General features: G+C 41.9%; 1 long non-coding RNA gene across 5 annotated transcripts; it reads left to right on the forward strand.

Annotated features, from left to right (window-relative positions):
• The first annotated feature begins 24,365 nt into the window (after positions 1 to 24,365).
• Positions 24,366 to 48,446, forward strand: LOC139041487 (uncharacterized). 5 transcript variants are annotated; one of them, XR_011496713.1, is made up of 6 exons: positions 24,366 to 25,931; positions 26,410 to 26,637; positions 28,201 to 28,320; positions 29,768 to 30,228; positions 45,361 to 45,479; positions 46,672 to 48,441. It is a non-coding gene; the product is annotated as an uncharacterized lncRNA (long non-coding RNA). The 5 variants fall into 5 exon arrangements; XR_011496712.1 differs by having other exon boundaries at positions 29,768 to 30,197; XR_011496716.1 differs by having other exon boundaries at positions 28,231 to 28,320; positions 29,768 to 30,197.
• Positions 48,447 to 72,089: the final 23,643 nt, after the last annotated feature.

Genomic DNA, 72,089 nt, shown 5'->3' on the forward strand with positions numbered 1-72,089 from the left:
GAAAGAAATATTAGTAAAAGACTCTAATTTTACTCTCTCTGTATATGATAGATCAAATGACAAACATAAGTACCTAGATGATCTAAATAACATAACTAATAAGGTATATATAAATATTATATTTGAACTCTGCTAAAAATAGAGAATCAGTAAAGTTCAGAAAGTAAAAATGATACATGATATAAGCAATACTTTCAGATCTCACTGCAATAAAACTTAAAAAGAAACCCATAGTATGAGAGCACCTCTTTTCAATAACTTTAGGTGAAAAAGAAATAGAAATGGAAACCAAAAGCAAAGATAATCTAGAAAGTATTTATAGTGAAAACACTGCATATCTAACCCAATGATATACTAAAGCAGAGCTCAGAAGAAAATTATAGAAGTGTATTTAGATTTATAAAAACAAATTAGTATATATGTACATACATACCAATAAATAAGAAGAGTGAAAACAAATTTAGCAGGTAAGTCAAGGATTTAGAAAAAGAGTAAATAAAAAATTAAACTAAAGGAGGAAATATTTTCAAAAGATAAATAGAATAATAAAATTAAGTAGCAATCACAGAATTGTTTCTCTGGAAAAAAGATAAAAATAACAACAGAAAACTAGATAAATTATTAGCTAACCTAAGGTGGGAAAAAATGAGAAAAATATGCTGCCTGTAAATAACCATTTAAAAAGAGGAAATTTAAAAACTGAGAAAGTTATTTGGTCAAATCCATAGGAAAAAAGTTCACAAATTCAGGTGAAGTAAATCGTTTTAAGAAAAAATCATTTATGAAAACTGATTCCAGAAGATAGAGAAAATCTAAACAAATTTCTGTAGAGAAAAAAAGAAAGTTAAGAAAAAAAACTAACTCCTCTCCCCAAAAATGACAGATAATTTTGCCAAAATTTTGAAGAATGAATAAATCTGTGCTGTTGCAAAGAAAAAGAGGGAAATAATTCTCAATTATTTTTGAAAAAGGAAGATTGAAGTCAAAATTAGAAAAAAATGAAAAAGGAGAGAAAGAAGGACAAATTTATTCCACTAATAAATAATAATGCAAAAGACCTGAGTAAAATATTACAACCTGGAATTTATCAGTTCATTAAAGAAAAATATATATATAATCAAAATAAGTTTATTATAGAAATACAAGAATGTTTTAATATTAAGAAATTTATTAGTGTGATTCTCCATATTGTTACATCTAAGGACAAAAATGATATAAATCGCTCCATAATCATTGAAAAGACATTTTTATAAAATTTCACATCCAATCCTGATGAAAATGAATAATGGAATATGAATAGAATAATATGAATAGACATGAATAAACATGAACAGGTAAAATAAACCTGTCTGCTGGCAAACCATCTCCGCTCTTAGAGGGGAGGCACTGAGTGTGCTCCCACTCGAGCCAGTGTGTCCTCCGTCCCCCTCGTTATGGCACGGTGTCCTGGAAGCAGCACCCAGAGCAGCTAGACAGAGGAAAGAAGGTAGAGGGCTAAACCGCAGAGAGGAGCGGGGGCTAGCACTGCTGACTGCTGAAGCTGTTGAATCCTTAGAAATCCCACAAACAATAAGAGAGTTCAGTAAGGAAGCAGAATACTGAAACAAAATATAAAACAGTAACTTTTTATTTGTAAACATCTACCACTTAGAAGAGATAATGGAAAAAAGACTCCACTCAAATAGCGAAAAATAAGAAAATGCTTAGAAATGATAAGAATGTGTAAGTCTCGTAAGACAGAAACTAGAATGCTTACACAGGACGTACACGAAAATGACTCAAGCAAATGGAAGAGCACAGTCTGTTCTCAAATGAGAAGAGTCAACACCATAAATGTCCGTTCTCTGTAAGTTAATGTATAAAATTAGAGAAAAGCACCAAGATTTTTTAACTACCCAAGGTGATTTCTAAAGTCCATACAGAAAAATAATGTTTATTTTATTTGTTTATGATTTAACTAAACTTATACTTTAGAAATATTTGACTATCTGTAAAGTCACATGCACACAGCATTGTTTGTAAAATCTATGAAGTCCATAAATGGAGGATTGGTTGAATAAATTAAGTATATCCCTACAATGGATTTCTAGATAGCTGTAAAAGGAAAAATTCTGAGTGCTAAGAATTTCTCTGAAAAAAGAAAATTAATGAAGAAGAAATAGTTTTACAATGTTAAACAATTAAGGCATCTTATAATGCCTCAATAAATAGCATAGCAATCATGCTTAAATAAACAGAGAGACAACTAAACAAATAGAATGTCCAAAAACAGACCCTCAGAAAGAGAATTTGGTATATGATAAGGGGAGTCTCTCAAATGACTGGGGAAAAGGCAGACCTTTCAATGAACGGTGTAAAAACAATGGGGTAACACATCATGTGGGAAAATTTAGACCCATGCCTCACACCATCCATCAGGAAATAAATCTACATAAATGAAAATGTTAAATATAAAAATCGCATCACAAAATTAGTAGAAGAAAACATTAGATTTCTTTCCTAACTCTCAGTAGAGACGGCCTTTACAAATATGACTCAAAATTCAGAATCCAGATAGAAAATGTTGATAAGTTTGATTTCATTTTAAAAAATAAACCTCTGCATGGTAAAGCACATGGTAATCAAAATCAAAATACCCAACAACAAAATGAAGGAAAAAGAAAATTGGCCCCTGTCCATCACATCACGGTCAGAAAGTTGATCTTTCTGATATATATAAAAACACAAACCATTGAGAAAAGGTTGAGAGGCAGCCCTTATGGCCTAGGGGTTAATGTTCAGGGCTCTCTCTGCTTTGGCAGCCCACGTTCTGTTCCTGGGTGTGGAAACACACCTCCCGTCTGTCAGCAGCCATGCTGTGGCAGCAGCTCACAAAGAAGGACTAGAAGGACCTACAACTAGAATATACAACCAGGCACTGGGGCTGTGGAGTGGAAGAAAAAAAGGTTGAAACCAAACAGAAAAATGAATGGACAAGGGATACAAACAGATAGTTCACAGGCAAGAAAATACAACTAGCTCTTCAACTCAGTGATAACAAAATAAATGCAAATTAAAACTCACCGAGATAACCATTTTCACCTGTTAGTTTGGCAGAAGTCCCATAGTTTGCTAAGATCCTGTGTCGGCATGGATACGGAACGCAGGCTCTTTCGTACGTTAATGATGAGGTTGTAAATTAGTAGCAGGTCCACGGACGCTGATTTGGTTTTAAGTTTTAAAACTACAAATGCGTATGCCTTTGACTCATCTTACCACTTCTGGGAAATTATACTTTCAAAGTATAACTTCTAAGTAGTTCTAAAGAAATACTTGAATATTTGTAAAGCCACATATATAGAAATGGATTTATTGCAGAATGGTTTGTAAAATCAAGAGTATGAATAAGTGTCAGTCAAAAGAAGATTGGTGAAATAAATTATATATCCACACAAGGAATTCTAGGCAGCTGTGAAAAGAAGGAAGACACTCTAATTACCGGAGGGAAAAAGGTCTAGGATGTGTTATTACAACAATAAACTAACTGACAAAAAAATCAAGGTGCAAATCATCAGGTAGAGCATGTTTCTTTTGAGTAAAAACAGGAATAAAAGAATATTTAGGCCTGTGTGCTGTAGAAAAGCTCTCTAGGAGGATGTATGAGAAACGTATCGAGGCAGTGAAAGAGAGTTGGGGGAGCCTTCTTGTTCTGTACATTTTAATTCCCAATGATGTTTGAATGATAAAAACAGGGAACTTGTTGAAAATTTAAACAAGTAATATCTTTTAAATCATAAAGAAAATATAGACAACCAATATCTGGAGATGTTGATAGAAATGATGAACTTAAGAAGTCAGCTTTCTTTCGGATTTTTCTTGGTTGAGACGCACGATGTCAGGTGCATTCGTCCTTACATATTTCCCAATATTGACAATCCCAATACAATGCTACTTTTTTGTGAGGTTAGAGTAAACTTAAATATAAAATCAATGTGTGTGTTTTCAATGAAGAGATTTAAACTGAAGCTAACCTTAAGTGTAAATGTCACTTAGAAACTGCTTTATTCTACCCTGATATTGTCAATATTTTTTCTATTAAAACATCCATTTAAAGTGTTCTAAGACAAAATCAGCTTTCAAATTAATACATACTGCCCAATAAGAAGAGAGATCTTTTTTTTTGAAAGATTAGCCCTGAGCTAACATCTGCTGCCAATCCTCCTCCTTTTGCTGAGGAAGACTGGCCCTGAGCTCACATCGGTGCCCATCTTCCTCTACTTTATATGTGGGACACCTACCACAGCATGGCTTGACAAGTGGTGCCATGTCTGCACCCGGGATCCGAACCAGCAAATCCCAGGCGGCCAGAGCAGAACGTGTGCACTAACCACTGCGCCACCGGGCTGGCCTCAAGATAAGATCTTTTTCAAGCCAATAAGGTGTAAATTTTGCATGATTGTAAATGTACTTTTCAAAGTAGTATACTTTTTATTCTGCTAACATTAATATTAAGTCTGGCCTTCTAGGAAGAGGAGTTGTTGTTGCTTTTGATTTCATTTTTTAAAGCAGTTTTAGGTTCACAGCAAAATTGAGAGGCAGGTACAAAGATTTCCCATATACTCCCTGCCCCTGCATAAGCAGTTTCCTGCATATCAACATCCCCTGCAAAGTGGTACATTTGTTACAATTGGTGAACCTACATCAATACATCACCATCGCTCAAAGTCCATAGTTTACATTAGGGTTCATTCTTGGTGCTGTACATTCTATAGGTTTGGACAAATGTACAATGCCATGTAGTCACCTTTATAATACATGCAGAGTATTTTCACTGCCCTAAAAACCCTCTGTTTTCCTCCTATTCATCCTTACCTTTCTGCTAACCCCTTGCAATCACTGATCTTTTTATTGTCTTCATAGTTTCCCCTTTTCTAGAATGTCATATAGTTGGAATCATGCAGTATTTAGCCTTTTCTGATTGGCTTTTTTCACTTAGTAATACGCATTTAAGTTTCTGTCATGTCTTTTCATGGCTTGATAACTCATTCCTTTTTAGTGCTGAATAATATCCCGTTGTCTGGATGTACCACAGTTTATTTATCCATCTACCTACTGAAGGGCATCTTGTTTTTTTCCAAGGTTTGGCAACTGTCAATAAAGTACTGCAAATATCTGTGTGCTGATTTTTGTGTAGAAATAAGTTTCCAGCTCCTTTGGGTAAATACCAAGAAGTGAGATTCTGGATTGCTGGATCATACGGTTAGAGTATGTTTAGTTTTGTAAGAAACTGCCAAACTGTCTTCCAAAGTACCTGTGTCATTTAGCATTCCCACCATCAGTGAATGCGTTCCTGCTGCTCTACACCGTGTCAGTATTTGGTGTTGTCAGTGTTCTGGATTTTGGTCGTTCTAACAGGTATGTAGTGGTACCTCATTGTTGTTTTAATTTACACTTCCCTGATGATATGATGTGGAGCATCTTTTCATATGCTTGTTTGCTACCTGTATATCTTCTTTAGTGAGGTATCTGTTAAGGTGCTTAGCCCATTTTTTATCAAGTTGTTTTCTTATTGTTGAGTTTTAAGAGGTCTTTGTATATTTCAGATAAGAGTCTCTTATCAGATGTGCCTTTTGCAATGCAAATATATTTTCCAAGTCTGCAGCTTGTCTTTTCATTCTTTGACATTTCCTTTCACAGAGCAGAAATTTTTAATTTTAATGAAGTCCAGCTTATCAATTCTTCCTTTCATGGATTGTGCTTTGGTGTTGTAGGTCAGAAGTAATCACCATACTCAAGGTCACCGAGATTTTCTTCTGTGTTAGATTCTAGGAGTTTTAGAGTTTTGCATTTTACATTTAGGTCTGTCATCCGTTCTGAGTTAATTTTTATGAAGAGTGTAAGGTCTGTGTCTAGATTCATTTTTCTTGCAGGTGGATGTCCAGTTCCGGCACCATTAGTTGAAAAGACTATTTTTGCTTCATTGTCTTGCGTTTGCTCCTTAGTCAAAGATCAGATGACCATATTTATGTGGGTTTATTTCTGGACTCTCTATTCTGTCCCATTGATTGATTGATCTATTCTTTCATCAATACCACACTATCCTGATTACAGAAGAGGTTTGTGTTTACATTCATACAATAATAAAAAATATTGAATTGGTTCAAAATTTAGAATAGCATTATAAAAATTATATCTAAGGAGATAATGAACTGCTTACCAGGATTATGTGTTTCACATATTTAGCAAATATTTACTGAGCATCTACTTTATATCACTCTGTATTTCATGTATTCTGCATTGTTTTAGATGTTAGAGATACAGTAACACAACAGACATGATTCCTGCCCTCACAAAGCTTCCAGTTAAATGAATTGTGGTTCATTTACATGTGTTATGTTTATACCCTCTTTTTTCTAATATATCGATGTAATTTTAGGGAATTGAATTATTTCCAAAATAAGTATAATGATCCAGAAAAATCAGTGGAATTATGTAGCTAGAAAGACATTTTGTAGCCTCACCAGTCAAAATAAGGGAAAGTAGCATTGACTCTATTCCAATGACTCCATGAGACGTCTGTCTGTTAAAAATCAGTCTATAGAAACATGGCTCATAAAGCCCAAGAGTTGCCTGAAGTTAGCCACAAAATTTCCCAGTAGGAAATGGTTCCCAAGACCATGTTCTCAACGTCTTCAACTCTAAACCCGAGGAAAGGCTAACCAGGGCCCACATGGTACAGCCTGGTTTATAAAGGACTGAGAGTCATAGATACACATCATACCTACCATGTATACAGAACAAAGTTACCCAGTCTCTAAATGTAACAGAAGTAGTGAACAGAATGAAGAGGAAGGGAAAAGAGAAAAAGATGTGAATGGAGAATGAAAACAAATTTTTTGAGGCAATGGTTGAGTTTCCTTCAATACTGGATATTCTATATTGGCTATTACAATATTCTCTACTGGATATTATACAAGTGCTGTTTCCAATGGATTCCCACCTTCTCAGTTATAAAGTTATAATGGTCACATTCCAGTATACACAGTCTTGATAATTTCTTGGGAAATTAGATATTATTTGTAGTCATAGCATCACAGGTTTCAAAGAGAACTCTTTCAAGTCAAATAGTATAAATTCCCACCATACCCGATTGACACTAAAAATATTCTGTCATACATTCTGTCTTTGTTCCAGGCACGGAGATAGAGGCTGGGAATACAGACCTGGAGAGAATATGGTGGCTACTTTTGTGAGATCCATGGCCTAATGAGGAGGAAGACATACAAAGATCCAGACAACAAAAGCAGTAAGGTGTCATAACACAGCTACATATGACAGCCTGGGGGATAGGAGGAAGATGTGTCTTCTCTCTGAGAAACCAGGAAAGGGTTGGCATTTGAGTTCAGTCCTGAAGGGTGAAGAGGAGTCCAACCAACAGATAAGGAGGTGGGGGAGTGACTGTAGAAAGGACATCCCATGGTAGCTTGGTTTGGCAGAAGGGAGAGAAACTGAAGAAAGTTATTGGAAAACCTGTATTTGAGTTGGAGGTGAAAGGCCCTGTCAACTGGCAGGCTTTTCTGTAGGATGACTGGCCAGCGAGCCAGCTGTTTTATTGTGAGAGCTCTGATTGTCATTGTTAGTAGGCTCTTCCCTTGAGTATGTCATTCTCCCCAGAGAGGAACACTCCAGTCTCATGCACGGTAGAGGTTAGGGTGGAACATGGTTGGATGCCAGATTAAATGTTCCAAGCAGGAGAAAGGAATCCTCATTACTTTACTTATTCCCCCGTTTACGCACGGCAGCCATGCCTGCCCCACCTCCCTTCCCAGCCTTCTCAGGTTTACAGCAGACAGACATACTTCTTGTGGACTTTTCTGCTTTACTATCACAGGCTTAGGTTTTACTTTCTATGGACCTCTAGGTCAGTAACCATGTGTGTGTTGCATTTTTAGCTGCAAAATTGTGAGCTTCTCTCATCTGCTACCATATATACTCAAATGCATCTTAAAATCCTTCTTTGTGATTTTTCTTTTCTTTGCTGAGGAATATTTGCCCTGAGCTAACATCCATGCCAATCTTCCTCTATTTTTTAGTATGTGAGCCACCAGCACACCATGGCGGCTAACAGAGCAGTGTAGGTCTACTCCCAGGAACCAAACCCTGGCTGCCAATGCAGAGCATGCTGAACTTAACCACTAGGCAACTGGGGCTGGCCCTATTGGGATTTTTGAGTCTTAAGAAAGAAATGGAAGTAAACGTCTATCTTCAGTCTGCCATCGTTACTTGGAAGGCTTGGCTCCTTGTCTAACTACTAATAAATTATGCTTTTGGTAGCTACTTTGGAGATTGCCCACAATCAACAGCTGCCTCATCAATCTGTAGTGTAAACACGTATTTATTTATTTGTTTGTGTATTTATTCATTTACTTATTTTTGGAACCTCATTTATTTTGAACTACACTGGCCAGTCCCTAGCCCTAAGGAGTAGTTCCCATTGTTATAGATCAATGTTATTGCTTGGGCCTGAATCAGTCACAGCTTCTCTCAGTTCCCAACATTTAATTTGTCCTAGCCAGAGGACATGGACTCACGGGCGTGACTGGGTGTCCTCCTGCCATGTCTTCACCCATCTTCCAAATCTAGTCCCTGTTGCTCCATTTGAGGGACTCTTTCAGGCCAGCGATCCATCTCCTGACAGAGAGATGAAAAGCAAGATAGGAATAAAAGAGTTCCACTTTCCCTTTGTCATTTCTCAAAACTGAATTATTAGCCCCAAGAAAAGGTTTATAAGTTCCTCATTCTCTTGATTTTTCTGATTATAACTAAAACAGTGCGTGTTGCTGTCCTAGGACTTTTGGCAAGCTGCGGCTCAGTAGGGAGACGGTAGTTGGCCTGACACAGTCCTGATGGCCACAGGTTTTAGAGACAGAGCACCTCCATTTAAATCCAGAGTCCATCCTTACTAATTGGGGACATTGAGAAAATTAGTTAACTTTGTTTCCTCATCTGCAAAGAGAAGTGGATGGTGTCTCCTGCACAGGGATTGTGTGAAATTCTAACGTGTGGACGTGTAAAACGCTTGGCTCAGAACCTCGTCACTCCCGTGAGAAAATGGCTGAGAAGGGATCCAGTAAGAGAGCTGGCAGCTCAGACGTCGGTGCACAGCAAAGCAAAGGGAGGAGAAATGGCGAAGTGCCTTTGAAACAGGAGCTTCTCTTCACAGGCTTCCTTGAATGTTAGTGAGATGAGACTCATGACGGAAATGTGGTAATTGTAGGGTACTTTGCTGAATCCAAGCCCCTCTTTCTCCTGGTGAAAAGTCTCTTCCTCAGTCGGCCTCCGTGTGTGGCAAACGCTGATCCCACCCCCATCTTGGGGGGTGGGGGGGGGCTGATTAGTTTAAGCCAGTCAGCACGGACCGTCTACTGGTGAAAACGGGTTGCCTGGAGATGATGTGTGACCCAGTTAGACATTGAGACACAAGGAAATGTGGATTGGGGCCTTTGAGGAAACATCTCTTCTTCTACCAGAAACCCATAGAGGAATTCTGTCTTACTGCCAGGTATGACATGGCGCTGGGAGCAGGTGAAAGCCATTTGTTACACTTTAGGACAACGAAGCCGTCCCATCACAGATTACCTTGCAGGCTATTGGAGCAAGCCTTATCTGAAGCTCACACTATTTCTTGATTTTATTCTGGATGAACCAATAAACCGCATTTATTGCTTAACCTAGCTTGAGTTAGGTTTTCTGTTAGTTGGTACCAAAAGCACCCTAACTGATACAATGAGGGAATAGTATTGCCTCTTCCACAAAAGCAGAGGCAAATACATATTGTCTACCAAGAGGAAATGTGTCTATTGTGTAGAAATCCCCAAATTTGGGGCTGCATGCATGAAGAAGCGTGGAGAAGCAGCTCATGCTGGTGAGGACGAAGGGGCAGACAGAAGCGCTGCTCTGCGAGTAAGCTACGGGCTGCCCGGTCAGAGGAAGGAAGCGATGCTGCATTTCTGAAACACATCACTGTTTTCATTCAGCCAACTGCTAAATACTTCTGTGGATGGAGAGTCCTGGCCGAGCCGAAAACGACATGCAGACCTCTGGTCAGAAGGCAGACGACTTCCTGGAGTGTGTGGTCACGGCTTCATTTGAGTTGAATGGAGAAGGACTTTAAGAAGGCCATCTAAAGCAGGAGAAGAGGGCCTTTGTAATGTCGGTCAAGGACAAGAGAGGAGGCAGATTTCTTTTATTTTTTGTTTTTACTTTTCAGCAACAAAGCACAGGGGCAGTGTGCTGAAGTTACGTTTTGAGAAGTGACTGCCTGGGATTGTTGAACTTTTTGGATAGTGTTGTGCTTTATCTGAATTGCGTCATCACAGAGGTCAGAGGTGACAAATGTTCTACACCCAGGACCACACACAGCTGAGTGCACTGTGCGCAGGGGGCGCAGGGGGCGCAGGGAGGGGAAAGGTGCACAGGGCAGCCTCGGGGTGAGGAGGGGGGGCCATCCAGGGTTGCAGCTGAGTCAACATTCAACAGAGAGTCAGGCCTGGGTTAACTGCGGGCCAGTTTGGACCTGAGTTGTCCCATCGAGATGCCAAGGAAAACAACCAGCAGAGGGTGGTCTGGTAGCCTCGCACTTTGACGCAGAATTAAAAAAAAAAAGTTGGATTGCTTTTCAAGTGATTCATGGGTGAGATTATGGAATTGGGGTTTCTCTACCTCATAAATCTCTCTTTAGTGTTGGGGTTAAGAGGACTGAGTTACTGTAGTGAAGGATTTAGAACAAAAGACTGGCACGGAGTAAGCCCCATAGCATTAGCTGTTCATACTCTTGCTGTAGGACAAAACATGCTGAGTGCCAGAGGAAAAGTCCCTGGGCCACAGGCCTGGCCTGTAACGAGGCTCAACCCTGTCTGACCCCTCCAGCTTCCTCCCTTGAGAACTGCCACTCACTAGCGCCAGGCCACTTCCTCTGAGCCATTAATTCTGCAGGCAGAGATGCGAGTACAGATAGATGGAGGGTCATGCCAGGAGGCAGCAGAAGGTCATTTCCTTTCAAATCTGTGAAAGGCATTTGGCAGTATGCCCTTGTGAGGCCTGGGAGCTTAGGCCTCTCGGTCATGAGTGCTGGAGCGCCCTGCAAGCGTGATGCATCGTGCCAGATCTTGGACTTCTGGAGGGAGCTGTAGGGTAGAGAGGCTGTGTGTACTACGCAGGGAGTCATCCCAGAGCCCGAACGTCCAGCTGGAGTAGCAATATCAGACAGCATCACCTCCGTCCCTTCTGAGCATCGTGTCCTCTGCAGGCTCCCAGGACAGGTCCCGTGGTGAGTGGTTTCCATCAGGAAGACCTGGAAGGGAAAGGAGGTGGGGGCTTCTCTCCTGGGCTGAATCGTGCGGAGGGTGGAAGGACAGACAGAACCAGGTGCTGCAAGAGGTAGAAGGTGCCTGTTCTTCCCTCCAAAAGAAGGGACCAAAGGAAAGTAGCACTAAATGGGGTTTAAGGGACTGTGACCTTTACAGAGCATTCTAGAAGGATGGCGCTTTCAGAGAAATTAATGACGCGAGCGACCATAATAAAGCTTTTTTTGTCATTGGCAACATGTTTGCTTTTCAGACAGCTTATTATGGCGGTAGAAAAGAAATCTAGAAAAAAAGGAAGCATGTAAATTATTGCACACTGAGCAGGCAGTGAGATTGGAAGTCAGGATGCCCTCAGCTGCTAAGGAGAAGCCAGGAGGTTTAGGGTCAGATTTAAGGAGGGGACGTCCCTACCTTCACCCCTCCCACATCAGCTACCGCTGACTGGGGTGTTCAGGGGCGGACCTTGCCCACAGTGGTGGCCTGGCAGGAGTTGATAGAAACCAGCAACCTCTATTCTAATCTGATTCAGATTCTGTCCTGAAGCAGAAGGGGACCAGACAGCCTCATCCAAACAACCTCTCCGTGGTGATGGCTCCCTTTGGCGTGACTTCAAAGGCTGTTCCACGTGGCCCAGAAAGCCCAGGCTCCCAGCTCGAACGCTTTCCCGTCAAGGGAGGAAGCTTGGGACCTGGTTTCTCTGAAGTCTGTTTTGGTTAGGGAACGAAATATCCTATTATTCCCAGGGGAACTCCCTACCAAAGCGGCTAGTAGCACTTTCTAGGAACTCTGTACCCAGAGCTGAAAGACAATGGAGCTAAGAGAATCGAGAGATTTTGAGATGTTACAATCAACAACCCCCTCCCCACTCTCATCTCTTGACATGCGGGCCGGAGCTTCTGGTGCTTTTCTCTGTTTGGGTTACAAGGGGGCAAAAATACCCGCCCCGCTTCATGTAAAACTAAGTTGAAGAAAACACTCAGAGCAGGTTTTCCTTCTGGCTACACTATGCGTTTGGCATAACACCTTGCGACAGAAAAACAGTGACGGACCACGCACATGGATCAGGATCAGTGGAGCAGCCATCAGCTCGTGCTGTAGGAGGCGGGTGGTGTGGGCGGTCGTGAGAGAACTGTAATGAGGCCAGTGTTCAGTGGTAGACGGGGGGAGATTCCAGCCAGCTTCTAAACTGAGCCTGGAGCTGTGTTGTTCGTATGAAGACGGTGTACCTTCCTCTGGGACACTGACACCAACACGCAGAGGCGAGCATAACAAGCAGCTCTTCGAATAGGGCAAGCTGAGTCCTGCCCTGCCCAGGCAGAATCAGGAGAAGCAACTCTGGGTACAGGGGGAAGGGGCCAACAAGATCAAGGGGAAGAGGCGGGGCAGGGTGAAGAAGGAGAAAGCGATCTTGAGGGGGAGGGTCCAGGAGAGATGCTCCCTCTTGACCTGGAAGTGAGGGCTAGTCCGTGACGGATGTGCCAAGAGTCCCGGGCTCGAGCCCTGTGCCCAGGGGAGTTGAAGAGAATGAAGAAGGCTGCCCCGATTCTCAGCCACCAGGAGAACTCTGGAGGAGTTATTCTTTGTCCCCGGATCCTGAAGTAGCACACTAATGGAACGTTCTCCAGGGTTGTGTGTGTGTGTTGCTCACTAATGATTAGACATTTTTGTTATCACTCCGTGTTAGTGTAAGAGTTACACGTGACAGAAGGGGTTACATGTCTGCTTCTGTTCCTTTCTAGTCAGTCCCTGACCCCTGAGGAGCTGGGCTAGAGAGAGTGATCACGAGGGATAAGGAATGCTTTCAGGGGAGGGTCTGGAGTCCACAGTTCTTAAACTCCGACAGGCTCAACCTCACAAAATCCCAGATTCCCAAATGCCTCATTCCTATAAACGCCCACTATTCCCAGATACAAGAGGAGCGACGATAAAGGACACGGAGGGTAATCACTCAGAGTCTTCAGATAGAGGAAAGAGGACAATGACATTTGGTGCCCAAGAAAACTCCTGCCATCTCCAGCTTGGCATAATGACCCTGGGTGTTAATCATGCAACTGAGGTCAGGATAGAAATCTACAAAGCCCAGCATGACCTCTAGAGCCTCGTCCGCCAACAGTGATGTGCTGATAACACAGACTCTCAGAAAGGCCATGTCAGGGCCATTACAGGCACCCTCTCATGCTTGGGACGAGCTTGGTGGCCTCGTCGGGCAGTTGAAGTAATTCCAACTGTGGCAGTAAGCAAAGCCCACAGCTTAGGAGAAGCTTACACATGTCAGAAACCTGTCGACACTCAGACAGTCCTGCCCTTGTACCAGGCACTGCTCTCACACCTCACGTGTGCAGCATTAGCACACTTACTCCTCACAGCGCCCCTACAGGGTAGGCATCACTACTATCCCCATTTTGTGGGTGAGGAGGCTGAGACACAGGAGGTTAGCCTTGCCCAAAGGCACACAGCTAGTTAGTGACAGGTAAGGACTTAACCCCACACAGACTAGAACTAGAGTCAGGCTCGCATCCACCCACCACATGGAGCTGCCTCGCCAGTCCACCAGCATGATGCAGGGACACACGAATGCCAACATCACTGGAATGTCATAGTGTGGCTTATGAAACACCAAAGAGATGACTCGGGAAAAGCTCACATCGATATAAGATGATCACTGCTAGAGAAACACAAGGTAAGAGATCATCAGAGAAGACTTTAGGAACCCAAGCACGTGTCCGGGAACTGGGAGGGTCTGACAAACACTGCTCGGGTTCACTGAGGCAGTGCCCGGGGGAGATGTTGGTGGGCCCCCCATCTTCAGTCTCCCCCATGGATTCCACACTCTACAGTGAAGTCAAATCATATTTGGTCACAGCACTTCCCTCCTCGTAAGTCATCAGTGGCTCCATAGCACTTATCGGAACAAAATTTGAATTCCTTGGCATGATCCACAAGGTTCTTCTCCATCTGGCCTTAACTACTTCCAGCCGTACCTCCCAACACACTTTCCCTGTGTCACAAATCTCCAGCCACAATGAACTTCTTGCCTGGCCTCAGATACACCGAGCTTTTTCATGCCTTCCAGTTTCCCCAGAACGAGGTCTGAAGACCGTCAGGGCTGGAATCAGTGGACAGCCCTTCTAGAAACGTTGACTCCAGGGTTCTACTGAAATCTAATGCCCAGACAACTGGCCTGGGAATCTGCATTTTAACAAATTCTCCATGCAGTTTATTTTCACATGCATTAATAAGAGAGCCACATCTCATTCCTTACGGTCATTCCTCTGTCCTTCCATCTGCGCCTCCACAGATCAAATATCATCTCCTTAAGAAAAATCTTTTTAATCCTCTCCTTCCCCAGATAAAATTGACCCTTTGCCCCTCTGTGCATCCACTCTACCCTGATCGTACGCCTACCCTGCATCTATGGTACTTCTTGTTTTCACTTTTGTGATCTAGATTGTGACTTCTTTGGGGATCTTAATTCATTTGCCAACAAGTTTTATTGAATGCTGGAGGTCCACTGATGGAGGAAGCAGATGGAGACCCATGGAGCTTGGAGTCTGACGGGCATAGGTACGTACAATCCCAAGGAACTGTGCCACATGCTCCCAAAGGCAGAGGCGGGTGTGTGGAAGCTGCAGGGGCTCTGAGGCTGGGGACGCCCCAGGGAAGCTGCCCAAGAAACTGATGTCTAAGTGGATACTTAGAAAAAGAAGGAATCACCCAAGGGGAGGAGGAGAGAGTATGCCGGCTAAAGGAAAACTGCACCAAGGCCCAGGGGGCGTGTGTGTGTGTGTGTTTGTGTGTATGATGGAAAGAGAAACTCAGAGTATTCTCCATAATAACAGGTGTTTAAAGCTAGCTGGGATTTTTTTCTCAGTCTTCCTCCTTCATAATTAATTTAAAGCCATGTTAAACAGATTTACCAGTTTGGGAGAAAATAGAGTTTTCCTAGACCCTGTCAGATGGACTCTTGAAACTTAAACCCAATAGTCTGTGCCTTAATCTGCATATGTGTGTTGTCATGAACGAGGGAATGAACAAATAAGTCTGTCCGTATGTGATTAATTAAAGCATCGTGAGGTAGCTGATGTCGTAGGACATAGCACAGTATACAGAAGAGCGTGATCTTTAGGATTAAATACTCCTAGTTTCAAATTCCAGCTTTGTCAGTTTCTGCTAAGTGACTTAGGGCAGGTTATATAATCCTTCTGAATCTCTTCATTTATATGATGGATGTAGTAATAGTTATCTCATGAGAATGTTGTTACAACTACATCACAAATGGGAAGCACTTGACATGACGCCTGGTAGATGGCAGGCTTTTTCAAAAGGGTGGTTACTAAGGATCTGACTTTCAAATCCCAGCTCCACCCCTTACCAAATCTGCATGGCCTTGGTCAAGAAACTGATGTGTCTGCCTTGGCTTCCCCCAGAGACTCCCCCCCTCCTCCAGTGAACAAATGCCCACCAGACCCACAGCCCGGCCCCTGGCACATGGGAAGCTCTGTGGAAATAGTTATTATTATTACTTTCCATTACTAACTTTCCATTACTTTAGTACTTTAGTACTTTCCATTACTGACATATTTTTGTCTGGTACTTCTGCCACATAAATACATTGTCTATGTTTGAAAGGTTAGCATTCTAAAGGAAATTGGATAATTTTTCAGGTATAAAACATCTTTATTCATTGAATACAGTTAGACCATTATTTTAAAATCTGCATCCAGTTCCAGGCGACTGCCACAAGGTGGCTCCAGACCATTTCTGATACACGTGGTAAATTGCCTTGCTGAAAGGAATACCCTGAGAACAAGTGTGTATTTGTTTTACAAAGAAATATAGCACTACGAAACGGTCTTCCTCAATTTCTGTTTTCCTTCCCGTATTCTTGCTAAAGGTAGGCACAATTTTAACTGAAGAATATATATATATATAGTATACATAAGAATATATATTCAGACATAGCCCTAAGATAATTTCAACACGGTTGATAGTCACTCAATCATGTTTTGCAAAACTGATATTACTGTCTGAAATTACATTTTTGTTCCTTGTTCATTTGTTTGTATACTAGCTATTATTTGTATAAATATTACCCAAAATCTAGTTATTATGGAATATCAGAATAAAGGACTCATTTTTTTTTAAATTTCCATTTAGAAGATTATTTTCGGGACACTTCAGTTTTTGAACTTTACTTTTCAAAATAAATGAAATTTACGGGGCTTTCAATGATGCTTTTTATGGCAGTAGCTCTTATAGTTCAGACTCCCGGCGCCTCCCTCCGACGCGGTGTTTAGGAATAAACGTGGGGGGCGCAAGTGTGCCGGCCAGAACCGCCTCCGCGCTGCCTGTGTTAACCCTGGCGTTTCCTGTTTGAAATACTACAACCATTGATTATGGGGAAGGTTGTTTTCCCCCATCTTCCCTAAAAGCGTGAATGAGACTCTGACACTGTTGTTAACCCTCCCGCAGGCTCACTGCTGGGGGTTAATTTTAGCATCTTGTTTCTCCTAGAAATTGGAGTTCTGCTGCTTCTCCATACAGGGGACACTGCTGGCTCGTACGTAGCTGACCTCCAGCGTACACCTCTAGATCTTTGAAAATGTTTCTTTCTGGCCCCCGATTTTCAATTTTAATTGGGTTATTAAGATACGTATGTTATGCATGCAAATTTCCTGATATATAGCACATTTATGTTAGCCCCCTTGCACGTCGGGTAGTGGGGACACAGTGTGTGAGTATCATTTATTTGGCATTTTTCTTTTACACCCATGGCTTATGCTGTCTTATTTACATCTGGATTTGAACTTGGAGTCCCTGCAGGACCTCCCTAGAAGGCCCATAAACCCCTCAGTCCACCATAGCGCTACCCTCTTCTCTGTCACCCGTTAGTTCCCTTCATTCATATATTCTGAGTGGACTCAGTGCATCTGTGGTGTAACTCCTGCCTCAGGGGTTTGGTATCAGGAAGAGCAAGTGCGTCTACAGGGAAAAGGGAGGTGGGAAAGAATGTGTCTTCTGGGTGGATAATTGATTCATAGGTTACAGGCATTAAACCAGGCTGTAAAATCTCATGGCCAGAAGCATAAATGAAGTTAAGGATTCTTCCACCTGGACTTCTGCAGCTCCCTCATTCGTTTTTCACAGAACTTACAACAGAAAAAGCCATGCCTATGTGGTGTGGACAGCCTGTGGGATAAGGAGCGTGCAAGGGTTAACTATTAGGACCCAGGTGTAGGGTCTGTGTGGGAGGACCCAGGAGGGAACAGGGAGTGCCATTGTTTCCATGCGATGGAGGAATTGCTCAGGTTACAGCAAATCTGGAAGTTGTTCTGCTGAAATCCAGAACAGGATGAGACCTTCTCAGTGAGGGACCAACCAGAGATCTGGAACACGGCAGGAAGGCAGAGGCATCATTCCGGGGAATAAGCAGCGTGGGCGAGCCCTTCGTTAGCAACGCTGGGAGCACAAAGAACTTCACTCAGCTTTGTGTCATTCTGAGCACAGGGGGCTGTAGCCACAGACAGACGTTCCTCGCAGCTAAGTCTAAGCGCAGGTGGAGAGAGAATGGTCTTTAACGGGTGATTAAGTCAATGACGTAAAAAAGCAACCTCGGTGGGATCAGTCGAGGATATCAATCCAGAACAAAGAACAAACCAGAGGGTAGAATATACGGCTTGATCAGATTAGACTTTTCTCCTTTGTTCGTGGGTGAGTGTGTGTGTGTAGATAAAATATGTTTTTAAAACACGCCTACGTTAATTAACCTAGGATGGCCCTCACAATCGGAACTCTCAACCTGCTTCTGATCCTAAGTCCATTATCAAATATCTCCCAGATGCACAGATGGAAGAAAATGACACTCGCTACCTCAATGACATTTTCTTGTCACCTGATTTACACCTGGTCATAGGTGGCTTGTAACATGGAGACGATGGAAATTGTGGAAGAAAGTTGGCAGGGACAGGCTGAGACAGTGAAGGCACAACATTGAAGATGGCACTCACTCTCCAGGTCATGCAAGGGCAAAGTCAGCACTTGAGAGCAAGTGCCACCCTAAATTTTTCATACTGGGTTCCTCACTTGCCTCTTTTTAGTCCTAGGTCAAGCTTCCTGGGTTCTCTCCCCATATTTGCCTTTATCGTAAAGTTCGAGTGGGCATATTTGGTGCCGTTGCCACCATTTTCAGGGGGAAGCTTGGCAGGAAGAACTGAATTCTTCACCTGCATCATTGCCAACATGTCTGCTTCCGCCACCAGCTGTTCTGTGAGACAGAAAGGCCACCTCAGCTGTCATTCCACCCGCCCCAGCAGCTGCTTGGACCTGCTCCAGGCGTACACAACAGGAGTGTGTGTGCATTGGTGTGCGTGTGTAGCGTGCACTAGAGAAATGCCTTCAAGACTTGTCATGACCTACGCTGTTCTTTAGACTTTTTTCCATAAAATCTCCTTATAATGTATCCTTATTGGATGATGTAATGCTTGCGCTTTCCAGAAGCAGCTAAGAACACTATCAGTTGTCTGATGCTGATGCAGGCCGATGTCCTAGTCTTGGAAAAAAAATGTTTAAACCTAAAAAGATTATTTTCCTAAATTATGTACTTTTAGAGATGAAAGAAAACTTAGCAAATTTCTATTTCACCATTTAAATGTTATATACTTTTAAAAGGTGCATTTGATGGCAGAATAAAATTTTACCAGAAGTATTGTGAGAAATTTTCCAGTGCCCTTCATGATTCAATTAAATGGAAACATGTGATAGTCTACACTACACCAAGATAAAGGGAATTAGAGTTAAAGCGTATAATACACGTGTCATCTGAGAGTCACAGTGTAGGAAAAAAATGAGGATTCTAAAAACTAATGTGATTTGATCTTACGGAAGAAATTGAGAAGTTAATGAATCAATATCAGTTACATCAGGAAAATTGTCCAAGCGAAAAACATTCTGACACCGTAAGGAGTGGAAATTACTCTCAGCGTCTCTATTATCTGAAACAGGACGATGTGAAAGTAGGGAAGGAGAGAAAGGTTTTTATCTGGGATGATTATGAATCTGTTCTCAGTGTCTTCAACTGGCTTCCATCAGGTCGCAAAGGTAACAAAGTTAGAAGGATAATATGTATTTTCTACATTAAATGAGTTTCGAGAAAGAGTATCTCTTCCCAATACTTGGGTATTTTCTCATAACACTAGTGATTCAACACCTATTAACTTGATAATAGAAATTATGTCATGAGATGGTACCTGGTGGTAAATGGCAACGGAAAGTGCTGAATAGAATTACCTTCGCAGGTACGCAAGCCATCTTTCTCTCCGAAGCCACTTAAAATCAGTATTTTTGAATTATATTCAACATATTCTTGCTTTGTTACATGCTATTAAAACCAAAGGCAAACGCAGACCAGACTTGAGAACTCCGCCAGCAGACAGCACCAGCTCAGTCATTAAGCAAAACTTAATGGGGCTTATTTTGCAAGACAAGCCAGACTGACTTGACCTGGGTCACTTCTTGCTTATGCCTCTGAAAATCATAAGCAAAACTTAAATTGCTCCCCGAAATTGATATGAGGTAACCACTAACCAATTCCCTTTCATTTAAAAAATTCTAATAATTTAACACATCACTGTGAAGAACAGAAGTCCTGCTCCTCACTCTGTACGCTGCCTTATAACAAGGTACCTCGGAGCCTCAGGCCGGGTCTTGGTGTGCATGCCCCTGGTTTGCAAATTCTCTTTTTGGTGCGTGCACAATCAACGTTTACTAATTACTGCCTCAGGATTCATTGGCTCTGCTTACGTTTTGTCCTGAATTTTTGACAATACTAATTGAGATTTAAAAAATCAACAAAGCCACATACCCATTAGAAAGTAGTACTTATCAGAAGTTTCAAATTTAAGATTTTAAAATATCGCTTCAATCATTTCAAACAAAAAAGAAAAAAATGTCTGAAATACTAAGTGAAAACTAATGGTTCCAATTAAAAACAACGTGAATTTTTTTTCCGGATTATATAAGCAATGCATGCTTATTTTAGAAAATTCGTAAATTTAGGAAGAAAGAATGGAAGGCAGCCAGGCAAAAGTGCTCACGTCCGCATATCCCACCAACATCCCAACCCCGGGCGGGTTTGAAGGGGTCCAGCGTGTGCAGACAATGACGCCTTCCCGCCAATTGGTAAATCAGAGGGGTTTGTTTTTTTTCGTTTACTCTTGATTATCTACAATTTTCTTCTCCTTCTTACTTCTGCTAGATTTGTAGTGTCTTTCTATATCGTACATCTTTTATGTGAGGTCAACAGATCTTTTAAACAGAAGGGTGAATGGTATAAGGGGGAATGACCAGGTTTAGACCAGGTTCAGGATCTGGGAGTTCTACACCTGGGCTAATCCATAAATGAGGTTTGACGTCTGCCTGGTCTCACAGGCCCTTTGGTGTAATACTCAGATTCTTTGGAAACCCTCTAGATCCCTTACCGATGTCTTGAAATTATTTTTAATTTTCTACACAGCATTCCCCACTCCCTGATTCTTTCTTCCTTGTTTGCTTCTTGACTCTGTCAACAAACCAGAACGTGGACTCTGGGGGACCAGGCCCATCATCCGTCTTGTTCCCTGGTACACGCCAGCACCCACGCCTGGTCTGCAGGAAGAAGGCGGCGAAAGCCCCATGTAAACCAAATACAAGGTAACTTAGCCCCTAAATTTCCAGGAAAGAAAATAACCACATATGTTCAAGTCTTTACGTAGGTCTCATGTTATGGATCACTTTCATAAGCCATAAAACACTGCTTAGGATAACAACTTTAGCCAGAAACCACCCTACAGTCTTTTATTCTGCAATTAATGCTAGATTTGGTGTTTACGACGATTGTCTGTCAAAATTAGTATAAAAGAAGGCAAAGAAGGTTAACCATTTCAGTATTTATTCCTGGGTCTTGACCTTATGTTTGCAAAAGTTGGGGACTGTTATAGGTAAGGCTTTTAAAGGTTACTTTAAAATGCAATCATGGTTATGCGTTATGAGGATGAGGAATATAAACCTCGAGGAGGGAGAAAAACGAAAATAAAAGCGTACTAACATATGTGAACAGGCAGCGCCCGTGTCACCACCACTCACACGGGCGTGTGGTGCTGTGTCTGAGAACAACTGAGCTGGGTGAAGGGTCGAGGCCACTCTGGTGACGACGGGCACTGATTCACTGGAAGAGGTTGGATAGTGTTTTTAAGTGTGATTGGGGAAAAAAAGGCAATATTTCTAAATTACTTTATTTAGTTAATATGTGATTTAAATATATGTGTGACTAAAGTAATAAATTCTATAAGTAGACAACTCACCGTTTCATCAACATCTTTTAAAGTTTACATGTTTGCAATGGACAAAAGGCTTATTTGGGGCAACCTTCTCACTGCAATAAGTAATGTCTATTTTTAAGTATATCTTGTTATGTATTGTGTGGTATTTCAACATGATATTTTATCTTTTTCAGTTCTGTATAATACTGAACTATCTTTATTACTCCCAGCTATTTCTTTTATTCTCTTTTTCAAAAACTCCTAGTTTCAAAAGACAAGTTTTGGAGCCTTTTTATAGCATATCTGTGTCTCTTAACTGCTATGTCACATTTATTTTTCACTGTCTTACCTGCTGGGGCTGGATTCTGTATATTTCTCAGTACCTTTTTCCTAATATTTTAAAGTTTTCTCTTCAACTGCATTTAGTCTTGAGTTAATTCTGTTTATTGTTTTTTCATTTTTTCTGAAATAATATTGTTCATTTCCAAGGGTCTTACTTGATTCCTTTTCATGTGCTGCTGCTTTTGTTTTCATAATCTTTATATTCTTAGGGTTGTTATTCTTTCTTTTAGCTCTCTGCGAAATCTTCTTAAGATCTTAAACACATTTGTTCTAATTTTTAAGATTGCTCTATTATTTTCATTTCATCCAGAGGGACTGTATGTCCAAATCTTTAATTTTTTCTTGGTTATCTTTTCAGTTACAGTATTTCTGATGTACTTTGGAATTTGGGTTTTCGAGCTCATTTTGATGCAAGGTTTTTTCTCACATGTTCTTTGCTTGTTTTTTATGCTCTCTCTTTGTATTTACCTCTCCCGGTGATGTCCTTCCTAGACCATTGGGAATCCCAACCCAGAACGAGGTCATGCCTAGGTGGCTCAGGGCTTAGTCAGGTATGACACCAGGGCAAATGCAGTTCCAGGCACTGTGTCAGTCAGGGGGCAGATTGGCACAAGTCCTGGGTGTGAGGCAGTTTTACTTTCCCCCTCATCCTGGTTCAGTTACTTGACATAAGCTGTAACCCCAGTTGTTGATCAAAGGCTTCTTTTTTTCCTTTCACAGGCTGGGGAGCCTCCAACTCTGGGCCTTTATGTCGAGCAACGGCCTGGGTTCTGGTCCCCTGTTCTTCTTAGTGCTGCAGGAGCTATAACTGTAGCCTTCTCTCCACCTTCTTATCCAGGAGCTCACCAGGCCCCCTTCCATCCCATTGTCTTTCCACCCAAGTTACTGCTATTGTTTCTGAGCAATGCTCTATCTTTTTACCTTCTTTCTTTATATTGTAACTGTCACTTTTCTGTGTTTGGAGTATAAGGGACAAAAAGATCTCAATGATTAGTAGTACCAACAAAAAAGTTTGGGTGGTATTTCTTTTTTAATCAAAAAGGGCAAAGTAGAAGATTATTTCTGCCTAAAGTAAGTCAGCTTTTCTGCAAATATAATTAAAACCGAGGGACTCGTCTTATTTGTTGCTGTATCTCCAGCTCCTGGATTGTACTGAGCATACAGTAGGAGCTTAATAAACACTTGTCAACTAGTGAATTGCTGTTCATCCCTGAGTTAGTGAGGCCAGGAAGAGGGAAGGAAGAGAGGCACATGAAACAAGCACAGGACGGTGTGATGGTGTCTGTGACTCACCCATAGTCTGGCAGAAGTGACTTTGCACATGCCCAGTACGACACGCAGGCAAAGACGGTATGCAGTGATTTTCCCGACTGGATCGTGCCCAGTACAAGTCTACGGTATCTGAGAAACTTGCAAGGTATCTTTAGCCATAAGTCTGAGTGACAGGTAGAGCAGGGGAAGATGTAAATAATTGCTACAGATTTTAAACTTGTGAGAAGGGTGGCATAAGGAAGGGGAGAATTATTAGCTGTTTCATTTATTCTATTTAGTTTCCTGCAGACAGAAGGATGTGGTCACAGCTTTGGGGAAATGGTTTGCATCTTGCGAAATAGTGCCAAGGTCACTGGAGTGGACAGTAAATGCTAGAGATTAATTTTCCAGAACTACTTCTTTATTAAATATGTAATTTCAGAATGCAGAAAACTCGCTTACAGACCTGGGTGAACGCATGACATCACAATTCTTTTCAGAAGAAAGACTTTTTTTTAATAAGCAATGTCTCCATGGTAACCATAAAGGCAAATCTCACTTTGTGTGTATTATATCAACACCAATCACAGCTGGGACAGGCTGAACAAAAATGGCAGGGGAGCAGAAGCTGGGGAATTTTGAGAGAGAGTGAGGGAATAAAATGACAGCCCAAAGCAGAAGCTGAGTAACTCGAGCCTGCCTTGATTCATGGGCACTGCGTTTGGGAAATCAGAGTTTGAAACTTATTTTTTTTTCAAAGATACTTCCCCTCCATCCTGTTCAAACCAAATGTGGGACAAACTATTCTGCCATTTTTCCAAGAAAAATAAATGACTTGAATTATGTATATTTTTTAAATCAGTGTGCCTTCACAAATAGGGACATATTTTAAAAATTGACGTCTTTGTCAAGAGCCATACAAAGAAAATGAAAACCAGACATATATGCCCAGGCTCAGAGAGTGAATTAATGCAAGAGGAAAGTGTACCATTAAGGGATTTCTTTTCCTTCTTCAAAAAAACACTGCCTAGTGTGCATCCATATAGCACAAAGATGCGAGATCATTGGATCACCTGTTAGCGGACTAACTACCAGCAGGCAAAGCAATGCACCAGGGAGGGAGGGAGAACAATGCTAATTAGGATAATAGGATGATCGACAAGAATTTTTAGTTACACTTTTTATTTTGAGATAATTGTGGAGTCACATGCAGATGTGAAAAATGATACAGAGATCCCATGTGCCATTTATTCAGTTCCCTCCAAGGGCGACATCTTGCAAAAATATGGGACAATATCACAAGCAGATACTGACGTGATGCCATCACAGACCTTGTCCAGGTTTCTCCAGTTCACTTATAGGTAGGTATGTGCATGCGCGTGTGGGTGTGTGTGGGTGTGTATTTAGTTCTTTGTATTTTCATCACCTGTGTAGATTGTGTATCTACCACCACCGTAATGAAATGAAATCGTCCCATCACCTCAAGGACCCCTGGTATTGCCACATCTACCGCCTTCCCGCCTAGCGTTCTTGTCCCTTACCACTGACAACCACTAATCAGCAGTTCGTTTGTATAATTTTTGCTGTTTCAAAAATGTTGTGTAACTAAAATCAGTACCTAACCTGTTAGGAATGGCTTTCTCCACTCGACATAATTTATCTGAGACCTATCCAAGCTGTTGTGTGTATCAACAGTTCGTTCCTTTTTATTGCTGAGTAGTATTCCACGGTATGAATGTACCAGCTTGTTTGACCATTCACCTGCTGAAGGACATTTGGGTTGTTTCCAGTTTGGGGTTATTAGCAATAAGGCCACCAGGAACATTTGTGTGTAGGCTTTTGCATGAACATGTTTTCATTTCTCTGGGCTACATGCCCAAGAGAGCAATTACTGGCCATACGGTAATTGCATGTTTAGTTTTATAAGAAGTTGTCCAACAGTTTGCAAGAGTGTCTGCCATTTTATATTCCCACCAGCAACGTATGAGTGATCCTTTCTGGCATAATTTTAACAAGCTAATTAAAATTACTATGGTCTCACCACAGTCATGGAATTAAGACCTTTGGCTGTTGCCAGAATTTTATGCTCAGTCTACCTGGGTTCAGATCCTGGCTCTGCCACGTGATAGCTATGTGATCTCAGATAAGTTATTCGTCTGCCCAGCCTCAGTTTCTCCATCTGTAGGATGGGAACAATAATAGACCTGTCTCATAAGCATGTTGTGGAAGTATAATAATAACAATTATTGTTTGATGATTATTCTTTACAATTGTAAAGAGGTATAAAGAAGTATATATGAGGTTAATGAAAACACCACATATTTTATTATGACACTCTGAAATTGTCAGCATAAAAAAGGTTTCTGAGAATATCTCTAAGCTGTGGTATAGCAATGGTTTTACATGTAAATCCTTTCAGATTTCAAATTTATTACATGACTGATCACAGTGAAATTGTGGCAAAATAGTTATGTTTCGAAATGTAGGAAAGTAACAGCACTACCCCTCCAAAGTCACACAATTGGTAAAGCACACTTTCATAAGCCTGAGGAACGAGAAGTTCAATTTTATTGCAAGTTGATGGGATGGGAAGCGCGGTGGCTCCAACGATCAAATGGAAGCAATGGAAGATGGCACCATGCCTGGCGGGCACCAGGGGTCACCTCCTCCCCGCCTCAGTCACTGCTTCTAGAGAAAGGTAAGAAGAATGAAGGGTTTACTTTTTAAATCTTCTATCAAAAAGCAAATCATTTCAAAGGAAATGATAGTGAGCAGAATCCTTTATCCTGAAAGGAGCTGTCATTTCAGCTTGTTTTATTTTGTTTCTGTGCGTATTTGCTGACATAGAATACAATGCAAATAGCTATACCTTTCAAGTCTTGCTATATAAATTTAATCCAAATAATTTCATACTTATTAAAATCAACACCCCAGTTAGCTCTGAAAATGTTTCTATTGTTTTCATCTTTTATTTGAGTTTTTCAAATAAGCTACTTTCATTTTTAATTTCACTTCAATTTGAAGCGTTCTTTGCTGTTGTTTGTTTTTACTTACTTGGATTTGGTTTCCAAAAAGTTAAGGTAGAGAGCTAAAAAGTTAAGGTAGATTAATTTATGGGGGCAATACATTTGATAATTGGAACTTGCAACTCAGTGTGGAAAATTCATGTTTGTCAGGAACTACCTTAGCGTGACACAGGAAGAACAGCGTGAATTTGGATTAACATCTGTATCACACGTAAAAATATGAGAGCGCCACTGTGAGTGGACAGCAAGCCCAGTGTGCACGGCCCCTGTGTACTGACGTGTGGCTCCCCTGTTTTTCTATTCGTGTCACAGAGCATTTGAGAAAGCTCCCAAAGCTCGCTGTTTAACAGTCTGTTAAATTGTGGCTCCCATGAAGTGGTAAGCAAGGTTTCAATTTTCTCGTCTTTTTTATTGTTCTTTCTATGGAACTTAGCTCCTGCTTGTCTCAATTGAAAGCTCGCCAAATACGTTTTGTTAGACTTTTCTTTCAATATACTATTTGTTGATTCTTTAAAATGCAGGATTAGCTCCCTGGTTTATTAAAATAAGACTCATTTTCATATTAATTCTCTATTGCAATAGTGTTTAAGCAAACTAGTTCTGATTATTTCTTATATTCCACTTATAGGTTTTAATTAAAATATTTTCAACTGCAAATAACAGAAAAATCATCTCTAAATGGCTTTTAAAAGGTGATTCTTTTTTTTCTTTTAAGATTGGCACCTGGGCTAACAACTGTTGCCAATCTTTTTTTTTTTTTTCTGCTTTATCTCCCCAAAACTCCCCGGTACATAGTTGTATATCTTAGTTGTAGGTCATTCTAGTTGTGGCATGTGGGACGCCGCCTCAGCGGGACCCGACGAGCGGTGCCATGTCCACACCCAGGATCTGAACGGGCGAAATCCTGAGCCGCTGCAGCGGAGTGCGCGAACTTAACCACTCAGCCACGGGGCCAGCTCCCAAAAGGCGGTTCCTTAGTATCCATATAACAAGAAGTTTAAAGTGGGGGGCTTCTGGTTGGTTAGCTTAGTGGCTCCACAATGGCATAAATGCTCATCTTCACACCTGTTCACTTTGCCACCCTTGACCTGCCAGCTCCTTCCCCTCAAGGTCACAAGATGACTGTAGCAACTCCTGGCATCGAATTTTCAGAAACCAATGTCAAGAGGCAAAAAAGGGAGCATTTCTCTCTTATATATATATTTTTTTTTTTTTGTCCAGGATGAGAAATTTTTCTAGAAGGCTTCTTCTCAGTCTCATTGGCCATAAATGGGTTATATGCCCAACCTTAAACCAATTCCTTGGTGCCTGGCAATGGTACCAAAGTGACAAGCTTTAGGCAATTATGAAAGATGGATGGAAAACATTAGGCCATGGAGAAGCCACCAAAAGAAAAAAAAATTAGAAAACAAACAAAAACCGCTCATGTCTAACATATTATTATGGGCTTTAAAGCCAAAAAGCTTGGATGAGCTTTATGACTATATAAACTAAACCACTGAGCCTCGGTTTTTTTAACCCGTCCAATTGCCGTCTTTATGAAGATTACATAAATTAATGTATGAATAAGATACCTAGCTCATGAGAGATGCAAATATGTTAATCTCCTCCTCCTTCCCCAGCAAATGTGCAAAATAAAAATAGATAAATTAGCAGACGAGACCAAATAATGGAAACTTTAGAGCTTTGAATACCGTAGATTTTCTGATATTCCATTTCAAATTCTGCATAGAACTCCTAACACGATTCTGAAGAATCTACAGCAATGACAATGCCTTAGTGCGAACAATTCTAATTTTGTTATTTAAAATGACTTGTAAAAGTTGCATCTTCCTTCTAAAAAGTGTAAGTACATGCAGTATACCCACAGAACAGAACAAGATCTATATAGTCTCTGAAACCCTGTAACTTTTGTCTCCATTTATTCATTTTGTTTCAAAGAGATTCACATAAAGTTTATGCGGTTTGTAGACGTCCTTCTAGATGCTGGGGATTGAACAAAAACCGACAGGCAAAAGTCCCTGTTCCCCCAAAATCACCTCCGAATTCTCGCTTATAACAGTGAGTATTGATTTCCCTAGTAAGTTTCAAACTAATGCCTTACTCCTGAAACTCCACTGTTGGATTATACTCACTTTTCCTGTGCAGGAAATACCAAGTCAAGAAAATCCCAACTCTTCTAGTTGTCTTCCTCCACTTGATCACTAGATGGCGCCGAAGGAATCCATTTCCCTCCCATTGAGGGAGAAAAAGCGTGAAAAAATAGAATAGCAACTCTTGACAGTGCAAAAGGGACAAGGTCTCTGCTGTCAGTTCAATTCCTCTTTACTTATTTGTTCTTTGGGCAAAGATGCTCAAATGTTTTGCATTATCACTGGCACTCACAGTAAATTTTAAAAATAGTCTTTTCAAGTCCACTACAATTCTGTAAGGGCCTGGCCCGCACAATCAGTCCTTTCTAGTCCTTCGTTTTCTACAACGGCAGCAATTTATTCTGCCCTTCTCTCATTCTGAGACGTGCCCTGCTCTGCTTCTTCAGAAACACTGGGGTCATTCTCTTCTCTCGAGCACTAAGAAATGAACAAACGTCACTCCTCGGCTCCCTGCTGGACATTCGGCAGCAACTTGCTGTCAAAGCAAGTCCTGAGATCTCCCCCATTGGACTCTGCCTTCCAGCCATTTGGAGTTTTCACAACACTGATATCTCCTTTAGGTGTTTATACCATGATGAAATCTAGGGAACCAAAATATGTGTGTTCACGCTCATGAAAAAAACATTCATCATTTCCCAAGCTCTGTTTAGGGAAGGGGGAAAAAAAACATTGGAAAGAGAAATTAATTTGGCCATGAGTCAAATTCCAACCAAAGAATTACACAACCCTTTTTCTCCTCTGTCTTCTGTACTAAAACTTGGGGAAACTCCTCGGTCCAGATAATCAGAAGAGGAGTAACTGATTGATGATTCGTTGAAATTATTTTTGTAGCTGTTGTCTTGAAATAAGTGTATTTATTTACGTGTGCGTGAATGCATGTGCACACACATATATATGCATATAAAATCTCTCTGTCACCTCCACCCAGTGTCACAGTCACTCAACTGTGGGAACAGAGCTCTTCATGGGCCCCAGCTTTTCAGAACTTGAACCAGGGTCTTTGATCCATTTTCCTACAGTTGTTTGTCTTTCCTAAGGATTACGCCCTGAGCTGAAAGTTCACCCTTTCCCTGTTGTACGTGAACTGCAATGAAGGATGTTTTCACAGACACAGTCTTCCTTGGACGCTGATGTTGTTTCTCCTGCTGCTTCTAAATAGCTCAGCCTTGCATGCGTGAGGTGCAGGCAGAGTTTTCATCCCCATTTATTTTACAAACTCAATGCACCCTACATTTTTTGTTTCCTTTTACTTATTTATGTTATCCATAATAACCCCTGGAGACGGAGGGATAGGCTCGCCCTCAGGTTTTGAACTTGTTTCTTTGGTTTCTTCTTCTCCCTCTTCCATTTATTAGACAAGGTATTAGGTGCCCAGAGAGGCGACCACAATGCTTGGTTAAGACACACCTTCAGAAAGAAGCTTTTCTACGGAGCAAATGTGACAGACTCCACCATCTTCCGTCTTCTTCCCTAAGCGGTTAGAGGGAGCCCTCCATGACCACAGACTGGAAGGCTTAGCATCCAAAAAGCAAGGACCTGTTTTCACTCAGAAAAGTCAGAGACGTGTAGATACTCCTCGTTGGAAGACATATGGACTCGTATATGGCACTGATTGTCAACCTGGCTGTGCAACAGGACCCCTGGGGAGTTACACATTTCTAGCTCAACCCCAGATTACTGGCTCATAATTTCCAAAGGTGGGCCTGGGAATTTGCACTTTTCAAAGCAGTCTTCCATTTCACTGCAGGCAATCTGACCCAAGGTCCTGGATTGCATTCAAGAAAGGTGAGTCTGGACGCTTGAATTACAATCGCTGGTAAGTTTGAATCTTTGTCGTACAGTCATTGCGTGGCGGCCAGGCGTTCCTCTTGTGCGTGGGGAAGTGTCAAGCATGATGCTGAAAATGCTCATGAACACAGTCACTCGCCTGTGTGACCTGTGACAAATGAATTAATTTTGTTTGCCTCAGTTTCCTTATCTGCAAAATGGGGCTGATGGTCACAACCTCCTCCTAGTGTTGTCATAAGGATTGAATAAATGAGTACATGTAAAGCATTTAGAATAGTGACTGGCATTGAGTACATGCTCAAAAAATGATGTTTTTGGTTTATCATGTTATTTATTACTGAGAAAACAAAACTTGTGAAAAAGAGATTATTATTCTAATCTAAGATAAGAAAACTGAAGCGCATACAAATTAAACATCTTATTCAAGGTAACAGAGCTGGTAAATATTAGAACTGAGATTAAATCCAGACCACATGACTTCAAGCCCATCGTCCTTAAGAAGCTCCTTGAATACCTCAAGTGATGGCTGAAATGACTACTTCCAACGGCAAGAATTTTTATCGTTGGATGCTTCTGACAAATAATAGCAGCACTATGATTATGATTTATGAAGCAACTACTGAGCCACCATTTGTTGACTCCTTATTAATAGCAGTCGTTATACTCAGCATTTTGCATACGTTGACTCATTCGATCATAAGAACCTGAAAGTTAGGTGTTATTTTCCCTCCTTATCAGACGGGGAAGTTGAGGCTGTGGTTAAATTTCTTGCCAAGCACATATAATCAGTGTGTGGTGGAAGAGGTATTTGAACTCCATCACCTGTGTATTTAACCACTTTCTTGAGCCTCAGTTCACTGCCTCTGGTTTTCCTTAAGGTGCTACGGAATAGAACATTTAGTTCCCTGCATCAAGTTAGTCTTTTGGACATTTGGGAAAAAAAATGAAGTCTTGTCATTTCCTAGGTTAACCATCCAAGTTCCTTCAAAGAATCCAGGCAGTGGACATGACCTCATTTTGAAAACTTTCACCACTGAATTCACTCTTCTCTAAGACGCCATCAGTGTCTTGGGCACTCCAGCTGTGATGTCCTGACCTGCATCAGAGAAGGTCAGGTAGCAGGAGCCCACTCGAGCTTCCACCCACAGGCAAGAGGTGTTTCTAAATAGGTCGACAGAGAAGACCCACTATCATTTTAGTTTTTTTTTTTAAAATTTAAATTTTAAATTTTTAAAAAATTTAGTTTTGTTTTTTTAAAAGCCAACATTATAAAAGAGGTTTTAATCTGCTTTTCTTTTTTAACTATTTCTCCCTTTGCGGCCTAAAGGTAACCTGAGGCTAACCAAAAAATTAATATTTGAAATGTTTGTGCTAATTTATTCACAATAAATATTTTATTCACAAGCAGTATTTTCTTCAACCTTAAGTTTCTGAACTAGCAAAACAAGTCATTTTTAAAAGAGGGGATACAGCTTGCATCCAGATGGGCTGTTGGCAACTTAAGACGGTCCCAGTGGATCGGTGGTTTTGTGATGGATCAGAAACCTGTTTCTACTCTTACCTGATACCCATCTGTACCGAGAAATGCCACAACATGCAGCTAATATAAACCCCACCATTTAGGATTACATTTTGTTGAGTTCCCTTTATTTATTGAGGACAAAAAGTTTAATGTCAACATTCTGTGACTTTTGTTTCTCTGGGGTAAGTGGTTGCTGCTCAGACAGTTTCCCTCAGCCTGTGTAAATTCTCGTAATTAAAGATTTTGTGTTGTATATAATGGAAAGAAAAATCTTAATAGGCATAATAATGTAGTCTTCCTTTTAAAATTTTAGCTTTATTATTTTTAAATCATACGGAATTGACTCAAATTGCTTTAGAAATTGTCATATTATTAATCAGGAAGAAATGCTCCATAGCTGAAAACAAATGGAGTCATATTGGGAAGCTGGTGAGATGTTTGGGGGAAAAAAAAGATACTGGGATGGATCCGGAGATTTCTCAGATTCTTTCCTACGACCCCGTTCCAAGATGATCAGAAGGACTGGATGCAGGGAACCAGCTGGTCCTGGTTACCTTTTCATGAGGATTCCTACCCATCGGTGAGAAAAACGCGTCCCCTGATATGAGCAGTGAAAAAACCCTACTTAGTGGAACTGTTGTTTCGTCTCCACACCTTGTCTGGACTGACTTCAAAATATCGCTAAATAATAAACTCTAAGTTACTAATAGAAAATACCCAGAGTTTCTAGAACATGCTTCGGAATTAAGGATTAATAGCCCAGGTTCTGGCAATAATCTTTCTGTTTCTTTGATATTTGAACTTAACGTTTGTTTTAGATTTGTTTAAAGATTGTTTTTGTAGTAGAAACTCCAGGCTCTTTGATCATTTCCTACCCTACTGGTCGACTTTTGAGTTACCATCTTGACATCTAGTCGTTCAAATGCTTCTTACCAACAGTACCCAGATATTCCTTTGACGAATTCAGTCAATTTCTAGTTTCTCCCTTTGACCCAGCAGCACCAGGGATGGATCCTGATTGATCAATATTTCCCAGCACCAAATCCGCCCCCTCGACACAGAGCGATTAGTTCAGGGAGAAACACATGGCCCAAAAACAGCCAGTGAGAGAGAGGGAGTCCCAGCCCTCCTGTGGGGACCACCGGCCACTCAACTGCAAGGAGACAGGAGGCCCCGGGGGAGAGTCGGAGCTACCAGGAGGCACCGTGGGGCTACGCTTGAGGAAACACAGAGGAGAAATGGAAATTGGCGAATGGGGATGTGAGCTGGGCTTGGAACCAAGCTCAGCTTCTACATCCACCTCTAGACTTAGTTACGTGACCCGGCACGTTCATTTTATTGCTTAAGTCCCCTGCAATCAGGTTTTCCACAGCTTGTAAATAACTCAACTTTCCTGAGCCTCAGTTTCTTACCGGTAAAGGGAGGTTAATATTATCCAGCTCATTAGGTGTCATGATGATTAAAGCGTGTGACATCCGTGAAGCACCCGGTATGTGCTGTGAATTCGGCAGCCAGTCTGTTTCCTTTTCTTTTCCTCCTCTGAGGATGGATGAGTCAGCCCAGCGCTCCGAGACCTGGGGAGTTTTCAGAGCAGGGAGTGGTGAGGGCGAGGACTGAGGTCCTGACAGAGCCACAGTGCCCCACGGCTTTCCCCGGGCTGACTCTGCCCCATGCCTGTCCCGGGGCTCTGGCAGGCAGCCGCGCTGGGGTCCGTCTGGTGGAGATGCTCACTGTTCCTCAGGGTCAGTGGTGAAACAAGTGGCCAAACTAAATTTGTCTAAGAAGCACGTTGCAGAGGGGCCACATTTAAACACCAGGGGGTATTCTGCTTTCCTAGGATATAAAGCTTATTCAAGACAATAAATCTTGAGTGCAGATATTTAAAAATGACTCTTGTCTTTGAAGGAAAAATTCTAGAGAAGTACAGACTAGGAAGACGCCCAGTCTAAACTGGGTTCAACAGGTGCATTCACCCGTGAGGTAGTTTTTTCATTTGATTATACAATCCTGGAACAGGAAGGGTGGAGCTATTCCAAACCCTTACGTGACAGATGAGACAGCGGAGGCCCAGCCAGGCGAGGGGACTGGCTCAAGCCCCCCGACCAGCCTCAGGCAGAGCCGGCTCCGAGTCACAGCCGGTGTTCTGTAAACGGACTGTGACTTCCCAGCCCCCGCCCAGCAGACTCTGCTCCACTTTCCATCTCCAGCCGAGGGTCTGGCAGGCACAGAAACACCCAACAAGTCTAACGAGCATGGCCAGCGCCTTTGTCACCTGTGAGTCAGCATCAGCTCCCACCGACACATCTCTGCATTGCTGCGCATGGACCGAGCGAGCGGTGTGACAGGTCCGGCCGATGACTAGAACGGGGTGGTTTCACCACCTCGGCACTGCTCGAGTTCTGGCTGGAAAATCCTTTGTTTAGGGCAGACGGGAAGGGGAGACGCCCTGTGGGATGCTCAGCAGTGGCCTCTTCCCGCTAGATGCCAGCAGCACCCCTTCAGTTTCGACAACGGGAGAGGTCCCCAGAATCTGTCAAATGTCCCGGGGGTGGGGACTCTCCTATTGAGAACCACTACTGGAGAGAAAAACCATTTCTCGCAGTGAGTCTTCAATGTAGGGAGCGGAGAGCGGGGACGTAAGGTGTGAAGTATGCTTGGGATTTGGAGTACATCTTTTCAGGCAAATTAGAAAACTGTCAGACCTCTACAGGCAGCCTTTATTTCTTTACCTGTAGTGTGCTATGATGAAAGCAAAGACTAACCCTAAAAGGGTCTGACACCTTGTTAGTGCGACAATAGGAAATTATATGTTAAATAAGAAAAAAAGTTAAGTGGAAATGTAACTCTTTAATGCAAGGGAACGGCCATAGGGAGTCCATGGCAAGTAAGGGATTGAAAATTGCACACACAGACCATATTCCTCCAAACACCTGCTCCTGCCTTTCTTGGGGGTCCTTACAGAAGAGGCACGTGACCCCTGAGGGCCCTGCCAGGCTGCATGGTGCGGTGGGTGCAGGATTCTAAGGCGGAAGCTGGGATAAACCGGCAGATAACAATGAGATGCAGACGGCGGCAAAAAGAAACAGGAGAGGAAGCAGGAGAAAAATACAAAGAGGGATTAGGTACAAAGTAAACTTGCCAGAGGATTCCAGCCCAAGGCCCAGAAAAAAACACTTTCTAAAAGTTAGATTTTCTCAGCATGGATTATTTTTATAGAACTTATTTAACATATTTCTCTTTTAGAAAGTTTTGCATCAAAACAGCAATTGTGCTGCTGTGGTTCAGAATTCTTAACTATGCCAAATTAACGTTATTAAATTTGATAGAACAAGAAATAACACACAAATGCTGTATCAATCCTCCATAATCGGTCCCCGGGAACATCACAGTCTTCCTGCTCTCTGCCATGCTGGCCTTGGAGACAGGCGCAGCCCAGCAAGTGACAAAAGGTTTCCTTTCTGCCTTCATAATAGCCAGGACAATACATTCTTACATTTCAGTTTTAATCATCCAAAGCTTTTCAGATGCTCCAGTGCACGCCTTCCGCAGGACAATAGATGAGATCCAAGATTGCTAAGGGCCTTGTGTTTCTCTCCCCTTGCGGTGGATAACGTGCTGTTTCTGCCTTGTGCTGGATACCAGATGTGGAGCGGATAGCAAGAGGAGAGGAAAATAGGAAGGCTATTCACGGGAGGCTGGATTCATAGGACAGTGGAAATAATTTCCCCAAACCAGGAAGCCTCTTTCTTAAAAAAGAGGCTCCATTCATTTCAAGTGCTGAGATAAGGCAATTTAGAATGATTTTCACCTTGGCACAAAAATCTTAAGTACAAACAGTACCATGAGAAGAGGATTGGATGGTGATTCTTGGCAGAGAGAGAGTGGGGCAGAGACAGACAAAAAAGCCCTTCCAACTCAGAAAGCTCTCCAGAGTTATAAACTGTTGTGAATTTGCTCCCACATTTGGAGACCTATAGAATTCGTGATGTGTTATTTTAAAAGAAAGCTCCTGGTTGCATTTTTCTGCATGAATAATGTAGATGAAATGAAAGCAAGACAATGGAGCCTAGAAGTAAATATTTTGACCATCAGTAAAGAAGGATCTCAATGGTTCCCAAACCTGACTGCTACTACAATCAGCTTGGTCCTCCCTATGCCGTAGGTCCTGAGGCAAGAATTCAGGGATGAGTTTGGAACTCCGTGCTTCTCACAATCTCCCTAGATTATTCTGATGCTTTGTCAGGTTTAGAGACCACAGGAGAATTCAAGTTCAGGGACAATTTTAAAATATCCGTGTATAATATTAGAGCTATATTAAAAAACGACTGAATTTCTACAGATGCTAATTTCATCCACTGCAAGGCACTATGTGTCCCTACCTGATGTGTGTTGGCCTTTGGGGGCCATCCAGCCCTTTGCTGAGCTGATGAAAACCACTGAGCTCCACTCTAGAAAAAATACACAAGCCCAGACAGGTAAAACTTATACACCATTTTAGGGTGTCTACAGATTGCTGAAATCCATTTAGAGAGAAGAACCCCTGTTTGAATGATTGTCTGTGGTCTGTGAGAATTCATGGTTCTGTGACTTCCCCTTGAGTTTTAGCACTTAATGTTGGCCCATGTGTCTTCTGAAAGAAAGTTGCTACACTTCAGAGACCAGGTTTAAGAAACAACCAGACAAGTCATAGGCAATCATCCACACCACTACAGGAACCTCCCCTGTGGTCCTCTGCCTCGGGTCCTGCTGCCCTGCAGGCCATTGCCACACAACAGCCAGAGTTACATTTCCATGGTGAATCTCTGACTATACCACCCCCATGCCCAAAACCCTTCCAGGTCCTCCTGTTGCCTGAGGGGTGGTGTTCAGGTCACATCCTGCAGCGGTCCAGGGTGAGGCTTCTGCTCGGTCAACCTCCAGTTGTCTTCACTGCCTTGCACCATGGCACCACCTGATGCTTTCAAAAATACCAGCGCTTGAACGCATGGGCACCAGCCCTTGACCAGTTACTGTAAAATCTCTGAGGGCAAAGAGGAGAGAATGAAGGGGGTTCTAGTATTTAAAAAGCAGAGGGAAGAGGAGGGAAGAGGAGGGGAGGGGAGAGAAGAGGAGAGGAGGGAAAGGGAGAGTCCAGGAGAGAAGGGGAGGGGAGGAAAACAACACAGGAGGTTCAGTTGTTGATGAGCGCTGGGAGTCTCTGTTTCCAGCCGGTTACAGGAGTTTTCCCTCTCTGCCCCGTTTCTAAGCCAACTATACCCTCCCTTATTTCTGAAATCAAAATCCCCTACTTCTCCCAGAGCTGGATTCGTTTTCCCAATGGTGTGTCCTCTGCTCATCTCTATCTGACTGCATTCTAAGTGGTTTAAAAGTACCAGGGAACTTCTGTGTTTGGGGTTTATTTTGTTTGTTTCCAGTTCTAAACCCAGCACACTAAGCAGCCACTTAAGTATTTGGTAAGAAGCAGTCCAGGCTCGGTATGTGAGCACACTCAGGTGACACGGGAGTTTAAGGGCTCCGTGATCAGAAGGCCATGTGATGCACTGCCATGGAAACCTGACAGTGTAGGTGGGAATACTTCTGTTGGCTCAGACCAGTCTTAGAAGACGATGGCCAGAAGTGGAGACTCAACAAATCTTGATGTTCAAGCTCTTCTGTTTTTTATTATCCTAAGATTTTGTTTTGGAGGATGCTATTACTTCTTCCTGGCTTCGAAAGGAAGTTAGAAATTCTGTCCTTTGTAACCTGATAAATGTTAGTTATTTAAGTGACTGAATGGGTTTGATCTCAGTCTGTGACACTTGGGTCCACAGGAACAGGTGACGTGTGTGGAAGCGCGTGCTCCTGACGGCGTTTGGTCTGAGGTTGCTCTAGAAAGACAACTCGGTATTCGTTAGTCTGGGTAATTTTGTACTAATGATATCACTTTGGACATTTTACCTTGGAATAGATAATAGCAGGGAACTTTTTTGAACGTCCCCATCTGTCAACTACTTTTGCAAAGACTTGAGATGTAGTAACTCATTTATTCTTCACAGTCCCAGGAAGAAGTTTCCATCATTATCCCCATTTTACATATGAGGAGATTTAAGCACGAAGAGGTTGTGTAACTTCTCTGAAATTATACAGCCATTGAACAGAAGAGCGAGAAGTCAGATTCCAGCATCCTGACTCCAGAGCCCACGTTCTCAGCCATTCAGAAGATGGCAGCAAGATTACCACACCGTTTGTTTTATGAACTGTGTGTTTAATCCCTGCAATGGGATTTCACATTTACAAAGAAGAAACTGAACTTTTTTCTTCTGTGCCTTGCCTAAATACAGGGTTGGCCAATTAGTTTTCTAGAGATAATTCGTCAATATGCATCTTTTCACAGGCTCTAAAAGCTATAAATAAAAGCCCGTGTTTCTGTGGCCTTAGTCTTGAATTTTCAGGCCAGAGAATGCTTTTCATTTGTCATTCACAGCAGAATGTTTCTCCTCCTTCCCAACTAGAGAGCGAGGAAAAGAAAAACAGAAGTTTAAAAAAGTAATAGACAAGAATGGAATCTACAAGTCTTTAGAAGAACAAAGATCTAAAGAGAATGCCAAATTATGTTTAGTTTTAATTTTAATATTATAATATTTTTGAGACTGTATGGACCAGGTTGCTCAGCTGGGTTCTGGGGAGCCGTCTGTGAACACAGCTGACAAGGTCAGTTGCTAATTAACAAGTAGAGACGTCCCTGAGATAACTACTGAGAGTGACAGGTGCTATGAAGAAAATAAAACAGGTGTTTTGGTGGAGGGTAACTAGACAATGGGGCTATTTTCGTTAATACTAAATGACTAAAAAAAAAGCAAGCTATAAAATGAATTATTTGGAGCTAAGAATAGTTAATGGTTTTGGTTACAAAAAAAGCATATCTCACTTTCTGTGTTGTCTTTAAGTTTTATGTGAAACTAACTTTTCATCAAACTTTAAAATTCTCTTTTTGCTTTTCATATTCTGTACTTTTAATATAAATCAATCTGACCAATTTTTCTTCCCCTTCAAATGAAGCCAGACTTGCACTTTGGGGAAATTTTATCTCTAAGATGTTTTCTACCAGTTTGTGAGTTTTTCATGGAACTCTTTCTGATTAGTGGTATTCCCAACTGTGTCAATCTAACTGGAGACCTGAGAATTGGTCTTTAATTGGACGTAAAACAAGAGAGTGAGTATCTTTGTGCAGAGATTGCTTAATTTTATTTACAGATCTGAGTTAATCCTTGAATATCACTATAATTCCACCGGAAAACAGAAAATGAAAAATGAAACTAGTGGTGTTTCGTTTTACTAAGTCACAAATTTACAGCTTATAGGACTAAACTATGGAGGAGTAAATTTGCATATTTCCATAGTTCAGTTAACATTTTTAAACTAACTATTCCAGAGTTTAAACTTGAAAAATTGAAAATAAGTCTGCTGTGGTATTTCTTATCTTCAGTTGTTTTATATCACTGTTTCCTCAGACCATGTTTATGGATCAAAACTACGCCTTTGTCAAACATTTGACACTTGAGCCACTCCCTGAAATTGAATTTCTTTCTTGAGCTGTCTATTGTGAATTCTGAATGGTAGTAGGCAAACTTTTGGCTGCACACAAACACACAGCTTTCATGCTGGTCCCTGTTGGAAGATGTAGTGTTCTATATATTCCCTGTCTTTAAAATAGTAATAGCAACAATATAAACAGCCCCCACCGTGTCATATCAAGATGGAATTGTTTTCTCCAGTTCAGTGATTACAGAGTGCGTTTTGTGAGACAGCCCTTGAAAATGGCTCATAATGCTTCCGTTTTTCCCTTGGACTGCAATATATTGTTGGTCATAAAACTTAACGAGTTCTGCCAAAAAACAAAATTGCAAATTGAGACTGTACGGGGATTGCCATCCAATCTGTCACTGCGTATAGTTACCAGCATTAGTTTGAGTCTATAACCAAGGCCAAGACTCTCTATTAGGCTTCTGACAGGCTGAATGCATATCGGCTTGGTAATTATGCTGTAGGATGTACAATAGTCTTGTGGTATTTTTATTGAATGCATATTGTTTGATAAACAGAGATTACCTAAATTGTCTAACGTCTGATGTACCAAAGGTCTATATAACCACACCTTTGCAAGGTTCTTCTTTAGGAGGCAACTAGTGTTACTTCCTAAGAATTTCAGGTTGTAAAGTATAACAACAAAAATTAATATTCATGCAGTACTTTCTAATTTAGAGTCTTTTCCTACCCACCTAATTATTTGAGTCTCACACTAATACTTGGAGGATATTTCAGGGCTCGGCCAGCAAGAGGGATGCCAAGACTTGGACCCACGATCATGGGTCAAGTGCCAAATGAGAATAAGCCCGGGCCAAGTTGTTTATCTTCAGCCTTCGAAGTTCAGAAATGCACACGGCGTTAAGGCCTTTCTAGAACTGAAGAGTGGAAAAGCTAAGTCTGAAGACCAGTTTGTGCTATGCTGGCAGGGAGCTCTGAATAGGAGGTTTTAAAGTTTTACTTATCATCTGTTTAAAAGAAAAAGAGAGAGAAAGGAAGAAAGGAAGGGAGGGAGGAAGAAAGGAAAGAAGGACTCTGTATAGCCTGTGAAATGTGAAATTGTTCCAAGCACAGGCACTTCGCATTCTGAAAGGCATGATTGTGTTTTCAAGACTTCTAGTGAGATCCCGAATTCACAGTAGGGTTTCTGACCCTTACCTGTCTCTAAACTCTCGATGCTCCCGTTTTCTCTTCTATAAACCTGCACACCCCCACAAGGGCACGTGCGCACACACGCCCATATGTAAATGAAACGTTTAAATATTATTATAAGGATTAACTGAGACAAGCTATAAAAAAAGGAGGAGTCTTTCCCTCCTCTTGTTTCCTTTTTGACGTGTACATTTTAAATCTATCCAAACTGAAATGTATCTGTGCATTATTTTTGGTACCTGGGACCTTATTACAGAATTCTACTGAATTAGGAAAAGCAGATTTGACCCTACTCTGCCCTGGGACCATTGCCCTCCTGCTGCATGTCCCCACACCAAACAAGAGTTCTTTACATCAGGGCTGACTGGATAAACGTCACATGCCCTGTGGAGTAATCCTGCCCCGGGGTCTCTGTTTTAAATGTGACCTAATCGTGTCTGTGAATTAAAAATTATTATTATAAGAGCCTAAGAATAGTTCTTGTTTTTATAATAGGTGAACCGAATTCCAATCAGATATTACACATCAGTAACTTAGCGAGGCTGGATGTTTTTCAAAGTATAATGATTAAGAGACAATGCTTTCTGTTATCTGAATTCCTTAGGTAAATGGTAGTATCTTCAGATAAGGCAACAGTATCCATTATCATGAAAATTTTTCTATTACTGAACTGTGCAATCTTAGTTGGTCTGTTTGTACTAACTTCCGTATTCTGTAATTTCATCTAAAAACAGAATAACCTTTACAGTTATAAAAATAACAATTGTCACTAACATTTTGAGTTCTTACCAAGTGCTAGGCACTGTCTTAAGCAATTTATGTGAATTAACTCATTTATCCTCACAACTATCCTATAGTTCTTTTTACAGATAAGGAAACCGAGGCTCAGAACAATTAAGTAACTATCCCAAAGCCTTACAACTATATTTATGACTTTCTGCAATCAATTCACTATAAAAAATGTACAACTATTATCTATGTATATTTTTGTCAGGATTCTTAACCCAGAGTCAAGATAGCAATTTTGTTCACAAGCCCTTTACAAACTCAGAGCAGTGGCTTAACCCTATGGAGCCTCCTTGTCACTCAGTTTACACAATGGCATTTAAATAAGGTACTGTAGATAACCAAAGCCAGCACATTGGGAGTCGCCTCACGTGCTCCACAATCTTTATAGGAAATGAACCAGTAAGTTCAAGTTGGTCTTTTTTAAATGTAAAACATATTTTTCAGTAGCGATAGCAGTGTTGCTCATGTGATCTCTTTCCTGGTTTTACCTTGTACCACCTTTGTAAGAAAAGAAGAAATCTGGTAATGTGTAAACTGAGTTTACTAGAGAGAAGAGGCCTTGTTTTTCTGTGTCTGATATCAAAGACGTTCTGGGCAAGACCACATCTCTTCTCACAGATGGATGCGGCTGGGCCAAGACGTTGCCCCGGGGGCTGACAATTCCATAGTAAAGATCTTCTGTTCTTCTGGGGTTTCTTGTATTTGAATCTTACCTCAAAGACCAGGAGGATTTACCAGCAGAAACAAGACCAGTATTCGGCTTTTCATTCCTGGTTTTGCCGTGGGGAAAGTTCTCGAAAGGCAATGTAACACTTCCCTACTGCAGTTAACGTTGGAGAAACCTTCCGACAATGCTAGAAGCTGCACCAACTCCTCAGAGTTCTTCCCTCTGCCCTGTCTGAGTGTATTTTCTTGCCTGTGAATTAGGAACAGTTCTGATCCACCTCAGTGGTGAGCTGAAAAATGGCAAATGGCTGCAAAGTGAAGTGCTAGCACTACTATATGTTTTTATGATGAGCACCTGTCTTGAGATTTCCATGCTGCTTCAAAGGCAGCTCGTGTACTGGTAATTTTTGTCAGATCCCTCTAGAGAGCACACCGTGCCTCTAGGAATCTCACCTGGATTCCTTCAGGGCTGCGGTTCTCACACCTGAGCATCAGCATCACCTGGAGGGCCTGCTAGACTGCAGATGGCCAGCAGCACCTCCAGTTTCTGATTCACTAGGACTGGAGTGGGGCCCAAGAGTTTGCATTTCTCACAAATGCCCAGATGCTGCCGATCCAAGGGCCACACTTGGGAATCATCACTCCGGAGAAGGTTACGGAGAGGTATTTGCTTGGGTTATCATGGCCATTCAGTGAGACCCATTTTGACAGGTCACTGCATTGAATGAAAGCCGTGGACGTGGCTTTGTCCTCTGGGAAAAGTGGATATGGATGACCAACCCTGGGATGCACTACTTGGCAAAATGAGAGGAGTAGTTCAAAACAGAATTCATTGTAAAATATTAAATGTATATCAATACAAGTGCCTAAGCTAATGAAATAAAGACCAAAGAATGTAGGTGGGTAGGGCTGGGGCTGGAGAGGAAACTTTCTGGGTTTAAGACTATGTTATCTGTCAGCTCTTTAGCATTTGTCTAAGCAACTGTAGAAGACCATTCATCTGAGGTGAAAGACAGCAGACAACGAGGGCATAGACGAGATTCTCCCTTGAGCTGAGGCAAATGTCTTCTGGGGCAAAGGACCCATCTCTTTCTCTCTCCCTGGTAGGAAATACTCGGTTGATTATGAGAATTATAGAATCGGTGCTATCATCCAATTTTAAAAAATATTTTGGATCTGTAAAATTGTTCCATTTTTCTCAAGCTGAAAATGTAAGGTTATTTTTTCTTTATAAAAATGTTCTGGTACAAAAGTGTGAAAAATGAACAGTGTGATCCAACAATCTTCTTAACCTATAGGTGCTTCTTAAGGGTAAACTATAGTATAACAAGATTCACAAAATTTTCAAGTGCTGTCAAGTATTTTTTGATAAACTGCCCTTGTAACAATCCCTTGAACCAACATGAAAAGTTCAAAGCCCCTCTATATCTTCGTATCGCTTATATTCAGAATCCCTCGGGAGGAGGCAGGCAAGGTGTCATTAAACCCACTCGACAGACAGGACAAATGAGGTCCAGACTGCTTTGTATCACCCAGCAAAGCAGCGAGCAGAGTCAGTTATGACACACTTGCTTCAGACTTTCACATCCCATCTTCACTTTGAAGCCATATAGCATGTACTTCCAGAATGAAAAGTGTTCTGTTTTTGAATCATGCTGTGTAAGGTGCCAGGCTGTTTCATCCGAGCTGATCTCTGCCGGCCCTTCCTCTAGGCTGTTACCATTAGCACATTCTTACTGACTCTGCTTTCTGTTTTACCAAACTTACATACACTTTCCTCATTTTTATAACGATATTATAAGGACTTTTTCTTCCTACAAAATTAATATATATTTATTGTAAGAATTTTAGAAAATGTTACAAATTAACATCACCTATTATCCCATCACCTAAGACAGCCACCAATGCCACTTTGTGAACATCTATCCATTTATTTTTCCATAAAATCCTGTAAGGCAGGAAATGGGATTATGCTTCTGTATATTTCTTGCCTTAGTCATATATTCGGAACTGCGTTCTGTGCTATTAATGCCCCTTACAACCTTTCTTCTGGTAAATGGAACCAAAGTATAGCAGATGTGCAGAAAAGTAAGCAATCATCAGCGTACAGTTTGAGGAGCATTCTCGAAGTGAACATCCCCATCCCCAAGAAACAGAACGCGACAGAACTCCAGAAGCCCTCTGTGCCCTCCTGCAGTCGTGAGGTACTCCCAAAGTTAAGCACTAGTTGTTTTTGCCTCATTTTGATCTAGATGTAAATGGCATACAGTATATACTCTTTTGTCTGGCGTCTTTTGTTCAACATTGTGTTTACTAGACACCTTCATGGACAAACACTTCTTAATGGCTGCAGAATATACTGTTGACTGCATAATGACTATATATATATATATATATGCACTATATAGTGACTATCAGTATAATTTAATCAAGCATGAAAGCAAAAAATGATCTTCTGTGGGACATTGAAGCGGTTTGTCACCATCATAAACAATGTTGCTATGAGCATCCCTCTTGCTTTGTTCACATTCTTATGTATTCCACAGGATAAGTTCCTGGGAATGGGAATGCTGGCTGTGAAGATATCCACAGTGTTAGGACTTTGATGAGTGTGACCAGATTGCCCTTTAGACTGGTGAAAAGGTGTTTCCACCAGCAGCCCTGAGAATGCCTGTTTCCCAGTATCTTCTCCATCACTGCATATTACAGTTTTCTTTCATCCTTAAGCTTTCTGATGACTTCTGGTTTCAGCATATTATAGCTACTAATGGCCAATATTTCCAATTCAAATCTTGAATTATTTCAGAGGGATAAGGGCCAATTTTTATTTTTTAAAGCTAACTTTATTTGTATATAATATGCTATTTTAATGAACTGGATTTTTGTTTGGTGCATTACTCTTCAGTTAATAACTTTTCCTAAATGTTAACAAACATCATGATATAGGATTCCTTGAATATATACAGCCTGACCTAGCTAAATATTTCACTTCTCGAATACGTATTGTTCCAGGGTGTGAAAGGAAATGTAAATACTGTGTTCTTTATGCCCATATGCTAATTGCTTTCTATTCCCTTAAGTCTGGAGATTTACCAGTCTAAGTGATCATTATTGCCCCACGCTTTCATAACTTGACTGTTTTCTCCCCCTAAGTCTTTTTGGAAGCACTTTTTTGTTATTCTAAAAGTAACATGTGACTGTTTGAAAATACAGACAAGTCAGAAGAAAATGAAAATCATCTGTATTCCCTCCACCTCATTGTCTGCTTGCTGTGTCACATCGTAGTCTTGCTGACGTATGTTTATAGAACTATTTTTCACACATGAAATAATTGTACTGTACAATTACTTTGTAACCCGCCTTCTTCCTCTTAATTTGTCATAGACATTTTCCATCTAATCATCTCTTGATCCAAATAACATCACTCATTCACTCAGTGTGTTATGTACTTTTCTACATTCTCTCCAGAGTGTTTGTAAACACCAAGCTGTAAAGAAGGTGAGAGTTCCTTCTTCTGGTGGAATTATCTCACATCAATTGTGCCTGGTGTGGAAAGAATGCTGGGACCGAGGGACCCAGGGAGCCAGGTGAGGACGTGTTTAGTGATGTAATTCTCAAGGCTTTCACCCGTCCCCTCCCCTCACTGTGCTCCCAGCACCTCTGTCCCACCAAAAGGAGACCATCACCTCCTCCTTCTTGACCTTCACGGAAATTCCAGGTTCAGCCGCCAATCTTGAATGCAGAGCTCTGCAATTTTCTTGGGTCTTTTCTAAGCAAGCGACTTCTGGGAAGCAGTCAAATGGCTACATTTGTTTCCCGGAGTGTCACGATTGTTTAAACTTCATTTATAAGTACGACGTCCTTATCATTTAGGAGTGCTGTTTCCATTCACAAGATGTATGCACTGATGGTACAATGGTTAGTTAACTAAAATAATATTTAATCACCGTATAGAACATACAGTTTTAAATTAAGTGTATTAGAATTTTGGATGGGCCCCATATTTTTGTAACAAAATGTGTGTGTGTCAGGAGGGAGCTCATTTCTGCAGTTCCACAGCCTCACATACAGAAATATTGCTTTCTAGTTAACCTATCCGAAACCGGTGTGTATTTCAGTGTGCTATTACTGTTTGCATTTTGTATACTTGAGCGGGTCATCCGAGGAGACAATTTTTTGCACAGGATAAGGGCAGTAAGTGTTATAAAACTTGGCTTCAGCCAGGAAAAAAATATCACCCTGCAGATCAACCGTGATTTATTTACCAAGCCCAGTCCATGTTTGAGTATCTCAAAGGGCATTAAGCATGACAATATGTGTTTGAAAAGTTTGTTGTTTTCATCCTTTGACAGAACTGAACCCACAAATCATTGGGTCCAAACCGACACTTGGGATGAAAAGTCATTGCTTTTTTCCACCAAGCCTTCTGTCCCGGCGTTGAAGCCCAGTGTGAAAGCATCCTTTTGCAGGAGCAGAGGAGCTCGGAGTCCACAGACGCCGTATATATGGACAGAAGCAAGGCTTCAGAGCCTCAAATGCTTCCAATTTTTTTCTTTTTTATTATCTGCCAGAAACTTAGTTGGAATGCTTTCCCTTTTCTTAAAATGCATTGAATTTCAGTTTAATTGTGCAAGATCCCCTTATTAAGTAATTATACACATTCTCTCATCTGTGTGTCTATATTTCAGAAGTAACTGCTTCGTTTTGTTGCAAAAACAGGAAATTAGCCAAAAAGAGGGCAATAAGACTTTATTTTCCATTTCCCTTCTTCCTCCCTAGGGGAACAGACACATCTTCGGATGCATCACAAGATAAAGATGCTGACTCAGTCTCTGAAATCATCCCCGGAGTCCACAGCACAGCCCTTAATGAGAAAGAAGTGCTTTCATTAAATGAGTGAAAAATACCTTTTCCTCCTCCAAAATTGCCCTTAGTGAAATAATTCAAGACTGAAACCAAACCCTCCCATACTTATCCCTAAACACAGGGGAGGGCAAACAACACAATTTCAAAATGACAAAATAGCTACCTAGCTGGAAACAACACTTTGGAAATCTCACCAAAAATGGGAGGTTAACTGTGGTCACCGTATGGAAGGAAAATGCTCGCCAACTGAAGAAAGGACAAATGCAGCAGACCTGCCGAGGGAGGGAAGACAACGAAGTGGAAGTGCTTCCAACGGAGTTTACAGTGATTGTGCCCCAGTGATGCTGAGGGAGCTTTGTCTAAATAATAGTCCTTCGCATTTGTGGCTTTAAAACGCAAGCATTTTTATATCAGTTTCCTCACTCACTCCTCACAAAAACCCTGAGAAGGAGGCAGGAAATAAATTACCTCGCCCAAATCGCAAATGTGGAACCTGCGGCTCAGGATTATTAAATGACTTGTCCAGGGTCCCATGGGGCTGGTCAGCGACACTTGACCACTGGCTCTGAATGAGCCCTGCCCTACTGCGTTTTCAACTGACTGCTAGAAAATTTTTATGTAGAAGTCCTTAGAATGTAGTAGTGACTCAGCTGTATCGTCGCAACCAAGGAAAGTTAAGTTATTGGAACATGTACTCTATATAAAATATTAAATTCAAGTAGTTGCTTTCAGCCTCTCCATCCAAAGCTTTCAAAGATGCTGACGTTTGCATAGACAGGTACCTGAGTTCCTCTGTTGCTTATGGTAATGCTGGTTGATTGATGTCTCACTGTCTTTCCTGTGCCCACTGGCAGAAAAATTCCACAGTAAAACAGCAGGAGGGAAAGGGAAGAAAATAAAAAAGATCTGTGTATTCTGAAAATTCAAAAATAAAACTTTGATGTCCTTGATTGACCATGAAGCAGCATCCCCTGAGGATGTTACTATCTACTAGCTGACTACAAAACAGCCTCCTAGCTTGCCTCCCTGCCTCTCTCTCCTCCCCTCCATCCTCTGTGTGCTGGCAGATGATTCCAGCCGCAGTTACCTTGTGCAAACTTTCTGTAAGCTGGCTAAGAAAACATTAACTGTCCTCACTGTTATTCAAGAGCTCTGCAAAGTAATGCGACCCACCATTTACGAAACAGCTGTTACCTCAAACCCTTCCTGGGAAATGTATGATGGGATTGGTTTTAGAAGGGAGAAACTGAGGCTGAGGCAGGTTAAGCAATGTGCCTGAGGATGGATATTTATCAGGTGGTGACACCGGTGTCCAAACTCAGAGTCGCCTAACTCGGATGTCTTTCCAGATTCCTTTCTGACCACTAGGACATACAGATCCCATATTACCATGAGCTATCCGCTAGTCTGGCAAACATTCCTGGACCCACCACAGTTCTATGCTGTTGAGGAGACCGTTCTTCCTTCTAGAACGTGCTTCCCAATCCTACCGCCTATAGAAAGGTTGTTAGTTCTTCAGGAGTAATCTCAGACATCACCTCCTCCTTGAAGTCTTTCCTGAACCTTATCTCCAGTGACCTCCCACACATGAAAAAATCTCACGCTTCTTTGAATACTTTTAGATCTTGGCATAATTCTCATGGCACTTACCTTCTTCTTCTTTTGTGGTGATTATTTTCCTGTCCTCATTGAAAGTTTGCAAGCTTCCTGAACACAGAAACTGAGATTTATTCATTACTAATATCCTTGTAGCCCCCAGCGGGGATTAAGGGCTTCCATAAAGATTTGTAACTTTGAATAATAAATACCACCTAGAATATACCATGTCTAAGACAGAATATCTCCTTTTCTCCCTGAAATATACTTCTCTGTTCTCTGGCCCAGTGAAGGGCACTACTATCCACCCATGAGCCAGCAGGACCCTGGATATCATTCTTGACTCCTCCCTTTACCTCACCCCACACCCAACCACAATGGTGCAGGGACACCTTCCAAATATCTCCCAGTCCTTCTGTCTGGTTTCATCAGCCATATCCCCTATGCAGTCTTGATAAACATATGATAACCAAGAGACGCAGAGAAAGTAGGCAATTTGCTCAATGCACTTCGTTACTTGGTTTTTCCCATCACTATTTAAATAAGGTCAATCTTCTCCAAATTTATAAAACAAACTATGAACAAGCCCCCTCGTTCGAATCCCACGTCAAGCTGGCTCCCTATGTTCGTGCTCCTTTTATGGCCCAGTTCCTCCCCTTCTTTATCCTCTCTCATCTCTCAACCCGCTTCATCTGCCTTCTTCCCCGTTCTCTTTACTCAGCTCCTCAGCTTCAAGGATTTTGGTGTGAGCCATTGCAAGAATGGAGTTCCACTGCCTGTGGCGCTTGGGGTGTGTTTGTTTAAGCTGAGGGTGCCGTTAGGTTTAAGTTGGACCTGGAAAGTTGGTAGTTATTGATATACAGAGGCTCTATAGGCCCTAGTGCTGCATGGTTAGCTCCGGTTGCACGTTAGAACCATCTGGCGAGCTTCAAAATCCCCAAGCCAGGCCCGGCTCTTGGCTAATTTAACCAGAACATCCAAGGCAGAACCCAGTTTCAATATGGTTTTAAAGATTCCCTGGATTATACTGATCTGGGATGGAAGTTGTCAAAAAAGGGGAACGAATTCCTCGCAGACAGTTGGTATGCAGCATAGCCAGGACCTAACTGACACGCCCTTCAACAGCAGCAGCAGAGGCGATTTTTCCACTGGGTTTTCTCACGGAGAATTGGTTCCACCATAACGAAACTTTGTCTGAAAACTAGAACGTGACTTTGAGTTTTCGGAAGCTCTGCATTCCATTCTCCCAATTTCCTCACTTTTGAAAAACTGTATCTGTGGATTGTTCTATCCAGGGCGATAGGTAGAACAGAGCAGAGAGCTCTGATCATTCATTCAACAAACATTTACGCGCTGGGATGCTGTTAGTTTCAAGAGACTGAAAGATAAGTCACAGCTCCACCCTGGTGAGGGGGGCGCTCAGTCCAGCCAGGGAAGACAGACTGTAAACAAATAGGTATAATCACTCGAGCTACATGGGGGTGTAGCAGTGAACTGGTCAGTTTTATTAGGGGGTGGCTTTACACAGGAGGTGAATCTTAACTGAATCTTAAAAGATAAGCTGGTTGATATTCTCAGGCAAACCAGGAGAGATTAGGAAGACAATTCCAGGAAGGGAGGGGCGTAAGGAAGGGGCCTGGGGGATTTGGGAAACTGCAGATAATGAGCGTTTGAGATGAGGGGCAGGGTGGCCGAGAGTTGACTAGAGAAATGCCTAAGGAGGGAGCGGTGGACTTTAGGCACTCAACTTTGTCCAGAGGGCTTCCTCCAGTAGATGAGGTCTTACAACGTGGGCAACAGGAAGCACTGAATGCAAGTTGCATAACCAGAAGTATATTTTCCAGCAAACCTTCGAGAGACACCTCCCGTCTCCTAAATTACCTCTGTAATCTTTGGAGACCAGGTGTGGTCAAGGGAATCCAGTCATGCATTTCTGTTTAGATACACACTTTATAAGGTGGACCAACAGGGTTACCTACACAGGAATTGTGCTTCCCTTGTTTGTCTCTCTCAGCGCCTGCCCCCTCCTCATCCTCCTCTATTCTTTCTGTTGTTGACCAACCAGCCACTTGCCCCAGGTGGTTGATTACCACAAACTGCGGAGAGATAATAACCTGGTGAGCAATCCCCTTACCCACTGAGTCTATAGGGCAGGGGGCAGGGCTGAGGACCAAGGTGCTGGGAAATGGTGCCCCTGCCTCCTCCCCGCTCCAGGGCTGCCTCGGGGAAGTGACTCTTCTGGGCGTTTGTGATAAACTCTGTTGCGCCCCAGAGCACCAAGACCCTAAAAGGAAAGGAAGCTGGTGAGAGGCTCTGGTGTATTAGCACTCAGGCTTGCAGGAAGAGGGAGGGCGGCACAAAGGCCTCCTGCTTCCCCCGCCTGTCACTCAGCCACTGAAGCTTTGTAGATAGCACTGCAGAGCAGGTCACAGGCCATTTGCCCACAGGTAGACTTACTGTTTAATTCAAAAATCTCCCTGTTGTTCTCAGACCCAGACAAAGACTACAAGCTTCAGCCATCCTGGGGAAAGGGCGGAGGGCCCTTGCTCTTGAAGGATTGTCTCCATCTTCCTCCTGTTTAGAAACACCTGATGGATAGATCTCGTCCCACTCTGCTACCATCTGGAAGGCAGGAAACCTATAGTTTTAGCCTTGATCCCACTGCTTGATGCAGTGAACTTGGCAAGCTGCTTCCCCTCTAGATGCCATAGTAGTTTTTCACCAGGCGTCATCCATGCCTCTTCCCAACTCCCTCCAGTGCTGGGTGAACTGCACTGGAGCCTTTTGGAGGAAAGAGTTAAATTGTACGCACCTGTTGTAAACCACTAATTCATCTCAAAATTATTATTTTTTCATTTCCTTTTGAAATGAAAAAATATACCTTCCCTCTGAGAAGTGGTCTTCTTTGGTATCTGTTGAGAATGAACACACCATAATTGTATAAAGTTTTAAAATGTTTATCAATTCCAAATCAAGTGTTTCATTAAAAATGGCAACTTTTCAAGGTGATAAATATTTACTTGCTCTTGTAGCTTCCCCCAAAATAAGGCGAAATACAATTCCAGGAAGATGTCTGAGATCCTGATCAAAAGATTTGAACATTCTCTCTCTATATTTCAAACTATAAATGAAGTCATAAAATGTAATCTCCCACTGATGTGAGATAGAGAAGTGACTATCACCTTATTGCTCAGGGGGGTTGTTAAGCCTGTTTCTTCCTGATGAAGACAGAGCCACTTCTGAAATTCCCTTCTTCACCTCGCAGAACGTGGCAGTGGTGTTCCTAGAACCATGCAATTCATCTACTTTTTACTCAGACCAAACTAAAGCTGCTCTTAATGACAAGAAGAAGGGGCGGAGGGGAGCTTGTTAAATAGGACTATTCAGAGGAAAGAAAGCCAAGTGGCTTTAAAATGGCAACCTGTCGTTACCTTCTGCACAGTGTATAGGAAGGACTGAGAAATGGAACAGCATTTTATCAAGCATATGAATAGGAGGAGGAACCACTTCTGGTTAAAAAGAAAACAAAAACATGTTAACTGCCGTGATTACTTGGTAGCTTGGTTGGCTCAATATGAAAGGTATTGTGTAACAGCATCCTCCGGGGTGTGTGTGTGTGTGTGTGTGTGTGTGTGTGTGTGTGTATTCCTTATTAGGTATTAAAAGTTGAGAGGAACATATCACTGGGGGTGACAGGTGTTCTCAGTTAGGTGACTGATGCCTTTTATTTGTCTTGCATTCTTTTCTAGGCACATTATCCACCATTGGCTGACAAATCTTTAAATAACTGATAGATTCAGAGCTCTCCTCCTGTTTTATAGTTTAAGAAACTGAAAAAGGGCAATTTGTCCTCAGTCTTCCAAAATAACCCTTTCTGTTCCCTTGCCCTCTCACCTTGCCCCGACTCACTCACACGGCAACCATAATACCTTCATCCCCCATGCACCATATGTACACGAGCTGATGTTACATGGCTAACAGCCGAGTAATAAAGTAGATTGCATGTTAAGTTATAGCGTGGTACTAGGGTCTTAATGCATTACTTCCTTTCGCTTCTTTTTGTGTGTGTGTGTCGGGGGGGCATTTGTTTTTTTGTTGGTGAGGAAGACTGGCCCTGAGCTAACATCTGTTGCCAATCTTCCTCTATTTTTGGCTTGAGGAAGATTGTCCCTAAGCTAACCTCTGTGACAGTCTTTCCTCTATTTTGTATGTGGGATGCCACCACAGTGTGACTTGATGAGTGGTGTGTAGTTCCGCGCCCAGGATTCGAACCCATGAACCCCGAGCCACCAGAGTGGATCACATGAACTTAACCACTACACCGCCCAGCCAGCCCCCCTTTTGCTTTTTAAGAGAGAAAGAAAAGTGTAACACAAATAAATTGACTTTCAACATAGAACACCAGGCACTGTGGCACTTGTGTGCAAATGGTACTAATGCCCCCCAAATGACACTTTGTAAGTGTCTACCCTCTTCTTATGAACGCGGGGGGCCTCGCTGCCTTAAGCCAAAACACGAGTCAACAATAATACCAGAAATTAAAGATACGTCTCCCAACCCCTTATTCTGAGTTCCTGCCATCAGACGAATTCCTGTAGCCTCCTAAAGGATCCTTGCAATGGGCAAAGTGGGTGGGACTATGGGGTCACCGTAAAGCAGAGAATCCTAAGATCTCCAACAGGTCCATGTGCCTATAGTGAACAGGTGGCACTCCCCAGTGTTGGTGGCATATTTTGATCGAACTTTTAAAATTCAGAGTTAAAGTTCACTCACATGTTCATTACTATGAATTTTGCAAGTGTATCCTGTAGACCTAGCTATTTCAATACAGGAGTGAAAATGAAGGTCCTGATAATAACTTAAAATCTGACTTTCTCAAGTGTTAAATGCAGAAGCAGGGGGCAAAAATTAAGCCCCGGTGGAGTTGGGGCAGGAGTAGAGAAGGGAGAGGAAATTTAACATGCATCTCTGAGACAGATTGCTGCGGAAATTTAGTTATCATGGTTCTATGGGGGAGAACTCATTAAATTAATCTGGAAAGCTAAAATTAGGAGAAATCAGGCAGATCTACGAATCACAGTAAAGCAACACACATCATAAGTGAAGGCTGCAGGGCTCTGTAACATCTCTCTGGTATCGAAATGCCGCTTAGGATAGGGAATAATTTTGACAAAATAGAATTAGGGGGATGGATGGCTGAGAGAATTCCATACGGCACATATAGACTTCCATTTTTAGATTGTTCATTTACACAGAGTTCAAACCCTTAGTTGCTGCTAGTGATGAGCCCACTGACTAGCCTTGGAATGGTAGGAATAGTGGTTCCATTTGACGGGGCTTGGGACGGTGGATCATGGACACCTTCATTGTCTGTTAGTAGCAGAAACAGAGATCTGAGAGATGAGGATGCCAGAAAACTGGAGGCAAAAGCTGAGTGACACTAAAACACAGCTTTTACAGCTCTTCATTCCCCCACCGAAGATTCCACGTAATAAAGAAAGTCTTAAAAAGAAGAGGAAATCTCGCCCTTTAAAACCAAGTGTGAGGGGAGCTATGCTGAAGAAACGCTGAATTCCAGTGTTACAAGGCACCTGATCATTTTAGTCCCCTTCATTATCATCTTCTAAGAGCACGTGCTCTTAGAATGATGCTTGAGGCTGTGTTGATGGTAGACATTTCTTGCATCATGAGCTTTTCTGCTGGTAGCATAGTGACTTGGTTTGGGTTTATTATTTCACCAACCTCCCCAAACCATTTGCTTTAATTTGTGAGGTTTAGGATGTTTCTTTAACAGCTAATCATGCATGTTCATTCATTCCTTCCTTCCTTCCTTTATTCAATTGTTCTTCCATTCCATAACATCTATACTTTACATACCTTGTTCCAACATAATGGAAAAGAATGACAGAGTCTCTGTCGCTTAAAAACTCGTGATCACAGACAAAAATATATGTGTAATTATAATACAATGAGGTACATTATGATTTTGTACAACTGCCACAGGCCTCTCTCTCCTCTCCTCTCTCTCCCTGTGTGTATCTAAATATTCAGACAGCGTTCTGTTGTTGGAAAGGACTACTAGAGTTGATATAATTAAACCAGGATTCAAGTCCTGACACCATCACTTGCTAGTCTTTTGACCTTGACATCTGGTGGAGTTTGGCCTCGAAGTCATCACCCCTCTCAGAGAGAGGCCGCATTTCCTCATCAGAGCCAACACTCACTGACAGTTTAGAGTGAGTAGGTACCTATATGTGTTTTACCTGTATTGATTCATACGCCCTCACACCCGACCTAACAAGAGGTTGCTAATGTAATCCTCATTTTACATGTGAGCAAACCGTGATGCATGCAGCCTACATAATTCACACAAGGTCGTGCAGCTTAACAAGCTTCGAACACCTGGGCTGTTAATCAGTGCTCTGTGCGCCTCCTCAAATAGAGTGTGGTCGGCGAGGTTAAAATTAGAGAATGTGTGGGTAAGGGTTTTGACAACTTTAAGCACACAAAGTAAAAGGTATAATTTTTAAAGGCTTTTAAACCCAAACTGTGCTGAGGGAATCAGCTCAAGGCGCAGTGTCCTCTGTTTACTTAGCGCCGCCCCTTCTTTGGATTTCCGTCTTTCACTCCAGCTCTGTGGGCTGGATGGGAATCTTGCTCCGGAGGATGACAATGCCGAAAGCCGGTTGTGCACCTGTTCTGGACCGAAGTCAGGTTAACACTGAGCCCAAGTCCAGTCCTGACACACCGTCCAAACCCCAAAGCCAAGGGAATGCCCAGCCTTGGGAAGCACCACCATGGGGAGCCTTTGCTTTTCCCCCAAAGTCTGTCATGGACCAGCTGCTTGGCTCCGTTTTCTCATCTGTACTAGCTCCCAAGTTTCTTTTTTATTGATGGCCAGGAGTCAACAAAATTATGGATCTGTGTAAGTTCTTTACCTATAGTTATGTCCCCAAACCAGGAGCACACGGACATACTCACTTTCAGACAAGGAGGTTTTCCTCTCCCCATCCTCAGGAGTGACATGGAGGAGACGGGGGATTCAGAGCTAGAGGGTGTGTCCCCAGCCTCACCGACGTCATACTCCTCAAAGCTCAGAGAGAACGCTTCTGAGGCTGGTCCAGTGAGTGAAGCCACTTTGTCCATGGCCGCAGAATTACAAAGACCAGGTCCCGGAGATTACCTCCAGAGGAGGCTGAAAGCCACCCGCTGGTTTGAAGTTCACCGGGTGCGGTCACAGCCCTCAGCACAGACCTTGGCCTGCCGTGAAGTTCAGTTAAAGTTGACGCATCCTAATAGAACTGATGAGTGGTTTAGGCCCACTGATGAGCGGTTGGTAAGTTCTACTAACTTCACTGCCTGAAGGGAACATGATTCCCATGGTGCTTTGAGGCAAGACAAGCCACACGAAACAGGAATCTTCCTGGGATTTTCTTCCCACCGTTGGTTCCTTCCAGCTTTATTTTGCTACGATTCAACCACCACCCTGCCATTTGCTCAGGGCCCTCTTTCTCTCTCTCAGTTTCCTTCCTTTCCTCAGCACACTTCAGCTGGAACAGCAGATTTTTTGACCTCTGTGAAAAGAGCAAGAGTCGAGAACTAAAAAACTAAGCACATGGCACTGAATAGAAGGATACTGTTGACCCTGGAAACCGTCATTGCACCACATACCTGTTCCTCAACGAGGCTGTATCACCAGTGGGGGCGTGAGGAGCCCATTGGCCAACTTTCAGGCTGGAATCCAGTGAAATCGGGAATGCAGTATCTAGATCTGTTTTCTGTATTTTTGGTTTTTTTTTTAACCTGTAAGATTCCCCAGGTGCTCTGCTCCATTCCGGTCAGCTGACAAAATCAACGTTTCCTTACTGCGTTTAGTAGAATTTGAGGAAGTGTCACCTCGAAGCTCTCAGACACAGTTTACATATTCTATAGCTACCAACTGATACATTGAATATTATGAAGCATTTTTCTGTTTTCCCCATTGTTTAGGTGAATTGCTCCCCAAACATTCCTTAACCGAGGTTCTCTCTCTCTTCGGGCAAGGTGTCCTCTGTCCCAGCCCACGTAGAACATCTGTATGCAGCCAGAATGTTCTTGGTGCTGACGGCCCTGCGTCTCCACAGACTGCTGCCATCTGGCCCCCGGCTGAGCACTTCTGAGAACCACATGTGTGAACGCTAGGCTTCTCCCTGGAAGACTGGGAGCAAAGCATTTCTCCGGGATTCCAGCTCAGTGACTCACACGAATCTGAAGTTGTTTTTTCTTCTGGTATCCTCATTCTCCTAGGCTTTAAAATAATAGTTCACATCTATCAATAAAAACAATACAATTTCCTTTTTTTCTTAAAGATTGGCACCTGAGCTAACAACTATTGCCAATCTCTTTTTTGTCTGTCTTTTTTTTTTCTTTTTGCTTTTTCTCCCCAAATCCCCCCAGTACATAGTTGTATAGTTTAGTTGTGGGTCCTTCTAGTTGTGGCACGTGGGATGCCACCTCAAGGTGGCCTGATGAGCGGTGCCATGTCCGCGCCCAGGATCTGGATCAGCGAAACCCTGGGCCGCCACAGCGGAGCGTGCGAACTTAACCACTCGGCCACGGGGCGGGCCCCCTAAAATTTCCTTTTAATTAGAGGAAATATTTTCAATTTGTCTTCTACCAGATTGAAGGTGAAATAAATATTTTCCATGCAATTTGCTATGTCGCATCATAGAAATATAAATAAGTTCTAACAATTATGACATATATACTTGGAAAGCAGTTAATTTCAACTGTCTCTTTAAAAATAAAGATCTGATAATATTGCTTTAATCAGACACTTTCTTTTCCTCACTTAGTTCAAAAGAATGTGCCTGCTAAAAAAATATAATTCCTTTTGCAGCCTTATAAAACTACTTTTTGAATTGTAAATGGAAATTAAAATGTTACTTCTACCATATCTTTGTTAGTTCAGCAAATAATTGTTCCTAAGTAACAAGAATTCGGCTCAGTTAATTAGCTAGTTATTTTGAGAAACATTTGTCAGTGCTTATATCAGGTCCGCATCAAAAACAGAGAGAAGCCCCAGACACGGAGACGGCCCCGGGGGGCCTGCGGGCTGGGAAGTGAGGCAGGAGGAAGAGCGTGCACTTTCCCTCCAGCTCAGGAGGCAGGACCACAGAGACACGAAAGCCCAGTAGAGCACAGCGCTTGAGTTTCCAACTGCTCTAGTTTCTTTTAAGGCAGGGCTGCATGATTTTGAATTCAGATTTAATTTATCAGGACAACAGGGCCTTTGGTCCATAAATAAATAAATAATTTTTTAAAAAACCCTCTTCCCTCCTTGAGAAAACTTTTTTTTCAAAATTTATTTTGTTTTAATTACCGGTGATTTTCCTCCATACAGCCTTTTGGGGAGGTCAGTACCAACATAGTCAGAATTAGAATCAAAGGGAAGGACTCTCAAGGGTCACGTGATCTCCCTATTCCAGGGCCCCAAAGTGCACTGTGCAGGCTTCCTAAACACAGACTGTGGGGCCCACTCTGAGCTCTGAGTCAGCAGGTCTGGGGCGGGGCCTGGGGATCTGCATTCTTAACTAGCTCCCGGGAGAGGCTGATGCTGCTAGTCTGGGGACCCAGCTCTGAGGACCACCACTCTCTCCCGTGAGACTATCAAGACGGGGGCTGCATCTTGTGAAATCTCTCAGATTATCTCGATGCCCATTTCTTAACCACCAATCAGCTCTGAACTTTTCTCCACCAATCTCACCAGATCCTTGTTCACATTTGGTGTTCCTGCCCTCCACATGCTTTTTTCTTTTTTCTCTTTTTTTTTAATGGCATCAGATTCTGCAGACGCAAAGCTACAGATTACCTTGATTCTTTACATTTTGTTGGTGAGTTCTCAGTCTTTCTGATTATAAACTGGGATGTGTGAAGTAATTCATCTACATGTCCATCAGGGATTTACAAGATAAACATGTAATGATAGCACACTACTACAGAGGCTGACAGGAGCCAGGCGTGGCTCTAAGAACTTCATACATGTTACTTCATTTACATCCTCTCAACAAGGCAATGAAGGAGGTATTATTAACACCCTCATTCTATAAAGGTGGAAACTGAGGCCCACGGAGGTGAAGAAGCTTGCCCCAGGTCATAAACTGGGGAGGGGTGGAGCCTACCAGTCTGGCTTAAAAGCCATGCCCCTAACCACTCTGTATCCTGCAGTAACCTGGAAAAGTTCAAAGCTATTACTCTAGCTATTAGAGACTTTTTAAAATTGTTAAACTTTTCTGAATTTCTACAAAATTTTCCACAATTTTACTACTTGCATATCCTAAATTTAAGCAGCATCACCATTAAGCAAGAAGTAACTCAAACAGTCCTAATCTCCCACTGACCATCCCTTTCACCAGCATCAATCAAGAAGGGCTCCACTTCCTAGTTTATCATTTGAGAGATGGTTTAATGGTTGGAAAGATAAGATTTCCGTGAATTTTGGAGAAGCAAAAGGAAAGACAAAAATCCTGATCCTCTTCAAGAGAGGTCATCAAACTTGGTCATGAAGGGCTGACTAGAGCACGCATACAGCTCTCCAGGGACACTGCTCAGATGTGACCCGGGGCAGAATTAGGTTCTTTTCTCCAGTTTTTCTGTTTCAACAGCTCCTCAGAGAGGGAGATTAGAAAGAACAGCAGTAGCATGTTTGCTATTTGGGAGTTCCCATTCAAGATACCCAAGAAACAAAAGGATCATATCAATCAATTTATAAGAGAAATGTCCCATAATTTAATTTAAAGGGAATCCAAACTCTGGCAAAGTTTAAAAAGGTTGAAGACCAGTGACTTCACCCCAGATTCTAAAACTCAAACTCATCTCTTCCAGGCTGGTTCCAGTGCGGGAGCCGGGAGACTCTCTCCCTCCCTCCCACCCCAGGGACTCGTCTGCAGGGTCAGCATATAGGACCTTGTTGTGACTTGGGCCACATGACACTAAGTCTTAGAAACATTTCCACAAATGAAATTCCCTTGATTGAGTTGTACCAAATTGTGCTCTTCCAAAGCGCCAGTGTCTGAAGTTTCAGCTTAACTTTGATCTCCAGACTAGAAAGGCTTGATTAAAAAATTAACAGAATAGAACACATTTTTTAAAGATATCCTTTTAAAACTCACGAGATTTTCTGAGAAAGAGACAGTTGTTTTTAATACTTAGCATTTCTATTTAATCAAATTATTAGAATAGCTTAGAGTTTAAAGACAAGGCATGAATTGAATTAATAAAATCATAAACAGTTGCAACTACAAAATATCATGTTTAAGTGTCCAAAAAAAAGTTAGGAACCCAGATTCTAGCCTGCTTTGGCCCATAAGAGGCCACGTGACCTACAGCAAATAACAACAACTCAAGCTCTCAATTTCCACAACAGAAAAAAGAGTGTATAACCAAATGTACAGAATAGTAGAGACAGAAGGATGATAAGAAAGATCTAGTGGTTCCCATCCTGGGGCTCCTGGGCCAGCCAGGTTAATGACACTTTCTAACGGATGACAGGCAGTGAGCTATTTTCCTCCAAGGAGCCCTTCCAGAGGCCCTGACATGAGCACCAGGCCACAAGGGTGCAAAGGGAAGAAAGTAGTTGTAATATGGAAAAGAAATCACTCGTAAATGAACCACTTATCAAAAGTAGCCCCGATCCTGTCCCATTTCTGTTCCCAGGCCCCCACTAGATCTAGCCTGGCCCTTGCTGTCAACATCTGTGTTCTCTTTGGTAGTTAACTTGATACTTGTCACTTTCCAACCACAGAAAGCAAGTACAACGCCAAAGTCAACTGCAAAGTGAGTCCAAGGCCAGCACGAGGATGCTGGGGCTGCAGAGGAGAGCGAGTGGATGTCAGAGGATTCAGAGGTCTTTGGGCCCTGACTAATTTGTACCCGCTTTATACCCCCCAAAATGATCCCTCTTGCAAACTTGCAGAGAAAGTGAAATGTGAGGCAAAGGCTTATCAGAAAAAAATACACCAAAGAAAAACACGCAACATCCTTGTCACTCTGGTTGTTGTTCTATGATGCCTATAGGTACAGACACATCCTTGACTGTGAGAATAACTGAAATAGAATAAGCTTATTCTCATAATTTTCAACTTCAGCTTTCAAGGCAGAGTGACCTCTGTTTTACATGGACACACTTTAATGGCCCTTTTCTGGAACCAATTATCCTCATATAATCAGCTGCCTGTATTTTAAAGTGTCTGATGGAAATAATAAATTTTACCACAGTCAACCAGCACAGGTTAATTAAAATATCAAATTTCTTTGGCTTTAGCCAATAGTATATCTTCCCGATGTGATAATCCTGGATATCTTACACTAATCAAAAGAAGTGATTAATGTGTTTTGCTAATGAAAATCTGAGAAAGGATTTATTAGTCTTTGGATGCAGTTTGGTTGGCAAAATTTTCAAAATATAGGTCCATGGTGAGTGAGTGAATAATAAAGGTGGTCCTTAAAATGAACAGATTGAAATTCAACAACATACACCAACCCTTAAATTTTACAGAAGCAGAAACTGAGGCCAAATGAGGTTGCAACTTGCCAAAATCCCCTTTCAGCTCTGAATTTTTATTTGTCTGGCAAATCTGCGTTACATTCCTAAGCCTTCCATATATTACAAGGTTTAATAAGTCTCACCGGTGATAAATATATTCAACCTCAATTCCTTGTGGTTCAACTAAAATCGGCTTCCTCTGCAGGTAAATTCCACTCCTTCATACCTTAGGAAAGCGACTGATTAATTAAACAAGCTTATGGCCTGTGTTAGAAAGGGCTAATGTTTAAGCTCAGTTACCATTGCTTGGTAATCTCTGCTAATAAAACACACTCATACAAACATACGTAACGTATGCCTTAAATCCGTTTCATACAACATGTGGCTTTAAATAATGAGGGGAAATCTGGCAAGAGCATTTTGTGTTCTGTCAAACCAGAACAAAATGGCATATGAAATTTAATTAAAGTACTGGTGCCTGCTTTCTTCTCTCTGAATTCTTTGTCCTCCTTAAGGACAAAGCTTTTCTTAAGTTATAATATTCAAATCCTCAAATCAACTTTTTGTTGTTTTTCCCCTGTTTTCTAGAACAATGGAAAAGAATGTTAATTGAAAACTGAGAAATAAGGAAAATATTCTTTAAATGATCTCATGTTTAGTATTATTAGGGGTCTATTTAGAATTGCGTGATTAATAAGATTAATATATTTTACTTTTTCTATGAGTCATCTTAACATACTGACAGAAAATTAAAGATTAAAATTAAAGAAAAAGAATTCCCTAAAGTGTTGCTCTCAGCCCTTTGACTATACACAACTCTTGAATTCTGTCTGACCTGAAAGGCTTTGGGAGGGAAAGGGTTGGCTTCTCCCCACAAACTGGCCATGACTTTACGCTGAAAATAAATCTCGGACGCATTTTGCCATACATATAGACACTTATTTAACAAGCAATTTCAAAAACGCTTCTTACAACCTGATCTGGAAGCTTGACAACGTGCCAGCTCTCTGTTCCTTAGGTATGCTGCACGAAAGTTTTCTCGAGATAGATAAAACAGTAATCCACAGGCAGGATTCTGCCCTTTCTAGTCTGCCTTGGACAGCCAGCAAACCCCAGAACCAACGAATGGACGCAAGATCGTCCAGGAGTCCAGCCTCAACTCCCCCCTTACCAGCACAAGTTTCAGGATTCACCAGATTCATACGAAAGTGTCTCAAAAATACCTTAGGGATCCATGAATACCTTTAATGTCACCACTAATGGTCCATTTCCAACATTCATAATGCCTATAAATAAACCATGATTTCCTGGATAAAAACCACTTGTGACATTTGGTATGCTAATTAGCCAAGTCTCAGGTGTTGAGATGCAGAGAGCTGAAGCACTGGTTCTAGTTACCTCTGGAAAGTGGCATTTTCTGATAAATTGCTTGCCGCCACCTCTGGAATCTCCATTAAGACAATCGATTGCCCCTCGGGTTAAAGACGAAACTAACAGACACATATATGATGTTATAAGATCTATGCTGGAGCATTTTTAAATAGATTACAGATTTCCTACCCAAGCCTTGACTGTTATTATTAGCCCTTTTGAGAGAGCACTTCTAGCAGTAACCAGTGAAATAACAAAAGGAGAAGCTCTATTTAAAATTCTCTTTGATTGCGTTTCTAAAGCTACCGGGTGTTTTCTCAGTTTGAAGAGTTAATCTTCATTTCTCCATGTGTATTTTATTTCACCATCCACCTTTACCTCCATGAGTTGGCAAATACTATTCACGGTAGAGATCTTGAATAGTTAATTTACTGCTATGTTAAACTTGGAGTTTATTATATTTTGCCCCAATTCCTGCTGCACTCTCAGCTAGAGGCGGTTTCATAAACAGAATGGTCCTCAAAGGAAAGGGAGCACGCCTGTGCTTTTCTTTCCCCTTTTCATGCGAGTTGCTAAGCATTAGAATTGTGAAAACTATTTTTAAATTTAAAAGCGTTTTCATTATTCAGCTCTCATGAATTCATATGTACACGGGGGCATCCACTGAAACAGTGGGCAGGCTTTGACACTGAGTCAGGAGACATCACCGTGATGGCCAATCTTTTAGAGAAATATATTCCAAATCGGCATTTCCCGAAAAATGAGGAGGGCCGGAGAGCGGTGATTAGCACTGTTTTCCTTTAACCCGGTGGTGTTAGGGGAAGTAGCAGACGTTTGTTGAGTACTTATGCGTCCGGCACAGGTCCAAGGACTCTACATGCCCTGTTTTTTCAGATACTTTCATGATCATTCTAATCGGGATGACAAGAGTGTACAGCTGCTAAAAGAACAGGCTTGAAGTCATGAAGATCTGGGTTTGAATCCTGGCCTCACCACTCTGTCTCTAGGACCTTTGCCAAATTGTCTTCTCTCAGCCTCAGTTTCTTCATCAGTAAATAATACTATTTACCTTATGGGGCTAGTGTGTGTGCACGTGTGTGCGGGGGGTGTGTTTTAATGACTGGCTTGTAGTCATCACTAAAAGAAGTGCTTATTTTCTTATAGTTAATGAATTAGCATTTCTAACAAATATGCTACAGGCTGAGTTGTGTCCCCCCCACTTGTGTTGAGGCCCTAACTGCCAGTACTGCAGAACGCGACTGCATTTGGGGACAGGGCCTTGAAAGAGGTGATTAAATCAGAATGAGCCTCTGAGGTGGGGCCTAATCCACTCTGAAGGTCTCCTGAAATGAAGGGAGATTTGGACTCACAGAGAGACGCCAGGGGCATGTGTGTGTACAGAGGGAAGACCGCGTGTGGACCCCATGGGAAGGCGCCATCTGCAAGCCCAGGAGAGAGGCCCCGGGAGAAAGCAGAACGTGGATCTCAGACGTCCAGCCTCCAGAACCGGGAGAAGATACATTTCTGTTGTTTAAGCTGCCCGGTCTGTAATATTTCGTTACAGTAGTTCTAGCAAAATAATACAAATAAGTATAATTATCCACGTATTGGTATTCACATCAATTTAATAAAATATTTTTAAAATAAAATGTTCCATTTTTATCAAACAATCCCAATACAGAAGTTAACATGAATTATCCCGGAAAAAAAGAATCTTTTCCGAGTGGCAGAATAGCAAATGAGATACATTTTCAGGAGCCCACATAAAGTTTACACAAGTGGAAAAGCGGGAAATGAAACGTACCATGTCAGCATTTAGCCATTTGTTGCAGGTGTATTTATCAGGAATCTATCAGGTGATAGAAAGAGCTCAAAGAGCTCAGAGGCCAACAGTAAATCCCGCGTTTTTGAAAAAATATTCCAAACTGCTCAAAAAGGCGGTGAGTTCTGAGTTTCCTCATTTCCTGGCCGTATGAGGGGAAGGAACAGCAGGAGTCCACACAGACTGCTGTATGAAGACCCTGACCCTACAAACCAGCTGGTCCACAAAGGTCAACAGAATTCTAATAACGTTGGTTGTGGTATGAGAAACACAAGGGGAAAACCCATTCTTGTAAAAAGCTAGAGTCTTTGCATTTTCAGGTGCCTCTATTTCCTCTAATTCCAAGTTATTTTCTTAAAATGCCTCCGCTCACTCCCCTTCTCCTCCCACCACGTGTCCAGGCCCCTCGTAGCGCTGTCTGCACTGCGGTGGCTGTTGGCTTCCAGCCTTGCACCTCTGCTGTCCATCCTTCACAGAACAGCAAGGGGGGCCTTTCAAGTTCCAAGTCTGATCATGTCATTCCTGTCTGTAAAATATTTCAAAGGTTTCCTGTTTTCAAGTAGAAACCATGTCAGGTCCTATCCCTTGCCTGATGGCCCTAGGTAACCTGGCTACTGCTGGCACCTGCTGGCCCCTGCTGGCCCCTGACCTCCTTCCTGGTCACTGTCTCTTCCTTCTGTCTGGTACACATGCCCACATGTCTGCACTCTAAGTCGTCTGCGTTAGACAGCCCTGGCCGGCCGCAGATGCTGACATGCCCGCCACTTTCTCTGCACCCCAGCTTACATATCGCCTCCTCAGGCAGACCTCTGCTAAGAACACAAGCTCCAGTTACCTGCCAGGTACTAGATGTCAGATTATTTTATTGCTATCACAGCGCTTCTCGTTAACGGTATTTCCTCATTTGTTTCTTTTTGCTTGTTTCTCGTTTTCTTGTTTTTTGTTGTTGTTGTTTCTTGTCTTCCCACTCCCGGCCCTTCTGGAATGTACGTTCCCTGAGAGTCACCGCCTGCCTGCCTGGTTCACGGCTGTGTCCCCGCTCCCAAGGTGCCACCCCACCGTACACCCTCGGCAGACATCTTTCGATTAGGATCTTGATACAGAATGAAGCTCGGGAGGAGCCCAAGTTCTGGCAATCGACTCTGGGAAGGTGAAAGCTGCAGGGGATGTCAACAAGCTATGTGTTTAGAGTTTGGTTGTGCGAGCGCTGACGCCACTCTGTTCACACAGCTGCAGCGTACTGGGCTTAAGAGAAGCACTTCTTAAAAGTGGTAGTTTTAAGACAAAAATAATGACTAATGAAAAACTGATGACTACTTTTACTCAAAAGCCATCTGAGCACGTGGATTCCAGTGTCAGTCTTTTGGAGATGGAGCCTGTGTGCTGCCACCAGAAGGAAACGTTGAAATGGTGGCAGGGCTGGATCCTTTTTCATAAATAAATGCTCACTATCCATAGACCAGTGAAAGGTAAACCCCAGTCCAGAATTCAGTTTTAAGAAAAGTCGACCTGAAAAGTCCCTTCATTCTTAGGTACCGGAACTAGTCAACGACAGCTGTCTCCACTCCACTCGTAAAACTGACTGGCTGGACAGATTTCTGAGTTGATCTGAATTGGATTAAAACTAAAGGCTTATGGAAAAATTTCACATTTCAGGCATTTAATTGATTTGCCGTAGGAGAATAATTCCCTGCAACTCCTAAGACTTGTGTTAGGATATGGAAGTCTTAGGTTAACATCGTCATAACAATTTAACCCTGTAGTGACATCTTGGAGGACAAGACTTAGAACAAAATATTCAAAATACATTTTCATCAGCAAGTTTATTTTTATTCGCTTGTAATTTTAGAGGTTAAAAATTCGACAATGAATACAGATGGCAGTACTCCACAATGAGACATTATCTGGATTTGAAGGTCTTCAAAGAAAATTAATATATTTAGTGGGGGCCGGCCTGGTGGCCGAGTGGTTAAGTTTAAGCGTTCCATGTAGGCGGCCCAGGGTTTGGCCGGTTTGGATCCTGGGTGCGGACATGGCACTGCTCATCAGGCCATGCTGAGGCAGTGTCCCACATGCCACAACTAGAAGGACCCACAACTAAATATGCAACTATGTACTGGGGGGATTGGGGAGAAAAAGCAGAAAAAAAAAAAAGAAGATTGGCAACAGTTGTTAGCTCAGGTGCCAATCTAAAAAAAAAAAATGAAATTAATTCATTTAGTAATCCTTTGCAAATTTCACCTCCGTTGCTGATAAAGACTATTTCACTACATCTAAACAAAAATGTTCAGTCGTTAACGATCTTTCTTTTTTTTTTTTACTTTCTCTCCTCGGTGATGTAAAATGTGCCATTTTAATTCGCATATGTGCTAGTCACCTTTCTTCCCTTCTATTAACTAAATAATTCTTTTGATTTAGTACATCTTTGATCTGTACATCTTTGTGGATTTGACAAAAACTTTCTTAGAGCCTACTTTAAGCAGGGCCTTCTGCTGGGTATTGATTTATTCCTTCATTAATTCATCCACAGCCTGATGAGACTTCTCTCTCTGGCAGACACGCTTCTGGATCCTGGGCACAGATGAATAAGATATGGCTCTGTCTTTAAGCCCCAAGCAAGCTAGACAGAAATCTTATTTTCCCATTCATCGGTTGTTTTTTGATTTCTTCATTCAATGGAAAATTTAAGGTTTTTTTTTTTAGCATGATTTATCATATGTAAATTTATGATACTGAGAGTTCTTTTGCTTAGATATTTGATTTTCTCTCACTGTCACAGACATCTGACTATGGGAATTCTAATATCATTAACTCTGCTGTTTATGGATTGGTACATGAAAATTCAGTTTCGTTTTTGAACTAAGAATAAGCCTTTTCTGAGGGTGACCAAAGGCAACTCAGACATATAAAGGAACTGTATTCTAATTGCTTATTTCTGAGTTAGCTGTCTGGATCAGAACACGTTCCCCTCTGGGTGCTGCATCGTGTGCCTTGGTTTGACTCAGGGTAGTTTCAAAGCCTACTTAGCCCACAGCGTAATTAAAATATATTAGCAACAGCTCAGACTTAAGGCCTGGCTCCTAGAAGCAGAAGACATTTGGCAGAAGAAGGAAGAACAGAAGCATGTCATGACTTTCCTAGTCTCGGAGACACCATTAGGTAACATTTGGAAATAAAAAATAGTTTTTTAGAGCAGGGTTTCTCAAACTGTGATGAGCATAAAAGCACCTGAGGGTTTTGTTCAAATGCAGCCTGTGCTTCAGGAGGCCCAGGCGGGGCCTGAGATTCCGCACCTCTGACAAGCTTCAGGTGATCTTGTCACACTCAAGTGTTACAACCAGTTACAAGATTCTGTACTGCAATCCGTCTGCCCAGGCCCCCTTTGTTGACTGTTCTCTCAGTTTACTGTGATGACCTGAGCGCTCTCCTCTTAAGATATTTCCTACTCCCAAACTAACCACAAAGTCCTCCATCTCCACCAATAAAGATGATTTGGGCTCTGTGTAGGAGAAAGCCACCTAATTTAAACTGTTTCATCTCTTTCTGACTAATGTCACATTAACCCTGAAAACGTAGATTGATTTTTTTTAAGGGAGATGCTCTAGCCAAATGGAGTCTCCAGGTGGGGGAATTCGGAATGTTGTGTAAAAACAAAAGCAAAAAGCTCACACTGGGTGCTGAAGGAGGATATTTTTGAGCCAAGGGCTGTCCTGACCTGTGTGGAGGGTGCCTCAGGGCCCAGAGCCCCACAGCTGTTCCGGCACCTTCCAGAACTCCCCTTTCTCTTCTCCCGGACTGAGAGTAGTGTCTCTACTCATTCGTTGTTAAGTTCTGTTTGAAACAACAAATGTTTACTGAGCACTGACTTTGCACAAGGCCCTGTGATAATGCTGCTGGCTGTTCATTAGTAGGCTCTCTGGGAGCTGAGGGTGGACCAGGGCTGCACTTTACCTGATTATCTCCTCAGAGGAAGCTAAGCTCTGCGTCTGTCCTGGCTGACGCTCCCAGTGTTGGATATACTCACACAGAACAAGCTGTGGACTTGGGGAAGTCGCTGTCTTTGAGGGCTTTTCTCTTCAAACCTGTAGAACCTTCCAATTCAGGCACTAGGGTCTCAATATATCACTCCTGTGTGAGCCCTTTGTGTCCCCCTGACCTCCTCTGGTCTTCATGATGCTTCTGCCTTCACGGACGTACAGTGCTGCTCCCCAGCCATCTGTGGGATTTGAGACGTCTTAACGGAGCACCCCTCCATTGTCCTGGATCAGTCCAGCGTCAGTATCTGTGAGATCAAGCTCCCTTGAAATTTCAAGCTCAAATTTATTTTGGGTCAAAAACTGAAAATCCAGTGTGGTCTACAGATGTCTTTTTTGTATTTGACCAGTACAGTACTAACTTACGAAGAATGAGGATGAGAATAAAAGTGAGAGTGAGGAGCAGGAGGAAGAAGAGAAAGGAGATCAGACGAGCTTTAGTAAGTGGCAAGGTTACCGTACACCACAGGCCACACTATTGTCTTATGTGTGGACCCACTACCTGCCACATCCTGGCTGGGCCACCTGCGGTGTTTGTATTTCCCATCCTCTGCACTCACTATGGTCTGTCATATAAGCGGCTAGACCACAACTTAATTTGCTCATCCACTTCTCTGGTGCTTTTTAAAAGAATTTTTGGCACTATCTCACTCTTGTGCGACCATGTATGTCACGTCTCTCATCTTTCAGCACTTGATTTTAGAGTTTTATCTAGACAAGTGTACTAGGAGTCTCCACAGAAACAGATTGGGATATGTACAGTAGGATGTATACATATATAGTGAAAGATTTTGTTTTAAGGAACTGGCTCACATGATTATGGAGGCTGGGAAATCCAAGACCACAGGGTGGGCTGCAAGGCTGGAGACCCAGGGAAGAGCCGATGTCATAGTTCAAGTTCGAAGGCCATCTGCTGGCAGAGTTCACTTTTGGTCAAAGCAGGTCAGTCTTTTGTTCTATTTAGGCCTTCAGCTAATTGAATGAGGCCCACCCACATTACAGAGGGCAATCTGTTTTGCTCAAAGTCCACCATTTTAAATGTTAATCTCATCTAAAAACACCCTCACAGAAACATCCAGAATAATGTTTGACTATATATCTGGGTACTATGGCCCAGCCAAGCTGACACATAAAATTGACCGTCACAACAGGAACAGCTGTCAAAAACAATCATGTCTTATTTCAAACTACTGTGGCAAGGGGCCCGCATGCACAAGAATTATCCTAATATTTCTCAGAACTGATTTGACCACAGAGGTATGAACATTTTGTCCACTGTGACTTCCTACCCAGATCCCGCTATTTGTGTTGGTGTAGCCAGGACTCATCCAGCTGTATGAGTGTGGGGGTGGGGTGGAGAGCAGTGGTAATATAGACATTTTTGGCGAGATTAATAGATATTTCTTTCTTCCATTGTAACTAAAGGATTTTATTCCAGTCCACTTTTAAGAAGTCTTCACTCTAGAATTACTAGAAACATTTAAAAACTCTTTGAGGTCACGTTTCATGTAACGAAACTATAAACCATAATCCTTTAACAGAAGCACTCATTTTCAATTTTGCATAAATATTTCTGTATCGAAGTCCTTCTAACAATTCCTACTCCCTTTCTTCATGTGAAGAAATTTGTGAGAGATTTGCGCTGACTCTAGTGGTCTCTTTGTTGTTCTGTATTCATTTTATTTGTGATTTTGCCAATTAAAAATTATTTAACCTTTACATTTATATAAAGTGGGAGAAATGGCCAAGTTGACACCAAAATGCAGATCAAAACTACAGACTATTTTACTTCTGTTTAAACTAAGAATGGGAATTGACATCAAGCTCAAAATAAGATTATCATAGATTGTTCTTTTGACATACTCTGCTGAGATTTTCTGAATAAGATAATTTGGGTATAAAAATTCATTGCTTTGTGTGTGTATCAGTTTATATGAAATAGTTTATCACAAAGCTAACATTCAGCTTTTAAGTGCAGAAGAGGTTATTAGATTGTAGACAATGAAAGTCTACGTTTACCATATTTTTAGTAGCATAAAACTTTGATCCATGAAACAATTAGGGAACCTGTGCTTTATATATCAGCTTAAGGAGAGATCATGACCCTATTAACAATGGCCTTTGTGGTGGTTTTATACACTGTTTCTGAGTCCCAACAATTTTCCTTTACAGCATTATTGACACAGTTTTGCTCAAATAAATTAATGTTTCTGTTTTGACTGATTCATTCGCAGAAGCGCCAAGCTCACGCCCTTTGGAAGGAGGGGGCCCCAGGACAGTGGAAGTAGGGGAGAAGGTTTTAAAAGTCCGCAAGCACAGCCCATGAAGATGTGAGCATCAGTTCTTTGAGTTTTACCAAAAAATGCCCTGTCTAGGAACTCAAGCTTGTCTTTCTGCAGCCCCCACCCCAAAGCCCTCCCATTCTGTTCAATCCTTGTGTCAAACCTTGATTATTTGCTGGAATCACACATACATATAGGAATCAGTGCTGATCTGCACAGGAATGTGTGGGTTCTACAGAAGTTTTATGATAGCAAAGGTGCCATGAAAAACTGTCACATATTCATTGCCAGGAAGAGAAGCACCGCCCCTTGGAGCTCTTCTCTGTTGGTAACACACTGACCAGTGGCGTCTGCTGCCCTACCGGGCGGTGCACTTCCTGAGGGCAGCTCTACACCTCATTTGTCTTCGTCTGTGCTGCAGAGAAGCTGGCATTGGAACGGTGCCAGGCGCACAAGGTCGGTCTCTGTCAGAGAAGCTGAAGGAACTACCTCATGTAATTAGGGAGAAATGGCTGAATAATAAACAAGCATAAGACACAGTACGTCACCCTAGGGCCCAGCTTTTCTGGTGTTTTCCATTAACAACAATGTGACGGAGCAATGGTCCTTTTTTTGTTGTTTGTTGACTAGCATAATAGCTGATTTGACTTTAAAGGCAAACCCCCTACGTTGGCCCCTATCCCATCCCTCACACCTTTCCACCTTCAACTCTGTTTATTTTTTTGGGAGAAAACTTGAAAACTTCAAATAGCAATTAAAAAAAAGCAACTGGCAATTTTCAGAGCCTTCATAGATACTACAAACTGCATATCAGAGAGCAGTTTAATTAACAGTAATTAATCAAACCTGATAAGTAGGGAGATAGAAATTATATCCATTTTTTAAATAATAATTACATTATATCTTCAGAGCATCCTTTCTTCCTCATATCCTATAACTCCAATTTATATCAAGTCCATTGGGTAAAATTATTCTTCCCACATTAAAGATGGGTAGGAAAAATTTTCATTCTTTTCAGACAAGCCAAGTGTATGCTGACCATTGTGTAAACACAGAAATGGAAATCTTAAAGACTAATGTCTGCAATGATATGTTTAACAGTAAAACGGGAACACGGTCCTTATAATAAGGTTTCCATAATATTAAAGTTCTCTTTTCACAGCATAATTCCACAGTACGTACAGATTTTGTAGAGTGAATGCTCTGGTTATGCCTTCTTAGCCATCTCCTTTTAAAAAAGAGCAATGAAGCTATTTATTCAAATATTATCAGGGATTTAGAAGTGCAATTTAATAATAATGTTAATAATAATAATAGCTTACACTTACAAAGGGTTTACCAGATGCTCGCACCGATTTAAGTGCCTTGCAGCCATCAACTCAGTCATTTCTCAAACATCCTGTGTGGTAGCTAGTACTGTTGTCCTTGTAGTACTTATGAGGTCTCTGAGGCATGGAAGAGGTCAAACAACTTGTCCAAAGTCACACCTAGGAAGCGGCAAAACTGGGGTTTGACCATAGGCAATTTGTCACCAAGGTCCGCGCTCTTAACCATTAGGGAATATAAATTTTAAAGCAGACTATGTGTTATAAATATCAGCCCAAATTGGCAGAGAGTATGTCTCTGCTTTACTATTGAATACACATCTCATGCAGTGCCTGGCACACAGTTTCATAAATGGTTATAGAATGAATACCAAAGTA

The sequence above is a fragment of the Equus asinus genome, chromosome 21 (assembly GCF_041296235.1).
Source record: "Equus asinus isolate D_3611 breed Donkey chromosome 21, EquAss-T2T_v2, whole genome shotgun sequence".
NCBI lineage: Eukaryota > Metazoa > Chordata > Mammalia > Perissodactyla > Equidae > Equus > Equus asinus.